Here is a 72,089-nt window from a genome sequence, read left to right as displayed (position 1 = left end):
ATGGTTTAGCACAGGCAAGAATGAAGAAATACTACTGGAACAACTGTGAAGGGCTGTAAATAACCGGCTAAAGAATTTGGTTATTAGTAGGTGTAAGAGACAAGTGAACACTATTTTAATTTTTGAATAGGTCATATATTTACATGATTCAAAATTAGAAAAACTCTTCATTCTATCCTTGTCCCTCATCTGCCCACTTCTCATTTCTCACCGTGAGTGAATGAATGCTCTCCTTGGTGTCTTAAGAGTTCTGTGCACATATAGTAAATAGCAATATAAATTATCAATTTCCCTTATTTTGGCAGTATATTCAATGTCCTTTCTGCATCTTGCTTTTTTCATGAACAATATTTCTTGAAGAGCTTTCCATGTTAATACGTATAAAGAATTCTCATTACCTTTCACAGTTACAGAATATTTCATCAAAGGGAAGTATCTTGATTTATTTAAGTAACACTATATTGATGGTCTTGTTTCCAGAATTTTGCTAATACATATTTTTCTGCAATGAATACATTTATATATAAGTCATTTCACATATACGTAGTTATTTAGGATAATTTACCTAAGGTGTAACTAATTGGAAATGCATATGTACATTTTTCACTTTGGTACCTATTAGCAAGTTACTATAGATACATGTGTACCACTTTATATTCCAACCATGGGTACATGGATGGAAGCACCTGCTTCTGTATGTTTGCAAAAGCTCGTATTATCAAATCATGTGTCATTCTAAGTGAAAGACTATTATCAAACTATAGTTTTAATTACAATTTTCTCATTATAAGTGAACTTGAATCTCTTTTCATATGTTTAAAAGTCACTTGCACTTACTTTTCTATGAGTTGTTTGTTTATATGCTTTCCTATTTTTCTTTCGAGTTGTGAATGTTTGGCTCACATTATTTCTAGAAACACTTCATATATTAGATAAATTCTCCTATATAAGGAGCAAATATTGTTTCTCAATTGATCACTTGTAGTTTGACCTTGTTTATAGTATTGCTTTTCCATGAAGTTTATTTTTAGTGTATTCACATATATCCATCTTTACTCTTATGGCTTCTGGACTTCTAGTCATAATTAGATAGACTTTAACCACTTCAAAGTCATAAAGGAAATTGTACTTGTTTTCTTCTGAGCCTTTATGGTTTTATTTTCCTATATTTAATGTTTTAATCCATTGGAAATAATCTTATTATAAGCAATAAAAGGTATGGATCCACTCACATTATTTTTCTGCAAAATGGTAACTCATTTTCCTTCACTGATTTGAGATTTAGTCATTGTTTCTGGATTTTCTACTCTTTTTCATTGAACAGTCTCTCTGTTCATGTACTATATTTTATATTTCACTTCTGGAGCATTATTACCAAATAACCTATGATGTTTTAAAGGATGAATTAGAATGAGAAGAGATAGGGAATTATAAATATCTGAAATATGCTGATGGCACAAAAAGTGTGTGACTTAGGAAAGGCATTCTGGTGAGAAAATGCCCACCATCTTCCAATGGTTGGGTGTTGAGGAAAGATCAGGAAGGTGTAAAAGTGAAGTGGGTTACTGTGTGAATCCACATGTTATGTTATGGTCTGTATTATGAACCTTAATTCAAAGCTATGATTAAAATAGTGAACGCTTCTACTACAGAGGAATAACCCTTCCTGTAGGTGACGCCTAAGAAATACAAACGTTATATCCCTGTTATGGACTGAATCATGTTCCCCCCAAATTCATATGTTGCAGCCCTAATGCCCAGTGTGACTGTATTGGAGAGAAAGCCTTTGAAGAGGTAATTAAGGTTAAATGAGGTCATAAGGGTGAGGCCTTAATCCAATAGGAGTCATTTCCTTATCAGAAGAAGATGGGACCTCAGGGGTGGGTACACACAGAGAAAAGGCCATGTGAGGACACAGTGAGATGGCAGTAGCCTGCAAGCCGAGAGAGACCTCAGGAAAGAACTAAACCTCCCGATACTTTGATATTGGACTTCCAGCCTCCAGAACTGTGACAAAACAAATTTCTCTTGTTTAAGCCACTCAGGCTGTGATACTTTGTTATGGCAGCCTTAGCTGACTAATATACTTGTAAACATGCTACTGGCAGACTTCTTTGCAAACAAGCTAATGGTCTTAGCTAGTGAAAGAGTTCTTATCTATGAGGTGTTTCTAGCAGGATGTACCTGGTTACCTAGTATTTCTTACATTAAACAAACCTAGAATCTATATATATATATGGGGCATAAATTCCTGGAAAATGTGTTATTTGCCTATTTGGATATGAAATGGAGATGTTTCATAACTGCTACTGTTTACTTTTTGTGTAAGGCGTGCACCAGAGTTTATTTGATGCAGTAAGAAAAGACCCAGAGAGTCCTAGACCTCTCTGTCCTTCTCCCTGGGCCTCTGGATTCTAGTCTCTTATGTGCTCAGAATGACTAGTAAATCCCTAATTCAGATGAGTCTGATTTGACATTTTGATCCTTTGTATTGTCTCATTGATAAAATTTAGGAGTTACTTCATGTAGAAAATATAGGTTCCTAGGCTAGTGGGTTAGAATTTTTCTATGCTGTTTATTTAAAGAAGAATATATATCCACTATTAGCTGATGAAACATAGAGCAATGACTTCTCTACATATCTAAGTTAGTAAAAGAGTTTAGATGTGGAAATTAGACTAAGTGACTACACCCAACAATGCATATCAATTTCACGGGTAGGAATATCCACTCAAGTAGAAATACTTTGATTTTATGGTATAATCTCCCAAGGATGAGATATAAACTATCTTCAGTTTTATTCATTAAATAATTATTGTGTTAGAAGTGAGTCTGGGAGATCATATTTAAACAATCTTCTACTTCAAGAGCTTCTGATTATTCACAGCAGAAAAAGAAAATTACTTAATCGTAGAGCACATCCAAAGGAAACTCCCAAACATCCCACAGTGACACTTCACAGGGTCTAACAACCCTAATAGTCCAAAACTATGTACTTAATGTCTCAATGTAACCATTCCTGTTATAATTTTAAAATATTCCTACTTTCTTGTTTTCAGTGAACAGAAAGAATGACTGCTCACCATTTCAAGCTCTCTCCTTATTTACTTATTTGCATTTCATGCCAATGAATTTCACATCTGTATCTACATCTATTTAGATAGGTAGATAGAAACTTTTAATAATAAAAGAATAAAAGTTATTCCATAATGGCACCAGTCCACTTTGGTTGTTGTAAACTACTTTTATGATGCTATAGAAAGCATTACTTGCCTTTAAAACTGTACTCATGATGTTCAGAGAGATTTTGGAAACAGTTTAATGAAATATGCAAAGTGATTATGTCTGTGAAAAGAAGAACCATCCCAGTTGGAAAGAACAATTTAATGTTTGGATTTGTCATTAAGGATTTTTGTCTTGCCCACATCTCCATCCTTACCACCCTAGCCAGCTCTGAAACTGTGCTATTCTTAAACATTGTCATGGGAAGCCAATTCCACAACTTTCCTTCATGTTATGTGTGTTATTTACATTGAGAATATTCTCTTTATGTCTAAACTAAAACATTTAGCTGTAATTCAAGACAATTGTTTCCTGTTCCCTTTTCCCTCCCTCCCTCAATCCTCTACGGACCCTGCAGAGTTGGTATATTATCTACTTTCCTCCTTTAGTTTTACTTTTTTTCTAACAACGATGTCATAAGATGCAGTTTAAGATACTGAAGGTTTTTGTTTTAAAGGCGAAAATGTCAAACGCTGTGGAAGGCCATTAAAGGAGATATTTTTCATTGTGCAAGTCATTTTAATATGAGTCAAATCACATGGCAGTCAGTTTTATTCTCTGATGACACATACATATGGATTGAATTGGATCTGTGGGAGAACTTCTCTTTCTCCCCACCTTATTATTTCTTCTCTCAATTTTTGCATTCTCATTTTCACTTCCTTCCTAAAGCATTTTTTGAGTAATGATTGTGTTGATTAGAGAAACATGAACTTTACTCTATCAAAGGGAATTTTACATAAATGATCTCTTCAGCCCTTTTTAAATATTTTCAGTAAGGGAAAATATCTGAATCACCCAGTCTTATTTATTGGAGCCAAAGTTAGTTTTGTGTGTTTGTGTGTGTGTTTGTATTCATCTGATATAAACTATTATATTCCAAGTTAGTACGAAATTACATGCTGATCTGAAATATAAAAACACATGTTAGTTTTATAATATCTAGTTTTTAATTTTAATTTTTTTCTGAATTTGCATTTTAACTTTTTCTTTTTCTGATAGTGGCATCATTGTAGAATAAAAAACACATTGCAATGAGAGGAAAGAAATTTGGCTCTGCAACTAATTTACCCTGTGAACGTGATCATACCGATAGTCTTTACAGATGTAAATTTCTGTATCAATAAAATAAAGGCATTTGATTTTATGTAGTCCCTACAATGCCTCTTTTCTCTGAGGCTTTGATTTTCTCTCCTACTCTACAACATGAGAATGGCAGCAGGTAAAAACTATAATACTTGACTATGAAGATTATCATATGATACTCTTAAGTGTCTTAATTGCAGTACAGAATTCCGTTTTTTGGTCTGGAAATAAAAATTTGTGTTCCAAATGGATAAATATTTAACTATTTTTTCAGCAAAATGTATTCCGTGTGAATCATGCAGATCGATATGATTACTTGTTTTGGAAGATACAGGCCATATCACACAGCTTCTTGCCCCAAGTTATCACTTGGTAAGTGGAAATAAAACAATTACACAGATAACTGTCATTAGGAAGCATTAAACATCCTAAGTGTTAGGAAGAGAACTCAGAAGCGTCCAAGCAGATGCTGTAATGCTAACGAGGCCCAGAGTCCAGGTGGTGGTGATGGGAGGAAATGAACTGAACAAGTTTCAAGTGAATTAAAGTGAATAGGAATCAAGTGAACTGAACAGACTTAGGAGACATCCGTGAAGGAAATAAACCTGTATCCATAGGATCTTTCAATTTTTGAGAACATATTATCTTCATATCTCTTTCCTTAGTGATATGTGGTTAATCTTCCCTTTAAAACTCTTATGATAAAACTTTCATTAAAATCTTGGACATTGTCAATCATAGAAGACGATAGCAGAATTATATGTCCTGTGAATAATTGTATGCATAATTCTGGAAACAAGGTACAAGGAAAGAGATTCTCTGAGCTGTTAGAAACAAAGGATTTCTTTTTCTTTCTTCTCTCTTGGTTCCGTTAAGGTTGTCTTTTCTCCTTTAAAGCTATAAGAAATATTCTGAATACTAATGTGACAAAATCAGATGCAATCCCCAAATACCATATTTGCTTAATGATAAATACCTAGTCCTTACCTTTAAGGAGATTTAGACAATTCAGTTTGTCCTGTAGCCTTGGGGTAGTCAAGAAAGTTAGGCACAGTATTTTAATGCTCCTTCCTCCTCTTTTGCTGTTAGCTATCATTAATCCCTAATGCCTGGAACGGCATAAATTTCTCCTACAAAGGAAGCCCACAGGTCGTTTTTATTTGGAGCACTTTTTTTTATATGCGCCACAATATATTCCGTTATGTATTACCTCGTCTGAATGCAAAACTGTTTTATATGCAGATTTAAGGTAATGAGCACTCAAGTTTAAAAAATGGCTCTGGTATCCTGTAGCTTCTCAATAATAATATAGTCTTACATTCCAACAGAGAAGGATGGATTATGGGTTTTTCAATTTGCATCAGGCATATTAATTGCAGAGTAGGGCTTCCACATAAAATATCAATGTACTGGAACAAACTGTTAATGTACCAGAATATGAACACTTACATTCATTTCTGGAACTTTAAAAGGAATCATCCTTTTTTCTTTTTCTTTTTTCTTTTTTTTTTTTTGGTTTCTATCCCTCTAGAGATGGTACAGTGTTTTAATCAATTAATGAGAACTACGTAACCTCTGTATCTCCAAAAATCCCTAATTAGATTAAGTGCAATAGGGCTTTTCCAGTCATTCTGCTGGGGAACGATACAACAAGCCATTAGGGAAGAGAATAATTTAGGGGATCTGGAGGAAACTTATTTTAGAGTCGCTTTTAAGAAACATGACATGGAAGATCAACTTTATGTTGTAGTTGCGGGCATAGAAGCACCCTCGACTTTTATCTGCATTATATTCTCAACTGTGAAGAGAATACCTAAACTAGTAGAACTGTAATTGGAAGTTTTATAAGTAATTTTCAGCTGAGGTTTTGCACTGTAGGTTTAATTATAGAAAACTGTATTATGGTACTTTATTTCATGGAAGTACTTGAATTGTCTATTCTCTTGTAAGCATAAAATTGTGAATGTCTATTTTTTTAAAAAAGGATTACAATACTAAACAAAACCCATGTGTTTTATCTTTTCTTAAAAGTTTTGACAACTAATAAAAATTACAGATACATATTTGTTAGACTAGAATACAGATTTGAATTATCAAAAATAAGTCCTCTATGTTTTGTAATGTAGATGTCTTCCTATGCTGGAAAGATAAAGCAGCAGAAAGAAATAAAGTTTGAGATTTAAACACACAGACGAAATTTTTTTCCTGAAGCCAGTACATATATGCAAATTCTAAGTAATTGATGAATATTCATTGAACACAATTCTCATCCATTGTATCCTAAATTGTCACTTCTTTTATATTATCACTGATATTTATTCCACATTCTTTTTGATATTTAATGAAATTTGTGGTTTTATTGTTCCCGAACAACAGTAGAATGGGGACCCACTTTTTAAAACCATTCTGAGAAAGACAATTTTTGAGTTTGCATGCCACAGCTGTAAACAACGAATTATCTCACTGGGGAACAGAAGAAATACCATCCACATAATCCAACAGGAGACTTGATTCATCTTGTATCTGGAGTTATTCGTGCAATGTTACCAACTGAAATGAGTTTCCTTTTCAATCTTCAGGTGAAAAAAGTAGTGAGAATGCCCTGCTTTCTCTATCAATGTAAATTTCTTTTCTTACCTCTTAAGAAATTGCACGTGTGTGTTTTGTTTTGCAATGGTAAACTGCCTTCATAATACTATTATAACGCCAAGTGTGCCATGGGTCAAAAATTAAGGGAAGATAGACTTTTCTCAGCATTAAGCATTACCTAATCTATGGCAAAAGTAATTTTGATATTGTTTTAAAGAAATAGCCCTGGGCAACATGAATGTTCCTTTGCTGCAGCACGCTGGCTGAAAAACTGGCGTAGATCTATGCCCAACAGAGAGCTCAGGGTAAATCGCTAGCATGTAAATTGTCTGCATCTGTTGGGTGCTAACATTTTGAGAAATGTTGAAAGTGTGTCATTCTTATTTTGTATTACATATAGTGGGTGTATTTTAAACTCAAGAAACTTGATTTCTAGTAAGAAAGCCAAATAAAGTGTTGCAATTGTTTTATTTATGGACAATTCTTTCAACTGAACACCTTCTATTTCCAGATGTGATTTTTTCTCCTTGTTTGAAATGCTACATAACACAAGATGCTGCCTGTTTCCGGTGGCTTTCTATATTGTGTGTAAATGGAAAGTAGGTTTAAGTGTCTTATTTGAAAATCTTTTTCTTAGTTCCATCAGTTGAAAAGAGGTTACCATGTTTTCAGAATTTACTTTTCTTGGTAAACATCACTAAGAAAATTTTAATGTTTATGAAGGATACCATAAATCTTAATTTGATATATATAGCAATTTAAGATTTTCAATTTTCGCTATTTAATAAAAAATGCCTTTGGATCATAAAGGATACTTTTAGAGGAAGTGATTAAATGTAACTGCCCCTCCTCCCCGTACATCTACCTTCTATGTCCTCGGATAAAAATCAAATGAAAATTAATCTCAGGTTCAAAGTGATGTTAACTGAATTCAGAAACCTTATGATGTCCTCTACTTTCTTTGAAGCATCATTTGACAACACAAGTACAATTTCAGCATAGCTGTTGATTTTCACTTGTAGTTTTTATTTTTTAATTCTTGTGGGGAGAGAGATTTAATCTCAAACTTCATTGGTAAATTACATTGATGAATGCATTCTGACAGGAAGCTTTCCTGAAATGAAAAGGACTCATGTGTAAGGGTGGGAATAACTATTCTAAGAGCTTTTTCATGGTGCTCGTTGCCAAGGAAACCACTGCTTTGTCTGTACGTGTTTGGAATGGCTGCCTCATTAGAACTCAGGCTCCCAGACAGTCACTTTCTGATACTGATGAAATGAAAGGGATGAACCTATTTTAGTTGGTTAACTCCAAATTAAGAAAAATAGCATAATTAAAAGAAGGATTTCTAACAGCTAAACATATAGAATTATAAGGAAACTGTAAAGGTAATATTGATTAGGACCTTTCGGTCACTTGTGTGACTGGAAGAATATTTTTATTCTTTTCTTTCCCTTTGCCTATTTTTATATTTATATATTTATGGAAGAATAAGCAAATGGCATACTATGTATTAGTGGCACCAAATAAACACTGGATGTGATATATCCTGATATTTGCACAAATATGCATATATTTCTCCCATTAACAATTCATTTTCTCCTTGCAGTGACTGGCCTGTGTCACGGCTACAAAATTATCAGAGTAGACTGAATTCATTTTCATTGACTCAGGGGCATAAAAGGTATTGAAAACCTGTGTTAGAAACCCAAGTTGGGGTAGTTTTCATTTTTCTTGAAAGAATAAAGCAGTGGCATACTCACAAATTATATGAGCCAATATTAACAAAAAAGAGGGTAATGTAACTTTCATTATTGCTCTAAACTTAAAATATTTTTAAAAAAAACTATAGCAAGCAGGCATGAAAACATCTCAGATTCAAGGAAGCTCTGACTCACTCACAAGGTAATATTACCTCTTCCTAATTTTTCTCTGAGTCAGATTTCCTTTGGCAATTCATTGGCCTTTAAACTTTCTGTTCTTGACTCATGACAAAGAGATGAAGGAGCAGTTTTATAGACTCTTCTCTTTCAAAAACAACTTCTATAAATTCCTTGTTCTGTCATTCTATTTAAGCATATTCAAGGTATCAAATCTTAAATATTATCTAATGATTTATCCTGAGGGGAAAAAATATACAAAATTTGAAGGAAAATTTTACCCCTCCAGATTTTTTAAATCGATATCCCTGAAATGTTAGTTTCAATAATATTGACAATAGTGATTTTTTTTTTTTTTTTTTTTTTTTTACCTGTAGCACCATTTTCAGGAAGAGAAGTGTCAAAATGATCTTCTGGACTTTGCAAGCCTAGTTTTCATTGGCAATATAAAAAGTTTGGTTTTATACATGCTAAGCTTAAAATGCCTATTAGACATTCAAGAGGAGATGCTATTAAGGAATCTTTTCAAAGGTAGAATGCACAAGACATGATTTTTAACTGAGTGTGGAATGAGAGGAAGGTGGAGATAAATTCAGGGTTTATCATGACTCCCAGGCTTGGATGAATAAAAGTTATTAACTTTATAGTCATTCATTGAGGTCGGAACCACTAGAGCAATGGTTCTCTTGGCTACACAGGAGCATCATCCAGGGAGCTTTTAAAAATACTAATGCCGAGATCCAACCTCAGAGATTTTTATTCAATTGATAAGGGGTTGGGTCTAGAATTGCATTTAAAAATTGTTCCCCTGGTAATTCTAACGTGAAGCCAGATTTGGGAACCTTGACACTAAATCTTATTATGGTACTTCTTAAACTTTCCTGAGCATTAGAGGCTCATGAAACATTTAAAAATCCCAATACCCAGGCAGCACCCCAGATTAATTAAATCAATGCCTGTGAAGTGGCCCCAGAATTTTAAATTTCCCCAGGCGATTCCCCTGAGAGTTTGGGTTGAGGCTCACGATACTAGAGGAAGAGTAGTTTAGGTGAAGGAGCTGGTGTTAGAAAGAAACATTGGATTTGAATTGGATCTGGGACACCCACCTGAAAGTCCTTAGTAGACACTTGAATACGAATCGGAAGCTACAGAGCACAAGTCTAATATAAAATGTGGATTATGGAAACATATATTTAGAATAATGGAACACCTCAGGGAGAAGGGAGTCATCAGGGCCCTTATAAAGAATGAAGAAAAAAGGAGCCAAGAGCAGAAGCTTGGGAAATATTGGCCTTTGAGAAGAGGGAAAAGAATCAGAACTGAAAACAGAACAAATGAAGGGATTTGGAAAGCTGAGACATTATGAACCCCGGTTATTCATATTCTCTCATCTCTCTCCCTCCCTCCCTCTTCCTTCCTCCTTCTCCTCCTCTCTCACTCTATCCCTCTTCCTCCCTACACAATCAGCTCTCTCTCTCTCTCATCAGACCTTTACTACTTCTTTCCACGCTAAATTTTGCTTTTATCCTGGATAATATCTAGGTTGATGAATATAAATCATATCATTTCAAATTCTTTGACGTACATTTATTAATTTTCTCCCATACTTCACATAACAGACCCAATGTCTTGGTTTATAGCGTCCATGACAATTCTTGGACATTTCTTTATCCAAAACTGTTTCAAACCTGAAACTTCAATCTTTCATCTATTCAAACAATGCTCTGTTTCAAACAAATTCATGCCAGTATTCTCAGTGTTTAAATCTCTTGTCTTTAGCTCATATTTTCCCTGATAACAAGTATTGATCTCTCTAACCGTTCTCTTTTTCTTCTCTTCTATCTTGATATCCAAGTGCTATTGAAGAAGCTCACATATTTATATAGATTATGATGCTCTAAATCTCAGCTGGTCAATATGCAACTATTTGAAAATTATCTTGATCGGTTACTTTTCCCTATATAGGTTATTCTAAATTTTTACCAATTTCTTCAAATCCCTCACATTACTGCCACTACTACTGCAGAAGGTGAGTATAATCTTAGAGAAACTTATGGCTATCAGTCAAGTCCCTCGACTTCCTGTCCTAATCTCCTTATACAACAAATAGAAAAGAAAACAACAGAATTATAATTGTATTCCCTTCCACATCTTTTTCTTCAGTCGGGGGGGATGAGCTGTTCACCATTCTTTCTCTGGGGATGATTTCCCCACTATTGACCTTGAGCTCTATCTTCTCTTTCTTCCATAACCTGGATCTCATAATCTCAAGTTTTTTTTTAAGTTCTGTTCCGACACACTTGGCTCTCTCATAATTCCTATTGTCAATTCTCTTATTTTCCTCCCTCAGTTTCCTCTCCTATTTGCAGTCAAATGCCTGAAAACAATCCTCTATACGATGGTTTTTCAAACTTGATTATATATTAGAATCTCCTGGGGAGTTTTTGGAACACACTGATGCCCAATCCCTTACCTCAGAAATTCTGATTCGATTGGTCTAGAGTAGAGCATCGGCATTGGTATTTTTTTTAACTCCCCATGTGATTCTGATATGTAGCCAGCTACTGTTCTTCTAACTCAGGCTATAGTTACTCTTTCCTCACTCTTTTACTCCAACTAGTTTCTACTTCTACACCTCCCCCAAAAATATTCTCTTAAAGGGCACCAATATCTCCTTGATTTTCAAGTCTAGTTAACTATTTGCAGTGTTCATATTAATTTTTCATACTGAGCCTCTGTCAAAACTGATCACTCTATTTTTCTTCAAAAGCCTTTGCTTCCGATCCTTTGCACTGCTGAGGTGAAATCTTGCTTATTACTTAGCTTTTTGCTGATCTCAGTATGGACAGTGTATCAACAAAACCAAAAAGGCTGGACAGACTTGTTCTGTAAATATAAAAAGTGACTGTTTCGTATATGTGTTTTTTGTGGTAGTGGAATATTTCCTTAAAGTAAAGCTTTGCTTAAGCAGATAGAGTGATGCTTTGTTTGGCAAGTTTAAAATGACAATAAAATGGTAAGAAATAATATAAATGTTGAAGAAAGCATCAGAACTGTAGGACTCCAAGTTTAATAAACCATCTTAAAAAAAACCCAATGTGTCTAGAATATACTATGTTTTCTTGCTTAAAATCATTGCTTTAAGTTTTTTGTTCAAAAAATAAAAGTTTGAAGGCAATAAAAAAAATTCACTTTTTTTTGAGGAAAATTAGCCCAGAGCTAACATCTGCCAATCCTCCTCTTTTTGCGAGGAAGACGGACCCTGAGCTAACATTTGCACCCATCTTCCTCAATTTTATATGTTGGATGCCTACCACAGCATGGCGTGCCAAGCGGTGCCACGTCCACACCAGGGATCCAAACCAGTGAACCCCGGGCCACCGAAGCAGAACATGCAAACTTAACTGCTACACCACCGGGTCGGCCCCACATTCACAGTTTTAAAAGACATGGATTTGAAGGCAGAATTTAGAAATAGAAAGACTAACTGGAAAACGATTTCATTAATCAAAATGTAGGGGATAAAGCCTTGAATGAAAATTTTGAAAGTAAAAGTGGGTAAGAAGAGACAAACGTGTTTCCCTTGCCTGAGTAGATGATATTCAACAAGATGCAGCTAAGATGGATGTCGAACAGTATACCACCTATGTTTCCTTCTAGGAGTTTTATCATTTCAGGTCTTACATTCAAGTCTTTAATCCATTTTGAGTTAATTTTTGTATATGATGTAAGATAATTGTCTACTTTCATTCTTTTGCATGTGGCTGTCCAGTTTTCCCAACATCATTTATTGAAGAGACTCTCCTTTCTCCATTGTATTCTCTTGGCTCCCTTGTTGAATATTAGCTGTCTATAGATGTGCGGGTTTATTTCCGGGCTCTTGATTCTGTTCCCCTGATCCATGTGTCTGTTTTTGTGACAGTATCATGCTGTTTTGATTGCGATAGCTTTGTAGTATATTTTGAACTCAGGGAGTGTGATACCTCCAGCTTTGTTCTTTTTTCTCAGAATTCCTTTGGCTATTCAGGATCTTTTGTTTTTCCATATAACTTTTAGGATTCTTTGTTCTATTTCCTTGGGAAATGTCATTGGAAGTTTGATAGGGACTGCATTGAATCTGTAAATTGCTTTAGGAAGTATCGACATTTTAAAATAAACAAATGGGGTTATATCAAACTAAAAAGCTTCTGTGCAGCAAAGGAAACCATCAACAAGATGAAAAGACAACCTAACAATTGAGAGAAGATATTTGCAAATCATATATCTGATAAGGGGTTAATATCCAAAATATATAAAGAACTTACAACTTAGCAACAAAAAGCAAGCAACCCAGTTAAAAAATAGGCAAAGGATCTGAACAGACATTTTTCCAAAGAAGATAAACTGATGTCCAACAGGCACATGAAAAAATGTTCAATGTAACTAATTATTAGGGAAATGCAAATCAAAACTACAATGAGATATCACCTCATGCCTGTCAGAATGGCTGTAATTAACAAGACAAGAAATAACAAGTATTGGGGAGAATGTGGAGAAAAGGGAACCATCATACATTACTGGTTGGAATGTAAACTGGTGCAGTCACTATGGAAAACAATATGGAGATTCCTCAAAAAATTAAGAATAGAAATACCATATGATCCAGTTATTCCACTTCTGGGTATTTATCCAAGGGACATGAAAACACTAATTCAAAAAGATATTTGCACCTCTATGTTCATTGCAGCATTATTCACAATAGCCAAGACTTAGAAACAACCTAAGTGCCTGTCAATGGTTGAATGGATAAAGAAGATCTGATATATACACATGGAATACTACTCAGCCATAAAAAGATGAAATCTTGCCATTTGTGACAACATGGATCAACCTTGAGGATATTATGCTAAGCAAAATAAGTCAGACAGAGAAAGTCAAATACCATATGATTTAACTCATAAGTGGAAGATAAAAACCACCAGAACAACAAACACATAGATACAGAGATTGGATTGGTGGTTACCAGAAGGGCAGGGCCTGAGGTGGGGTGGGTGAAAGAGATAATAGGGTACGTGTGTACAATGACGGATGGTAATTAGTCTTTGGGAGATGAATGTGACATAGTCTATACAGAAATTGAAATATAATGATGCACACCTGAAATTTATATAATGTTATAAACCAACATTATCTCAATAAAATAAACAAATAAATAAAAGGAGAAAAATGTGAAAGAGTTTAAAGTGATAAGTGGAAGAACTCAATAATAGGTTGTATTTTACAGTGAAGAATGAAGAGAAAAAGATGATTTTGAAATATTTATCCTGAGCAATGGCAAGATTTGTGTAACAAGTGGCAGTATAGGATAGTTGAAAAGAAAAATGATTTCGGATGGGAGAAATGATTTCCAGTTAAGAAATGATAATTTTGAACTTAATGGCTGGCCATTTATGTGACTATTGAGAGTCAGTGCACTTGTCAATGTGGAAGTGCAACATATGGGAAATGCCAAGATGGGAGATATTGCTTTAAGTGTCATCTGTACAAGTGTGGACATTCACATTTTAAGAGTGGACGAGATTTCTAAAAGAGTAATTATAAACAATGACAGTATGAACGTTGAGAAATGCCAGCATTAAAGAAGATGCAGCATGATGTGATGAGAGAATGTAGTCTCTGAAATCAGATTGACTTGTGTTTGTATTATGGTTTCAGCACAAACAACTTACGTGATCTCAGGCTTGCCTCTTAACTAGTCAGTTTCATTTTATTCACTTATAAATCAGAGAAAATCTTATCTTCCTCAGAGGATTGAGGGAATCTGCGTGTGTGCGCACATGTGTGTATGTTTGGACAGAGAATACAAATTATTACTTAATGGATATTTCTGTTTTATTATAGATTACAAATATAAACCAAATAAAAGTTAAGTCACAGTAGCATGAGGGGTTAGAGGGTATAAGAAAAATGCAGTGTTTTACAAAACAAGAGAAGAAGGTTTTAATGACAGTGGATGGTCAACAATTTGAAAAATCACTATGAAAAATTATTTCTAGAAGTGATAAATCTCTCCATTATAATGATAATAACAGCCTAGTATCACATCTGTTAATTTGTTACTTCTCAAAATTGAAACACAAAGTACTTGTATGCACATTACCTTATTCACCTTATTAATGTGTAAAGGGAAGCAAGTAATTTCCAGATTTTTAAACACATATATTGTTTTTATTACAAATCCAAATTTTGATTGGAAAATGAGTGCACGAATGAGATAAAAAATAAGGAAGTGACAAATGATTTGCTAGTAAAAGGAAGCAAGATTTCTTCCAGATTTCTCCTCAGAGGCAACTACTGTTGGTTTCTTGTATTAACCTCTTACATTTTTGTGCGCGTGTACAAGCATATCTGAATATGGTCACTACATTTTTGTTTTTAAATGGAGAGGTGTGTGTGCATATGTGAGTGCTCACACACACTTCTCTCTCTCCCTGTATTTCTCCACATTTGGGGGATCATTCTCCCAATATAGATTGTTTTTTGTCTTTTTCATCGTCCTTCTCCCCTCCTCCTCCTTCAAATTGCCTAACACTTCATTCCACAACATGACAAAATCTATGTAGCTGTTTCCTTACTGATAGACACTTAGGGTCATGTAATTGCTGTTAAACCTCTGTAAATGTTGTCAGTCTTATAATTAACAGAAGGCTTTCATATTATAACTGGAAGTGTCAGAGAAAATTGTATTTTTTTCCATCTGTACCCACAGCTTAAAGCTAAACAGATTCTAGAACGATCAGGGCATTTCTGGGTTTTCACTCTGCTGAACTCCAAATCAAAAAGTGAAGGATTTTTGAAGTTAGTACATACTGAAACTTCCAATCTAGTACAGCAACCCAGGAGCTGCATTGGGAGACTTAGAATCTTTCCGGAAGGGATGGGTAGTGAACAAACCTGATATATGAGATCTGTATGGCCGACAGATTACACTTGTGTCGATGGCATAGCAAGACATTTTGATTGACTAAAGCCATGTGCACAGTAGGTATGCTTGTCTGGTCTACATGAATGCCCTTGTGCACCTCAGCATATTAAAGCAGCTGAAGATGACCCCAAGAGGGAGGTGGTCTGATTTGTTTTTTAAGCTTTAGTCCCTGTACAAAAAATATATAGCTGCCTTGTTTCTGGCTCCAATATGTGATCTCATTATGAGCAAATAATCGCAAAATTCTTTGTCTTTTGTGACTTGAGACATAGAGGATCATAGAGTTGGCAGAGAATGATTTGGATTTACATAATTTATAGATATGACCTCCCAAATATTGATAATTAGTTGATTGAAGTCTCATCTTTCCACCTTCAGAAGAACAAGTTATAGGAAGTGGTAATTACAAGTTAGAATTAAACTGAATGAAGTTAAAGAGAACTCACAGCATCAGATTCCCTCCCAGGGAAGAATTACATTTGCACAAGTGGAAAGATCTTTGCAATTCTCACTAAGCTAAAATGTGTTTCTAGTTGTGTTTGTAGATTGGGATCATTCTGAAAATAGTCACTTCCTACATCCTCATTTTCTGTATAAAAACAATGTTTACTGGGAGTAAATTTCTTCCTGAGATTCAATTTCTGAATATTCACAAGGTGAAAATTGTGCTCACCTCTATTCAAACGGAGATTCTCTGAATTGCGATTGGGCAGCTGAACCTCAGACAGAACATATCACTTTTAAATGGGTGTATTGTAAAAGGACCTGAAGTGTGTATGCATGTGTGTGTGGTGTGTGTCAGTGTTGCATGGAAGCTATGTGGATGGAGAGATACAAAGCATAAAGACATATGCATATATAACATGATTGTCAAATAATTAAAATGAGATTGTGTCTTCAGTGGAAAATAATACAAGGCAAATTCTTAAATCTTTATTTTTTTATTTTCATATCTGATCATTTCTACCATTATCTGTGTTTTTCCAGGAGAGCTCTAAAAACTACAAGTAAATTAAAATATATTAGAATTTTTATTTGCATGATAATATTTGTTGCCTAATTTATATATTTCTCAGTAGGACTTTTATATTAAATCAATGCTTTTGTTTTTTAACGAGTCCATTCTTAAAGATACCAAGGTATTATCATTATTACTTGTAATATAGTCACATTTTAAACAACCTAAATGTGTACTACAAAGAGAAAAGTGGCGACATATCAGTGGTATGAAACAACCTACAAACCATTGAAACTAATGACACAGATCTATATCCATTGACATGGAAGGGGTATAGGAAAAATTGATAAATTGCTTTTTTTAGTAAAAATCATTCATTTGTATAAACAAAATTCTATACCTGCAAGGCTGTAGCATTACGCAACTCTAACAGGTATGTTATAGATATTTCTGCATACAAATACACAAGGCAGAGAAATGATTAGTATTTTAAAAATGTATATATGTTTATATTTATGTGGAAAAATTATGGGAGCAAACGCTGCAAATTATCAACAGTGGAAACCCTTAAGAGGTAGGATGGTGGAAAGGGTATAAGGGGGGTTAATTTTGCTTTTCATTTTGCTTTACACACCTTTGTATTACTTGAATTTTTCAACTAAATTTGCATTACCTCCACAATATTTTTCTTAAAAATATAACTATAATTGGAATTCTAGTTTGTGAATTGTACATCTGTTTAATTCATGTACTATCATCAGTTTCTACACTAACTTCACAAAAATACCGGAATCCCACCAATTAAAGAAAACAAAAAATAAAAAAGAAGCCAAATAAAGAAGAAAACAGACTAAAACCAAGCCTTCTCTTAGGGACATCACTTTTTATGCCAGGCCTTGAAATGAGGTGGTATAAACTATCTTTGACTTCTCTCTCTCCTAAAGATGTTTGACTTAAATCACCAGCTCCAAATTCTGTAATGCACCACAAAGATAGTCATTGCTTTACATGCCTTCTAAAATACCAGTCTGGTTCAGGCTACTGTCTTCCTACTTGGATTATATTTAGTAGCTTCTTCCCTGGTTTTCCTGCTTCTATTTCTTACCTTGGCAGTCACCTCTATACATTGCCGTAGGGTTAGCTTCCTAAAGCACAGATGAAATCACATTGCTGTACTTAACAAAATATTTATGGGCTCCATCATTCAGGGGACAATAAGTTTTAAGTTTCTGGGCATAACAGCTAGGACCCTTCATGTCCTGGTGTCAGATTGCCTATTAACATCACTTTAACTGCACCCTTCCAATCACGCCTCATCTTCCATAGTCACAATATGCCGTGCCATGCCTCGGGTCTTTTTACCATGTCGTTTACTTCTTTTATTCTCCTCATCTTTCAAGACTCACCACAAATACCACTCTCTCTAGGAAACTGTTCATGTTATCTGACAACAGAATTAAATATCTCTGTTCTTTGAGAGCACTAGGCTTGACCTATATTAGCAATCTTATTTCATCTGCATGTACCTTAGTTGGTTTTTTAATTTGTTTCTCTCTTCACTATATAATTTGTTTCTTGAAATCAGGACCTACCTTCAAGTGATCTATGAATTCTCAGGACTCATAATAAAATTGTGTCCAATGAATTTGTTTGCCTTGCTTTTATCCAAATATATTTAAAATTCCTTTAGCCATATACTTATTACAGCAAAAAGAAGTGTCACCTTAGTTCTATTCTAAAATTAATACATGTCCTATCCACTTGTTTCAATAGATTTGGAATACTATATTTCCAACCATTTGTGGATTTGCATCTTTATTTTACTCATGCTCTGAAGATGTGCTGTCCAGTATGGTAACCAATAGACAGATGCACCTATTTACATTTATATTTAAATTAATCAAAATTAAATAAAAAATGCACTTCCATAGTTATGCTAACCATGTTTAAAAGGCTGTTTCTGTATTATAAAAATCTCCATTGTCACAGAATTTTCTACTAGACTGCATTGCTCTAAAGTTTAAACTCAAAATACAAATTATGCCTATGCTCAATTGGTGACAACCTTATACGGAAATGCCATGTTTACAATTGAAACTTAGCATTGCTTTTACCTAAGTTTTGTATGTCTGTACTACTAGCTTACTAGGCAACTGAAATAGGGGCTAATATCATTTCTCCAGCACTTCCAGATTTCAATAATACGGTTGATTGCATATATCCCTTTACACATTTGGGTTACATGGATCACACTGTCAGTACTTTGGGAAGAGGATGTGAGGGAATGACTGTGCATATTTATGGAATGCATATTATTAAATGAAAGTCCCAGATCCCAGTGATAGAAGATCTAACCATTCTGAGTATCTTATTGGCCAATTTAGTGAAAGAATGTCAAAGAGGGTACCAGGAGAGAACGGATGTTCAGGGCTCAGATATAAAATTCTACTTGTTCTCACTTCTAATGTGGAAATGTCCCATCCTTACACAAAGGTCACACACAATGTCACACTTTTAAGCCTTTATCATGGTATTTACTTCACTCATTCTCCTTGTCCTTCAAGGCTTACCTTGAGTTTTCCTCCCCCTGTATATTTCTCCCCACTGGTCAGGAAGTGTGCAAGCACAGAATGAAATGAAAAAAGGAAATTCCTCTACTTGGGATGAGGACTGGCTTCTCTTGGCTGCAGTATTTTGGATCCCATGATAACAGCATTTTTCACGCAGACCAGATATATATTTGATCATCTAACACAGAAGTTAAAACTTCGACATCTGCTTGACAACCACCAGCTTGCTGACTCTATTTCACACCTATAAAAGAACTTGCTGCCATTTTTGGTAACTAGGTGAGCTATCTCTTTCCCTTTGAAAAGACATACCCCTGATGCTTTGATGGTGAGAGACTGCCTCACGACACTCTTTCTCTGTTACTAAAGTAATGTAGTTTTGATTTCATAATCTTAGCAGAAATTCATTTATCAATGGAGGGAACAAAAATGTAACAAAGGGTCAAATTGTTATTACTGGAGACATAATAACCTCCACCAAGTGACCTCTAGTAATGGAGAGACTCCTTGGTGGGAAGAAGGTTTTCATGTCGACACTTTCCTGATGGAGAACTCTTTGCACTACAATCAGTGAAGTATGTGTACAGCTTTATATTTGATATGACGAGTTAAAAAAATTGTCTTAGAAAGCTATAGAATTAAGTAGTAGCGTTAGCTTTTTTCCAAAGTGGAAGTAAAAATGATGTAGGAGACGATAATCCCCTCAAAATTTTAGTTTAATCAATTTGCACAAGAATATTTGCAAAATATTCATCCCACAAAGTTAATTTTCACTAATAACACCTACCAATTTCCCCTCTGCAATGCTCTTTTTTACATGAACAATATTCCCTTTAGCACATTATATAGAATATGCAGTATATGTAAATTACTATTGAATTGCTTTGAGAATAAGGTACTCATTCAATATACGTGTATTAACACTACCAAAGCAAAAAACAAAAAAACCATACTGTCTTTTCTCTACTTAGACATACCAACCTCCTATGCCTTATATTTGCTTTTATGTGATTATTCAAATATATTTATATTCTGCATAATTGCAAAACAATTTTAATTAGGCAACCAAGTGAACAAAGATTCCCCATCATTTTAAACCTCTTTATTTTGTTATCATTTTCTTTTTTCTGCATTCATGATTTTGCAAGTTACCATAAGGTGAAACATCGAAAGATTTCTCCGGGCAAAGTCTAAGATCACTATGTTAGGATTACTGAACAAATGTATTCAAATGCATTTTCATGACTGAATTTTTATTAAGCAAGTTCAGTGTTTACCTTTTCCCTGTGTATATGAAAACTGTTATAGGATTTTTCTGAAAATAACATCATCCAGATAAAAATGTTGAAAATGTCCCAAAACACACAAGGCTCATAAAGAGTGCGGGAAGCCAGCGTGCCGCTAATCTAGTTCACCATTCTCATAAAGGGCAATGGTGGCACTTTAGAGCCAGCACATCCATTCATTTTCATTGTAATAAAACCATTCCTGAAAGTGACTTTGTCCAGAGTAAATGGCTCTGTGTTATAACATGATGTACTTCAGAGGGGAATTGTCATAGATCACCAAATAATGTGACCATCTTAGATCTTAATAAAAAGTTCTCTGTTCATTCAAGTATCTTTTTGCAAACGGAGGCTATATTACTCTCTTTCCAAAACTTCGCTCAGCGTTTCAGTGGAAAGAGGTCAAATACAGATGCTATCCTGGCCAAGAAATGGAAAGAAATACAGAGGAAATAAACAGGTGTTTCTCTGTTTTCATAAGGAAACAAGTTAACTTTTTGCATTTAAACAGCAAAGAAAAGCTGACATGCCATAAAAGATAAAATTCTGATGTAAAAATTATTGGCTAAAAGCAAAATCATGACAGTAATAGTGATATGTATTTGGTGGATATGACTTGCTTTTTTTTTAGAAGAAGTAGTTTTTAAAAAGTGTATTGCATTATAATAACTTTAAAAATATATTTATTTTGTTATAAACCCTTATTAAGCTGAGTCACTGAAGTACAAAAAGTATTTGACTTCGTTTGTAATATACTTTTATAAATGAATTTCTTATGTGGATCATGAACATAACATAGACTGATGTTTAACATAAATATAGAAAGAATTGCATTTTCTGATTATAATTACATAGAATAGATACGCATCTGTATTCTCAAAAACATTTTATTAAAAATCATATAATCACCCATTTCACCAAAAGTGAAAGAAAAATAGTAAATAAGCATAAAGGAGAAAGACCAGAGTAAGAGAAACAGTGAAGGAAAAGGCAATAGAAATATTCCTGGTTTTTTATTAAATTTTTAATTCTGCTCTTACTGCTGACTTAAAACAATGGGAGTCTGCAAACCCTCAGTCTGGGTTCAGTGTTACCCTGTCTTAGTTTGGTTTAAAAAAGAGGCAAGAAGAGGCAAGGATAGAAAAACCATTCCTTGGCAAGAAAATGCTTCTGATAGGGTTACAGTTTCACTATGTCATTTCAATGTACAATTTTCATTGTGTTTCTTTTTTCTTTTCTTTTTTTTTTTTTTTTTGAGGATGATTAGCCCTGAGTTAACATCTGCTGCCAATCCTCCTCTTTTTGCTTGAGGAAGACTGGCCTTGAGCTAACATCCATGATCATCTTCCTCTACTTTATATGTGGGATGCCTGTCATAGCATGGCTTGATGAGCAGTGCCATGTCCACACCCGGGATCTGAACTGGCGAACCCCAGGCCACCAAAGTGGATTGTGCCCACTTAACCGCTGCGCCACCGGCTGGCCTCAATTTTCATTGTTAATTGGAACAATGTTAATTGTGTTAATTATGATCTGTATTAATGGGTGGTTCAAAGACTAGACTAGTATAGTTCTGCAGAGAATAAGAACAGCCACTCTTCTCCTACCTTCCACGAGCATGCACAGGAGAGCCCCGCAGAAGGCGGTTACTCTACTTTGCAATCACATTTCTCTTGGTGCATAAACTCTCTGGGGCACAGACTAGTGGCCTCTATAGACCCACACTGATAGTTTTTCTCTAAAAGTGGTTTAAACTAAAGAGAAAGGGCCTTTGTGATGATTTGCTTCAAATTCTCACACATTTTGAAACTTTTTTAATATAAAGAATTTTTCACAAACGGACACAATAATAGTCTCCAATTGCATTCAGTGCTGTAAAATGCCTAATATTTTACTATGGGACAATTATAACTTTCAAATGACGGTGCAATTTTAATATATTCATCACTACAAATTTCGAACAGTGTTTCAGGTTTGCCTTCTGAAGCAATAATGAGGAGTTTGCTTCCATTTTTGACAAGTCAGACAAACTTTCAAACATTTGAGACAATTAAGTTCTGTGGTTGATGGTGGTAGCTCTAGTTTTGCTTCCGCACTTGCTTCTTCATCTTGCATCTCTTTTAACATTTCCCTTGGAGATCATATCCCAAAGCCAGGTGGTGTAGAACAGATTTTCTCAAACTTAGGACTATTGACATTTCAGGACAGAAATTACTTGTTGGAGGATGTCCTGTGTATTATAGAATGTTCAGCAGCATCCCTGGCCTCTATCCACTAGATTCCAGTGGCACACATTTGTGACAACCAAATATTTCGCCAGATATTGCCAAATGCCCCCTGACGGAGTAATCAGAGAACATTCTTCCCCTATATCCATACAAAAAGAATTCCCTGTCATCCAGGAAATTCATAGAGAAGTTTATTTGGGTTGATAATGACTGTGACAGACACCGTTGGTTGCCTCCCCAATCAATTCTTTTTTTCTATCTATTCAGAGAAGCCTGACTGTGATTACGGTGGTATGAAAATGTTGAAAAAAATAACACTTCCTAATCTTTTAGGCAGCTAGGAGAAGCTACTTGATGCAGTTGTGGCAAATGAAAAGCAAACAGAAGGTAAGGTGATGCTTCTAGAAAGCTCTTTAAAAGGAAAAACAATTATCCAGCATCGTTTGTCCTTTGTCTCTCTATCTTCTTATTGCCTAGGCTACAGATGCAATATTAATGATGCAAGAACAGTTTTGTGGCCATGAGGGCTAAGCAAGGCTCTAAGAACATTGTCCCAAGAAGATTTTAAGAGTCTTGGCCCTTGATGATGTCCTTGCTCATCTTTGCCCTACCCTTGGACTAGCTATTCCAGATATTTTGTTGTGGGGAAGAATAGTGAGGGGCCTAAGTGTTTTAATCCACTAGTTTTATTTTTCCTTCTGTAAAGAAATTTAAGTTAATACAGTCTCTTACTAATAGCGATAGCTGTACTTTAGGAAAAAAATAAAACAGATATCTATATTATAAATATCCCAAGCCTCTTCTCATGTTCAAGCTGTTATCATATATACTTTTTTCAACCATTCCACATTTATCATGTTTCAACCACAATGAGCAACTTACCTTTCTCGGCCCCAGATATAAAAAAATAAAAAAACCCAATATATTCCCTCAGAGAGTTTCTTAGGATAGGGAAAACAAAATTATATGGAACTGCTAGTGTTTTATTATAATCATGTGAAAATTATCAGGAGAAGAACAGGAAAATATTAGACACGATAGGAGATGAGCTTCAATGCAAAAGTAGAAAAACAGTAATAATACATCACTGTTAAATCATTCAAAATGAATGATAAAGGCAGGAGTAGCTATTTCTGAAAAATTTATAATTTTTTATCCATTACCTCATCATTATATATGAGGACGTTAAACAAAATCTGAGTTTTAAATTTCCGAAAACTGTCTGTTGGCTATCCATTTGCTTTCTCTTTAACTGTATGTCAAGACCAGCACATATTCTAGCGCCTAACTAGGATCAAATTTTTTGTTGTTGTTTCGTGATATATAATAATATCTTTTCACCCCAAAGACCTTTGCTAAGAAACCAAGTAAATTGTTTCCCATAGGTATGCCATTAGGAGCAACTTTCTGCTAAAGAGTCCCCTGCCACACACGTGGACGTGCTCCTGTCTCCCTTGTGCCTGCCCTAGGGTTTACTGATTACATTCCTCTCACTCCCCTCAGCACATTTCCTTCACGAGCACTAGACTGTGTCATTAGTTAGGACTCATCGGTTGTGGCATAATCATATCAATTCCTGCCCAGTGTCTTCTGTCCTCATTTAAATATAAATTTCTCTTCTATTGCCAAGCTATCAAATATGTTTTATTCACTGAGTCTTGTAATAAAAGGTGAAACAGCACAGTCTGCACTCAGCAGCAAGATAAAACAATGGTTGTAACATTCAAATTACTGCATGCATTTTTCTAAGATACTTTATTTTTGAAAAATCTAACAACTATGTAATCACATATATATATATCTGCTGATTACTGTTGGTAATCTGGGCAAATGCTTATGAAAAAAATCAGGAAATTGTCAATCATATTGAGTTCCTTTTTTTTAACGGATTGCCCATCATCTTGGAATTGATCCAGAATGTAAAGGTCTTGAAGCTTCTTTTAATCAGTATTTCCTAAATACCAATCTACTGACAGAAAAAGACGCTCCAGCCTTTTGAACTTGAAAGCCTAATACAGTCACTATTTTAAATGGGATTTCTTTATTTTTAATGAAACATAATGAAAGGTAGACATACATTCTCACAATTTTGTGTACAATTCTCTTTTAGTTTTATCCACTTAAGCACCACCATTGGGGTTTATTATATTTTCGTTCATTTTTTAAAATAAACATTGTTAGTGCCACTCCCCGCTGCTGTTATTTTAACGTTGAACGTCAATTGCTCCGGAGTTTGTGGTATATACACAAATATTACTTTTGTGTTGGATTACCACTAACACTGCCTTGTGTTACCACTCAAACCTGCAGTAGTGGCAGAAATTAAAAACAGTGAATACCAAACTTTCCCACAGAATTTTACTACATATGATAATTTTAAAATTCTCATTTATTTAGTTTCTACTTTATTGACAGATTGAAGTTCAACTATAACCAATTTTAAAAGAAAGAGGTACAATCGAGTTATGACACAGTTTGGTTACAATTCCATATTAAAATTGTATTTTGATATTTCTCAGTACTATTACTAAGAATTATCTGATATCTTAGATACATCTCAGGTGCTTATATTTCTACACAACAAAAATAGAAAGAATTCAAGAAATGAAAACTGGTGAAAATGACAAAGAAATGATGCATTTTTTTTGAATGAACAAACCAGTCTTTGCAATGTCATTCAATATAACTTCATTTCTGTCTTTCGCGGTTCTATAAAACTTTTTCAGGAAAGGTTCCCTAGTCCACTAGATAAAAATCCGAGCACTTCTATAAATTCAGTTTTGTTTTTTAAAAAATTTACATGCTTTTTATTTTTGTTGTTCTTGTTTTTCTCTAAATAATCATAAACTAACTCTGGATTCAGCTCTCCCCTTGAGAAAACTGTATAAAAACTGTGTATAGAGGTGTCAAAAAGAAGCCAAGCCATTAAAGATTGCAGAGTAAAGTACTGAAAAAAAGACACTTGAGAGTGGGGAAAGCTGTAGGCTATCCTTTGCCCCTTCAGGGATTTTCCTGTTTGTAAATGTTTATTGATAGGCTGAGAAGCTAAGCAGAAATGTTGACAGTCTTATAGTGCTGAGGGGGATAAAAATATGACACAGGACTCCACGGAGGAAGGTCCCTTTTAAAAACCCAAGCTTTCATCTGAAACCCCAAAGGCCTAAGAGAAAGGAGGGAAATGAAGAAGATTATCATTCACAGGATTTGCAGCCCAACCAGAAACCAGCTTACTTGTTGCTTGCTTGAAAGTGATCTGCACCAAACTTAGACCACCTCCAAAAAGCAAAATCAGTCTTCTGTGGAAAAAGATAATGCAAACCAGACTTTTTTATCTTATCAAAAAAATTTTCATAAACAATGAGCATCATTTAAATATATGTGTATATGTGTATGTATATACATACAATAATAAAAGATGAGTTTGATTAAACACTGAAAGAGGAAAAATAAAGTAGAAACAAGCCCAGATCCAAATAATGAAATACTGGGGTCATGAGAAAAACTTTAAATATTTGTGATTCAATAAAGAAACATAAAAGGCCAGCCCAGTGGCATAGTGGTTAAGTGCTCTGTTTCAGCAGCCTAGGGTTTGTGGGTTCAGATCCCAGGCACAGACCTACGCACCACCCACCAGGCCATGCTATGGCAGCATCCCATGTACAAAAATGGAGGAAGATTGGCACAGATGTTAGCTCAGGGCCAGTCTTCCTCACCTAAATAAATAGATAAGTAAATAGATAGATAGACAGACAGATAGATAGATAGATAGATAGATAGATAGATAGATAGATAGATGGAGGCTTAGAATATTCCAAAATGAGGAAAAACTTTGTCACGGACTGAAGAAGTGTTACAATAAAGCAAGATAAATACAGAGATAACTGTATAGCTCGTATTGTAAAACTAAGGTACTAATGACACAGAGACAATCTTAAAGTAGTTCTAGAAAAAGACATTATTTTTCAAAGGAGTGACAGTAGGACTTAGAGATGACTTCCTCAAATGGAAGCCAACTGCCAACAGAATTCTACACACAGTCAAAATATCCTTTAATATGAGGAAAAAAATAGAGATATTTCAAAAACACGAAAAATGAGGTATTTGTCTACATCAGATATACACTACACTAAAGGAAATAATAATATTCTTCAGGCGTAAGAAAAATTATTCCAGATGTATAGACATAGAAATTCAGAAACAAATGTAATGTAAGGAGAGGATAAACTATGTGGATAAATCTAAGTGTATATTGACCATATAAACAAATAAAAGTGCTTTAATGTAAAATTTAAAATCGACAAAATTTAAAAATTGACAAAAATTACGCTGTAAAATATATCAAAAATATTTTAAGATCCTTACAGTTTCCAAGAAAAGTGATTAAAGTTGTGCTTCATATTAGACATTAATAAGTCAAGGAATAATACAGTAATATCTAGAGTAAACTCAGAAGATACTAAGACTATTAGGACAATCAAGGGGCAAAAGGAAGAATAAAAAAGCTTAATCGTAAAGAAGGCAAGGAAAGAGAACAAAAGGAACCTATAGCAGACAGAACAAATAGCAAGGTGGTAGATTAAAATCTAAATATCTTGAGCTAAATGTAAGCGATTTTAATACTCCAATTAAGGGAAATATCCAAAATGTTTCCATGCGTTTTACCAAAAAAGGTAAAGATACATAAAATCTGAAATAAAGATGAAAAATACACTCATTCTAACACAACCAAAAGAAAGCTGGTGTAGCTATACTAACATGAGATAAAATAAACTTTATGGCAAGAAGGAGTACTAGGGATAAAGAAATACTTTCCTGATGACAAAAGTAGTAGTGTACCAGCAAGATATGGTACTTGTAAAACTGGGTGCATGTAATAACGGGAGAAATATATGAATCCACAATCATATTAGGAATTTTTGCCCACATGTCTTATTAATTATTAGAAGAAACACAAAAAATTATCAGTAAGAATTTAGAAGATTTAAACGTCACTGTTAAAAAATTTGACCTAATTAACATATATAGAACATTGCACTCAGTAATTGCAAAATGCCTTCTTTTGATGTGCACATGTAATGTGTATTCAAATGCAACATGTGCTGTACTGTAAGCAAGTCTTGACAAGTGTTAAAGGCCTGAAATAATACATTCTCTGACATCAGTTGAATTAAGTTAGAAATCGATTATAAAACAACACTTTAAACATCCCCCAATGTTTTAAAGTTAGGCAATGTATTTCTAAATAATCCATAAGTCACAAAATAAATCTCAGTGAAAATTAGAAAATATTTTTAAATGAATGAGAATAAAAATATGAAATATTGAAACACAAGAAAATTTATAACCTTAATGGTGTATGTTAAAAAGGAAAAAGAAAGGCTAAATTTGATAATCTAAATACTTGAATCAACAGTTGAACACAGAATAAGCCCAAAAAACTTAATGTAAACAAGCTGGAAACCAAACTGTCAACCAAATCCAATGAAAATAGAAATCGTGCAAAAAATTAAGATATTAACAGAAATGGATGTTATGAAAGAATCACACAATCAAGGATATTTTAAAAAAAAAACAGTTGTTCCCTTGTGAAAGAAAATAAAATCACTAATCTTCTGTAAAACTCAGAGGGGAGTGGGGGGAAGAAGGAAGGTGAGGAAGGTGAGGACAGGAGGACGTGCAGTAATTTTGAAACATGTTGGAACTACAGATCCTACAGAATTAAGAAATTCACAAGATATGAGACGCTTTATGCCAAAGTATTTGACAATTTAAATTAAATGGAAAAAAATCCTTGAAAATTACTATTTACCAAAACTGACATAAGAAGACATGAAATTAAAGTATTCCTATACCTATTTTTACAAAGCTTAATCCATAATAAATAACTTTGTTATACCCACACAAAAGTTCAGGGTCAGATGCTTCAATGGGGAATTCTTCAAAATGTTTAAGAAGAAAATGAAACCAAGCTTGCACATCTATTTCCAGAGATAAAAATGAACTACCTCTCAGCTTGTTTTATGAATCGAGCATAACTTTAATGTGGAGACTTAGGAAGGCCGTTACAAGGAAAGACCATTTCAGAACAATCTTTCTTATGCACGCAGACGCAAAAGTTCTAAATTAAATATTACACATCAAATTCAGCAATACAGAAACCATCAACATCATTGCCTTTGCTACAGGAATGAATGTACTTTAATATTAAACATTTTAGACACAATCTCTCACCTTACAAAATAAAAGATAAAAATCATACAAAATTCTCTCTAATTAAAAAACACTAATAAAATCCAAAGTTCATTCATGATAAAAACTATTAACAAAGTATGAATTGGAAGAAAACACCCCTAATCTATTAAAGGCTACCTCCAAAATGACTGTAGCAAACATCTTTTGTAATGGTGACACATTGGACATTTTCCTTCTGATAGTGGGAACAAGAAAATCCCCACTATTATCCCCACTATTATCAAATTTATTCAACATCATGTCTGGCAACATAGATTGTGAAAAAGGCAAGGAGAAAACAACATATAAGAACTTGAAGAAATGAAACTCATTCTTCACAAAAAATCTTAAACAATTTACAGATAAACTATTATAATATACGAATAAGTTTACAAGATAGTCTAGCTATAAGATAATATGTGAAATTAATTGTATTTCCACTTACCAGGAAAAAGCTTACAAAAACAGAATTTTAAAAGATGATGTGACTAACAATAAAATCAGAAGTATCAGTTATCCAGGAATTAATTTACTAAATAAGGTACAAGACCGCAAAACAAAAACCTAGAAGGCGTTATGGAAAAATTTTGAAAATGGGGATATTAATTACCTGGAAAAAGTAGGAAGAAATTATCCTGGGAAGGAGTTGGGAGGGATTCTAGGTTGCTAATAATGTTTAATTTCCTGGTTGTTACTTGCGTTCATTGCAAAATTCTAGTCTACTGTTTATTTTTGTTTTGTGATATCCGTCGAAATGCTCATTATGTGATATCCATTAAGATACATATTTATATTTGTGTATATATTTCTATGCATGTAAAACATCAATAAAACTTTAAAAAGAGAATTAATAAGTAACAATAAATTTTGACATGTTATTATTTGTACATCCTATATCTCTTGACATGCCATCTATATTTGATTTTCTTATTTGAATACTTTCTTTAAAAATATTTTCAGTATGTGTTTTGTATACCAAACCAATAAAGGTTGAATGTGCCTAGGAATATTTTTTAATATTCTCAATATTCAGTAGCGTTTTAGTCTGATATAAAATTCTACATCAGTGTTGTTTTCCTTCAATACTTTCGTAATATCCCATTATCTTCTTGCAGCCATGTTGTGGGTATTAAAACTTAACATAAAGCTAATTTTCAGTCCTTTGTAGGTGATCGGCTTTTGTTCTTTTATAGTTAGAATTTTTTTGACTTTAACCTAATTGACATAAATACAGAAGACATTCCTTTCAAGAGCACACAGGATGTTTTACAAAATAAAACAACCATATGCTGGCCGTATAGCAAATCTCAATAAATTTCAAGTTATTTAAATCATTCAGATACATTCTCTGGCCAAAATTCCTGGGGAAAAGCTCATATTTTATCTTTGTTTCAAATTCTGCAGAGTATAAATGTATAATTTCTATTATTTCTGATAAATGTTAGGAAGCATTAAATTGGTTGAGCTCTTCTTTTCTGTCTTCTTTGTATAACAGCCCTCACTATTTTTGGTTTTGTTTTTGTTTTGTCTTGTTCTCATTTGTTTTTTGGCGCAAGTCTATTTTTTTCTTCAAGTTTTCAACGTACTTGTTTCTAAAGGACTGATGGACTTTGATTAAGCTAATATATCTAGTGATTATATCCTTCTCTCATCGTTTCCCCAGACTTCGGTTAAAATTTTTCAAAATTGACATTGGTAGTTAATTTCTTCCAGTAGTCACATTCACTCTGCCGTAGGGCATAGTGAGGAAAAGACTAAAGAGCAGACTAGAATTACGCAACTCAGTAATCAAATAACGAGGTTTGAAAAAGACAGTGGCCATAGAAATGTAGACAAGCAAGATGCTTGTCAACAGAGTTCTGACTCTTTATGGTATAGTCATTGATAAATTATGAGTTATGAAAGAAGCAATAGAGAAAGGAGACATTAAGAGAATATGGATGTAATCATGGTTTAACGCTGGAGTTTGAAATCAAAGAGAATATCGTGTACTATAATGGAAAAATGAAGAAGAAATTAACTTGGGTGGGTGAAATGAATTTACAGTGGATATGGAAAGACTGAACTCTAGGGAATGAGTCCCAGAGACAAATTAAAGAAATAAAATGAGCCAGTGAAGAGAATATAACAAAAACTTCAAAAAGTAGAAACCAAATTGAAGACAGCAATGTCACAGAAGACAAAAAAAAATTTGATTTCAATGAGTATTGACTACAGCAAACAAAAAAACACTTAACATAGAGAAAACCTGATTTTGTGCAATAATAATTATTTCTAGTTTATTGGATGTTTTTGACCAAAGAACAATAGTTTGGATCAATTATCATATTTTGGTATACACTTTCCTTTCTAATTCTACTTTTTAAAAATTTCCATCTAGGTTAGATGGCTATACTAATTCTTAAATCCCCTATTATTTTCTGGCTACTCAATTAGATGATTTTTAGAGTCAAACCTCTTTTCACTGAGTTCTACCTATGTCATTTAATTACTACCAGAGGCATCCAAATACTATCGATGACTCTATTATAAATTACTTCTTTTGAAAGTTTACTACAATGCATTCATGGATGTTGTTTCTTTTTATTACTACATCACACCTCTGAAATTATATACCAAGAGACAGAGTTTTACACATGTAAATAAGAAAGCACTATATTAGTATTATCATTATAAGGAAATTTAAGAAGAAATATGTGTATCTAAAGTTATTCTTTAGTGGAACAAGAGAATTAAGAGATAAAGTAAATTTAACAAAATCTTTAATTGCATATTACTAGGAGAAGATTGGGAGGGAAAATATTTGAAAAATAAACACAATTTTGAGCCAGTTTCCATTATTAGATTGGGAACAGACCAATTATCAATAATAAACTAAGTGAATTTTTAATAATTGAAATGAGGTACCACAAGAAAAAAGTCAAGAATGAAAGTAGAGAAAATATAGTTAATGAATGAAAATTTATGACTCAAAGTTAAATAAAACGTATATTGATTCTGGGCAAGTGGGACTGACTTATATGATTTGGAGAATAGAATGCAAGAAGGAAAACAGGTGCAGACAAAATACTGTTGCATTTAAATAACAATGGAAAGGATAGAGAAGAGGAAAAGTTAAAAGAAGAAATAGTCTTATGAGGTCTCTTACAGGTCACGTATAGGCTAAATATGTCAAAGAAATATTTGCATATGCTCGCTGTTATTTTTTTATCCCATTGCACAACAAGAACAATATAAGAATATTTGCACAAGAAATTGCACAAGTCATTTAACATAAAAATTCAACTTATAGGTACTGATCAATTTTATTCATAGAAAAAGAAGTTTAGAGTAATATAAACTCATGGTGGAGTGGGCGTATAAATGCACGTGTGTTGGTAAAGTTTGAAAGGAGTGGGTCATGCTTTGATACTTTCAATAATTGCTTCAGGAAGATGACTTTTTATTTAGGGAAATAAAGTATAAGACAAATGAACTAAAATAATAAAACATGAAATATAAAAAACAGAATTGTGTATAGACAAGTATAAGAGGAAGAAAATGAATTCATCTAGCAAGTCGGGAGGAAGGTGATTGATAGGGATATTTTAAAAAGTGGAGAATACATGGCCTGGGAGAGAGTAAATCCAGGTTAGACAGAAAGGTAAAAAATTTGAAAACTATGATACGGATCAAGGCTGCCCCAGGGAGAGAAGCCCAAGGCGTCCTGCCTTACATACTGATCTATATCATCCTCTGGGAAGCATAGGACGTCCTGACCTGATTCGACCTGATTCGTATCCAAAGTTATACGAACACCTGACAACCAGACTCCACCTGCACTGATACAATTTTAATGACTCTTTTACTTGATCTTTCCTTTGTCTAGTAAAGAAATAACTCACATACCTGTGCCTGATAAATTTAGCTCTACCCACAACCCATTGCAGCCCTTCACTGCCCATGGGCCCTGTCCCCATGCTATTCTCTGAATAAAAGAGCACTACTACCAGACCTTGAGAGTCCAAGAAATCTTTCTTTCAACTCCTCTGCTTCCCGAGCACACATCATTTTTTCTGGTGGCCCGCATGGGGATCTTGATTCACCGGCTTGTGAGCTTAAGTTCTGGTAAGTGCATTTTTCTTCCTTGTGCCCTCCTCTTTTTCAAGGATGGATCTAAATTCACTTATTCATCAGGAACCTTCTTGGACAGCTGTATGAATCCACATTTGCTGCCCACGGCTACTCTGTGGGGCAAACCATGCCATTCAGCCCGAAGAGAATCAGTACCTTAAGCCTGAGGATGATGAAGAATGAATTAATCCATTCCTTCCTAATCCTATCTCTAATATATAAATTTTACATGGGCACAGGTTGACCGCTTAAGTCATTAAGATGGTCACCAATCTCCAAGACTCCTATGGAAGGTTTCTTTTCCTGAGGCTGGATTGGGATCCCTCCCTATGGTTCTTGATCACACTCTGAACTGTGGGAAAGTCCCCAAATGGGACTCTGGTTCAAGGAAAGTACCAAACTCTAAACTTTGGTTGAGTATAGGAACCCCTTCTTGGGAGAATGGTCCTAGGATGCGATTGGGTAGAATGTCTCCCAGGCCGGCAGAAAATTCTTCACTGTTTTTCTCTATTTTTCTTTTATCTCTGGGACCACTCACCAGGCAACTATTACTGCCAGGCATAATAGGGAAGATATATAAGGGATGCCATGCAGGGGGATGGCCCCATCATCCCTTGCTATAGGAACACTACAGGTCGAACAATGGGTAGGATGCTGCCCTATGTTCAGGGGGTGTTTCAAAGTAATGGACCCTTTTCTTTCATCTCTCTTAAAGTTACAGTGGCCATTTTGGGCTCCTTTTGAGCTTTGCAACTGAGAAACAAAGAAATCTTTAAGATGTCAAAGGTTCCACCTCTGGGAATTCCTCTCTGGTTTCTGGTCCTGATCACCCCAGCAACCCCAAGTGGAAGGCCTTCTCTTGGTGATTGACTCATTTAGTATTTTAGGTGCCTACTGAGTCGAATATGAGGATGAGATGTGTGATTTATTCTGTGAACTATCCTGCTGAGGTGTGCCCCAGCACAAGAACTGTTGTGTGACCCTTATCTTGATAACCATCAGGAAGAAGCCATGAGGTTGCTGCCTTATCTCCTCTTTTCCTTTCTTTGTCTTTCTCCTTTATCACCTCCTCTGTTGTCACCAAGTCGAGGTTAAGTTCAGGCTGGACCTGAGCAGAACCTGGGCACTCTGTAAATCAAAGACTTGCAAACATTTTGCCAGGGACTTAACTCTCAACCCCAGCACTGGGAGCACCAGCCCCCAGCCAGCTACAGGCCTTTGCCTCCTGTTTTCCTGGCTCACCTGACTTGTGATGGCTCAGCGACTAAGTGCTGGGGCTGAATGGGACTGGACTAAATCTTATAACTATGTTGATACCCACAGTCAAGCTTTGCACCCTTTTATGGGCCTGCTGTCAGTGAGACACTGACCAGCTTCATTGCCATGGGGAACACCCCAAGCATCCCCAGAAACTCACCCCTTGGGTGCATTTTAATTAATTGGAAACACTTTCATTTGGATGGGTTATGCCCCAGAAACTCCATCTTGGAGAAAACTTGAGGGGTTTCTCTGTGCCTTTGAGATGTAGTTGGACAGGTAGATCAACCTATGATGTCATTTGAGTTGCAACCCAATTTCTGAGAAATCAAGAGCAACTGTCCTAGAGAAATCTTTGTAAGGCTGGAAATTAGCTCTAGAGGCAGGTCAGGTTCCACCCATTTCCCTTATCTCAAAGAGCTTGCAAATCCTCTGGGGACTATCTAGGCCATCTCTAATTCCTAAGACTGAAGGGGAAAAAAAAGGGACAAAGGAAAAAACGGCCATAGAGTGCCCTTGCCAAAAAAATCTAGCATCTTGAGTGTCTTCTCCACAAATATTGGTAAAAAGGCTCAAAAAAAATTTGGACTCATAACTGGTGAGCTTTGTATTACTGTACCTGATTCTTGGCAATAATTTTTAAAACAATAGCTATGGAGATTCTCTGTCTATATATATGTTCTATATGTGTGGTATTTTGCCTCCAGATGGTATGGCCAAAATTAAGAGCTCTGTTTAATTGGCTTAAAGTAAGTGCTTACAAATATTCTAAATGTAGAAGAAATTAACCCAATATCTTTCAAGTTAACATGATATGAACTAACCTCTGGTAAATGAAAGCTTGTTTAAGATTGTTGGTTTGATTGAAATAGGCATGTCCTCAAAGTTGTCAGTATTAGGATATGATACAGGCATGCAGCCTGGGTTTACCAGTCAAATAAGTTCACATTGTCTCTTACAAATTCAACAGGAAAATAATAGGTTTAAATGATAGCTAATTTTGTCTAATGTTACATGGAATTTTCCTGGGAAATTGGAACATAATTTTTGGAAACAAATTATTTAGATGGGTAAGAGTTTTTGAGTACAATAATTGTTTTATGGTCTGTATACTTGGGAAAAAACCAGCTTCCTAGTTCTTTTTGGTAACTTAAAACTTTAGAGTTTTGCCAAGTTAAGTTAAATGATAAAAATCTGTTGAGTATCTGGGTCAATTTTGGATAGGATGGAACAGTGAAAAATTATTGCTGAACATGTCTAAGTTTACCTACTTTTGGCTTATTGTCAAGAGGCTAAAAGATGTTTGGGTCTATTAATAAACATACCTGTGTTTTATTACTGTGAAGTAACATGTTTCTGGAAATTATAAAGTGTTTAGAATCCTGATATAAAAGGCAGTTCATAATTGCTCAGTTTTTTAGTTTTTAAGGTCTGTTAAGAGTTAAAATTCTAATTAATATATGTAATTAAAACTACTGGAAATTAATAAGGAAAACAACTCTGTATTCAAGGAAGTTAAAATGTATGTTTTCAGGAAAGAAGCTATAAATAATAGAAGTATTTTTGTTCATTTGGTTAAGAAAAGATAAATTTATCCTAAAGTACTAGAAGGGCAGAAAGGACACATGGGACAAATTCTGAGTCTAAAAAGAAAGTTGTAGAAGGTTGTGAAAGAGAAATTCAGAAAGGAGTTTTATGCCTGGTCCAGTTGGCTAAGGTTAAAGTAAATCCAATTAAGTAAATGAGTTTTAATGTCAAAAATAAGCTGGTGAAAAATTAAAATTTGGTTTTATGGTTATTTCATGGCAATATAGATATTTGTATAAGTTCAATAGGATTCTGTTCTCCTTATAACAGGACACATTTGGAAACATTGGTTATATTACTGAGGCTTTGACTGGAATGTCATATTTGAGAGAAACATACAGGCTTGAATATAACAAGACAGCTTTTCAGGAACAAAGATTGGACTTTGTAGCATAAAGCCACTTGGAAATACTGGCATGGTACCTTCTTTACAGAGATTCCAGCAATGTTACCTGGTAAGCAAGGAAACTCACTTATCTGGCAGGTGCCTAGAACCTTGAAATATTTTGGAGGACCTCAAGAGGAGAGGAATTCATCCAAATCTGTAGGTATTGCAAGCAAAATCTGATGGCAAGTCTTTGGCCTGGCTTTCTTGGCCTTGGGAGGCCTTTAAATCTCAATCTGAGATTCCTCATAAAAAAAAATTCCAGCAAAGCAGATTTAAAAGAGCCTATATAATCAATTTCTATTCTTGCTGCACTTATGTAAAAATTGGACCAAGTTTTATTGAAACTACACTTATTTTGAAAACCAATTAATCTTAATTCAGCTATCTTTTGTAAAAAATGAGGGTGATTTTAGAGAGAAAAATATGTTTCAGTAGAAGGTATAATACACATTTACGGATATTAGATTCTAGCTCTTCTGTTCTACAAGATTGATCTATTACTAATCATAATGTCTCTTTGTGGCCATGCGTCTCTGATACCTGAGAGCTCCCTGGCCACAATCAAACCTTTCCTTCAACTCTACTCCCCAAATACTAGCCAGATTTGTCTTGTCACAGGTGGATCATAAACAACGAGTTCCTAAGGTAAAGTTCCCAACCTATCGATACACACAGGGTGGACTATATCAAATTTGGGACTAATATATTTGGCTCACTCCTACTAGTGGTCAACTCAGTCAAAAGGCCACTCTATGTTGGGAACAAACCAATCACACTTGTGATACGTAGCCTAATAGCACCTGACCTATGGGACAAATTCCCCCTTATATGTGTTCTCATATCATAGCCTTAAAAAATACTGATTGGTTTGGGACTGACTGGGATAGATGGCTCCAGCATACATTGGATACCCCTAACAGCACTCAATGGTTATGTGGCTCCAACTTATGGCCTTAGCTGCCACCTGGATGGATTGGATGATGCACCCTAGGCTTCATGTGGACGCAAAGTAGAACTACACTTACTATATCCCCTCCTGCTAACCCACCCAATCTACAACAACACTGGACCCATTCTGTCTTCCATTGGTATGATCACCTTGCATCAATTTTCCCTCCCTAGTTAGGAATTGAAAGCATCATCTGGCACATGGAAGTCCTAAACAAATTTCCTATCTGATATGAGTCACCAAATTAAATCCAAGTCTGACCCTACACTATCCCTAAATGATTGGTTGGATTCCCGATCAGGTCCAGGTATCTGAATTATTGTCAAAGCCTTATTTATTGGGTTAATCATATTGCTTGTATTTCTCATTATAATTTGTTGTCTATTTTGTTGTTTGTCTTCCACATGCTAACAAAGTTTCGCCTACTGGACCACTTCTCGCCAAATGATTTTCCCATTTCCAGGGCATCTGTATACCTTGTCAGCCTTGGATTCTGTGGGCACAACCTTCCCATCCTCTCAACTTCCTGCTTGTACCCCCAAGGCCCCCATTTAGGGACAGCTCTATGACCTTGTATAGCTGGAAGTAGTTAAAGAAGATTGACCATCGTCCATATCCCCAAAGGATTTTGGGGCCAAATGAGTTCAGGGGGAATTTTATGATAAGGATCAAGGCTGTCCCAGGGAGAGAAGCCCAAGGCATCCTGGCCTACATACTGATCTATATCATCCTCCAAGAAGTACAGGACGTCCTGAGCTGATTCAACCTGATTCATATCCAAAGTTATATGACCACCCGCTAACCACACCCCACCTACACTGATACAATTTTAATGACTTTTTTACATGATCTTTCCTTTGGCTAATAGAGCGATACCTCACATACCTATGCCTTATAAATTTAGCTCTACCCTCAACCCATTGCAGCTCTTCACTGCCCCTGGGTCCTGTCACCATGCCTGCAGCTCTTCACTGCTCATGGGTCCTGTCCCCCTGCTATTCTCTGAATAAAGGCACACTACTACCAGACCTTAAGAGTCTAAGAAATTTTTCTTTTGACTCCTTGGCTCACTGAGCCTGCATCAACTAGATAGGAAAAAAATGAGAAAAATATGGAAGGAAATACAATACTACAATTGAAAACTACAGCTCAAAAAATAAAACACACAATCATTTTTCAAATTGTAAGAATATATGTTCTCAACAATTCTCTGGAAGGATATTTTAGGATATTTGAATTTTACATAGGGAATGGTAGGAAACAAACTTACAATGAAATGTATAATTAAATATTTCTGCCTATTTGCTTTGAAATATTCTTAAAAATTAACAAAATTATTATTTCAATTCCATTTCCCATGTTTTCTATTGCTCCATAGTAAATTACCACAAATTTAGTGACTTAAAGTAATATCCAATTATTATCTCACAGTTCTGTAGATCAGAAGTCCAGGCTGGATTGTTTGCTTATGAACTCACAAGATCAAATTCAAGGTATATCAGTAAGACTGGTTCTTATGTAGAAGCTCTAGGGGAAAGTCAGCTCTAAACTCATTCAGGTTCTTGGAAGAATTCAGTTCCTTATGGTTGTAGTACTGAGGATCCCATTTCCTTTCTGGTTATCAGTTGGGGATCAACCTCAGCTGTTAGAGGACACTCCTGGTCCTTGCATGAGGTGCCTTCCATCTTCAAAGCCATAACCAATGCACTAAATCCTTTTCAAATCATTGTGACTTCCCCTGCTACAAGCCAGAGAAAACTCTGCTTTCAAAAAGTTCATGTGATTAGGTTACGTCCACCCGGGTAAAAAGTAAGATCTCTGCTCATTCTCTAAGACAAAATTAAAATGGAATATTTAATAAACTTATTGTGATTATGAAGGTGCTTTACATTCATACGTAAATTCATTTTCCTCAGGCTTCAATGGCTCTTTCGCTCTGAGATTCTGTCCTGCTGGGAACAATAACTATTGAAAGGACATAATAAAGGAAGTCAATGACTGGGGACTCCCTGTACAAACAGGAAAATAAGGAACCAAGTTCCCTCTTTGAACAACACCTGGTGCCAAACTTGATAATAATCTTTACTATCTAAGTCTGAATGTTTAAACCCATATATACTGATGTTTCATTTTATTTGGGCCTTTGACATTATAAAATAGTTTTGAAAATTTACAAAAACACACACCTATTTTAGAACAGTGAAAATATCAGCTTCCACAGTAGCATGAAGTTCCCCATTTCTATCTGGAAAAGTATAGTTTCAGCTAGGAAGGATCAGTAACAGAGCTAGAGTTTCAGGTCTGTTCAATATGAATAAGGAGATTTAGCAGATAAAATTTAAAATCATGTATAAATTTCAAAGAAATTAGTTTCCGTTTCTTTCCATTACTGCTCCTCAACTAGCTGTTTATTGGTTTCTCTTTCTCTTCCAGTTCATTAAATGTAGAACTCCTTCAAATGGATTTCCTTTATTCATCCTCTCCCTGGAAAACCTCAGTAAAGTTCTCTTGGCAGTGATTCTTCACATCCTGAATATTCTTCTTGAAGTCTCTACCTGAATGACCATCCATCACTGTTCAGCATCAAAAAAGAGGGCAATCCTACCATTTACAACAACATAGATGGACCTGGAAGACATGCTAAATGAAGTAAATCCATCACAGAAAGACAAATACCGCATAATTCCACTTATATGAGTTTATCCAAAATAGTTAAACTTAATGGAGGCAGAAAATAGAACGGCAATTTCCAAGTGATGGCGGGAGGGGGAGATGAGGAGTTGCTGTTCAATGAGTCCTGCACCAGATTCTCTTTAACTGGCTTCTGGTCTTGGATGCTCCACCTCAATGAACACATGCAAATGAGATAAACAGCAATTTGTGGCCCACTTATCAGTGGTCTAGAATGCCCCATCTTGGGGGAAGGCTCACATGCAGTTTAGAAGGGTTCTGATTGTGAAGGGGAAGAATGTGAGTTGTACAGGCAATCATTTCTTTTAGATCACCAGCTCTAGATACTTCCTGAGCTCTAATGGTCCATTACTTCTTGGATTGATTCTGATTGAATCAAGATAATTAATAAAACATATTATCTATATTATTTTAATTGTTATACTTCCATCTATTGCCGTTTGGAAGTGCTATGGTCTGAAATAATGCTGAAGCTCCTACTCCAGATATCTGGTGTAAATTGGCCTGAATTCATGTTAGTTTGCTCTCTGTGCCCACTTTACATCCTGGGAGTTTCCAGACTGCCATGACGAGTCTTAGAATAAAGTGAATTGGCTCTAACTTGCCTAAAAATTATAGTACATTGATTTAGGAAGGAATTTAAGACCCTCCACTTCTTGGTTCATCCTGCCCCTTTCCAGCCCTTAGTATTATTTTCCCTTTCATGCTCCAGTCACAAAAGAATTCTTGGAGTTTTTTTTCCCTGTAGATTTATGCAAGTCCTCAATAAATACTTAGTGAGTGAATGAGTGAATATTTCTTGAAGGTATTACTCATTTTACGTTTCCTTGGCACTTCAGATTATTTTATGCCTTTAGAGTTAAATGCATTCCTTTCACCTTAAGTCCAAACTAAATGCAATTTCATCATAAAGCTTTATCACTTCCCCAATAAAAATGTTTTTCCACTTTTTATATGTCCATAAATATATACAATATATATGTAAATATATATGTATTCTGCTTTTTTATTATTCTTCTCCAAAGAGTAAAATGCACACTTGTTTCATTTCCTTATTCCTACAGGACCTAATACAGTTGTTGGTCAAAAAATGTTATTTAATAAAATAGTTGTTAAATTTAGTATTATTCATATAGTATTTACTATATATATCTGTCAGCTTTGTTCCCTAACTATTCTCAGTTGGAAGCCATTAGAAAGTACAGAACTGTATTTATTGTATAGATTCAAACATGCAATAGACACAAATTAATTTTTCACTTACCACTCATTCGATTCCTATCTACCAATTATCCAATTTTATTTTGGCCTTAATGTTATTGGAAAGTATCCCTTCTCTGTAACTCAGAATATGAGATTATATACCTGAAGTATCTTAAGCCCTTCTGAACAAGGCCAATGTAGATATTGAAGTACTATTTTCTTCCAGATAGTGTTTAGAAAAAAGTGTCTGTATTTCACATAAAATAAACCAATTTCTACTTACACAGATTGAAGGAATAGATACTCTAGAAGAAGGGAAGTAAACTGACACCTTCAAAGCATTCTTTCTAACAAATCCAATTCATCATTTGCACAACATAGGTGAAATATTTTATATAATGAGGTGAAGATATATTTTAAGTCAGATTTCTAATGTTTTGGCAGCATGCCTATATGAGAAGAAGGGTAGTTTAGAATTCTTTGTTCATTTTTATTTTTCAAATCAAAATACTCATTGAACTGTATTTATCTTTTTATTAAAAATACATAAAACTCTTAAGATATATAATGTTTTCATTTGTGGGAAATAACTCACTTTTCTTGTACTGAAAATTAAACGTTGTTGCAACCATTGAGAAACATAACATTTTTTTTATTAATTAGTTATCCTTTGTAGCAATGAAAATTTTAATTTGCTACTTTGAAGCAACAGAACAGAAAACGGTGAGATCGAATCATCATGGTCTTATTTAGAATATAACACTCAAATTTACCGAATGTTCTACCTTTTTTTCTGAATTCTAACTCAACCTTTAGAACTATGAAGAAAGTAGGCAAATCAAAATATGGCTTAATTCTTTTTCAAGTGATTACATATATTTATCAAACTGTAAAATAGCATAGATTTCACAAACAAGATTTATTTTTATATTAGAAACATATTTCATATAAATGATTTCTTCTTTTGTATAAAATCACTGCCAAAAAGGAGTGACTTTTTAATCACTACTTTTAACATTCCCTGTTGAATGATAGCCCAGTCCTATGATTCCAATTACAAGTGGAGTGAAATTCAGGGAATTATATGACCAAGAAATTCAATAGAAGGAAAACAAACTTTCTTTTTTTTGGCATGAACTTTTGACTCTTTACGTTCAGTCAGCTATGTGGGTCAATGTAAGATTTCAATGTAATTACCATTTTGTTTGTGGTTAGTCTGGGTGACATGCTTGGCTTTTATTTCTAAATAGATAAACTAAATGAAAAATTTTAAAATTTGTAATAATAAATACTTTTAATTTGTCAAATTCTCTTTTCAATCACCTATTGTTTCTAGGTATCATAAGTAATGTACACTTTTTGTGTAATTTTGACCAAATTGAGGATACAACTAATTTTCAGCCAGTTTTTCTTCTTTTTATTTTTGGTTTACTTTCTACCCTGGTATTAATTTGAATGCTGCAAAAGAACAATAACTTCTATAAACTGTAGATTGCTCCATGGACCTCAAAAAAAGTATCTTTCTTTTCCGGAAAGGTCTCATTGCTTGAAAGGAGGTCAGTAAAGAAACTTCACAGACTTGGCATGCACTGATGCGTGCTCTCCCTCAACAAATGTTTCCCTTGTACATAAATTACTTAAGTTCTTCATATGAACACTGATAGGAGTAAAACATGAACTGGGAGATGTGGGTACAATAATGGACCTTGGAGCCAAGTTCTGTGTTTCATTGCCTGAGTTTCCCCTTCTTGTTAATGACACTGAGTTGTGCAGATTCAATTTCTAGCCATTTCATATTCAGATTTTGCCTATGTCTAAGGCTCCCATTTCTTATTCCCATCATATGATATTCTGTTGGCTCAATAATCATCACTTCTAGGAGACAACAAATGTGAGTGTTTTGTAAAAGTGTGAATTAGGCACACTCATGTACCTGTAGACTTAGGGTGTTACTTTTTTTTTTAGCTGTAAAGAAGACACCCATCCATTCTTTATTATTACTACTTAGAAATATAAAATGATTCTGTTATTTCTACACTATTATTTTTGTTACAAATGATCACTTCATCCTGATGAAACTCGCACAGTGATTCACAGCGGAATCACAAGTAGGTTTCAAAACTATTGATTTTGCATCAACTTCTTCCTTATTTTCCAACATATCTCTCTTCTATCATCTATATCCCTCATCTTTCTTTCCTCACATTACTTTCTGTCATTCTTCGTGTATTACAAGTATTTACTTAATAATTAAGAATAGCAGAAAGGAGCCAACTGACCAGCTTTGGACATGTGCATTGTGCTTACTCAAACTTTGTTTGATAAGTAAATGTCTCCTTAAATACATAAATTAAGCCTCACTTGTTCCAGAAACCGTGGATTGATGTTAAACATGGGGAAAAATGTAAAAGGAATGTGAAGTTCTAGTAAAAGACAGAAAGTATAAACCCAAATTATAAGATCTTACAAATTCCTTAAAGTTTATATGATTTTTCTAATGCTAATTTATTGTAGAATTTGATACAGAATAGCAGGTAAAAATTGGATAGGTAGTAATTTTTAGGGCTAAATTTATCATTTATTTATTTATTTATTTGGTGACCTGAGCTAACTTCTGTTGCCAATCTTCCTTTTTTTTTCCCTCCCCAAAGCCCCAGTACATAGTGGTATAGTCTAGCTGTAAGTCCCTCTAGTCCTTCTATGTGGGATGCTGCCACAGCATGGCTTGATGAGCAGTGTATAGGTCTATGCCCAGGTTCCAAAATGGCAAACCTCAGACTGATGAAGCAGAGGGCACAAAATTAACCAATACGCCACTGGGCCAGCCCCAACTTTATTTTACCTTAATAACATTTTCCTTAATTTACATTTTCCTCAATTCCATGAATGTCTTGAAATCTCAGTAGGGAAGTGACTTTTCAAAGTAAGCTCTGGGTAGGTAGCCACAAGTAAGACTACAGTGGCAGAGATATGCTACACTGTTAAATGTGAAGATCAGCTGCATCGTACCCAGGGATGTTTCTTATTAATATCATTGAACTCTGTAAGACGAAGTACATTCATCAATATGTTTTTATTTTAACTGTATGAATTATATGTGAGATAATGTTCAAATTTATTAAATAAATACAGGGAAAGCTGTCAACTAGATGTTGGGGCTTCATTTTTATTCATTCTGACAATATCTGTCTTTTAATTGGTGTATTTAGACGATGTAAATTTAAAGAGATTATTGATATAATTGGATTGATATCTACCATGTTAGTAACTGTTTGCTATTCATATCATTTGTTCTTTGCCACTATCCCTCTTTTTCTGTCTTCTCTGGTTTTAACTGACATTTCATGATTCCACTGTATCTCCTCTCTTAGAATGTCAATTATACTTAAAAAACATTTTTTTAGTGGTTCCCTTAGGGTTTGCAATATATGTTGTTAGCTAATCTCAGTCCACCTTCAAATAATACTTCGAATAAATAAAATAACACAAATATCACTTCATACATTGTGTAGGTATCTTATAACAGAGTATGTATTCCCAATTCCTCCCTCCCATTCTTTATGACATTGTTGACATTTATTTCATTTATTTTTGTGCTTTAATCACCCAATACATTTTTGTTGATCAATTTAGAGTAAGAAAATAAAAGATTTTATTTTTCATTTATTCCTCCTATGATACACTTCTTTTCTTTATGCAGATGCAGTTTCTTACCTATATAATTTTTCTTCTCCTTGAAGAACTTCTTTTAACATTACTTAAAAGGCCATGAAGCTCCTTAGTTTTAGTTTGTCTGAAAATGTCTTTATTTCTTCTTCACCACTGAAGGATAATTTCACTGAATACAGAAATCTAGATTTGGATAATTTTCCTTACTGTAAACTCTTTGAATATTTTACCCCACTCTCTTCTTTCTTGCACAGTTTCTGATGAGCAGTCCATGTAATTCTTGTCTTTATTTCTCTCTAGGTAAGGTGTTTTGTTCACCTTTGGCCTCCTTTCAAGATGTCTCTGTCTTTGCTTTCCTGCAGTTTGAATAATATATGTCTAAGCGTAGAATTTGATATTTATCCTCCTTGGTATTCTCTGAGCTCCTTGGATTTGTATTTGGTGTGTGTTGTTACTTTTGGAAAATTGTCATCCATTATTACTTCAAATATTTCTTCTGCTCTGTTTTTTTTTCTTCACCTTCTATTTCAATTGGCCAGCTAATATTCTACTAAAAATGAAATGGAAGATAAAATTAAGTAAAATGAAACAGAAATCAGTAGTGCAATGGTTTGATTATGATTTGATCCATTAAAGAAAACAGTCAATCTGCATAATGATTCATAAGGTTTATAGTTAGTATGTAATTTTAATTTTTTTGAATTAACTAAAGGGTTTGTTTTTGTTTCTGTATCACAGTTTTTCAGCAAGAGCAAATTGAGTTTGAACATAGATTGTTCAAAAAAAAATTGAGCTAATTAGTTTTGTTTCATTACTTTCCCTACCTTAATTTCCTTGTCATATCTGTGTATAAAGAAATTATAGATCTGTAATGCTTAGCACAGTTACTGATATGATGCATATATTCAGTGAACGTTTGTTCTCTGTTTCCTGCTTGTAATCTGGATGCTGGTCCAAGGGTATGGTTGCTGTCTAATTTCTTGAACATATCAAGGAATGGAACACGAACTACAATGCATTATTATGTCAAAGTCAGCAAAGCGTATTATTTTACAAAATTGACAGTAAAAAAACCCTCTCTTTAAAAATTTTTAGAATAGATTGCATTTAAGATTAGAAGCTGACATCAGCAATGCAATGCTAGCTTCGGATTGGTTTATACAGTACTACTTAAGAACAAAGAAAAAACATACCATACCATAAAAACTTGCCCATGAATGTTTATTGCAGTTTTATGCATAATTGCCAAAACCTAGAAGCAACCCAAATGTCCTTCAATAGGTGAATGGATAAACAATGGATAAACTCCGGGTGCATCCATGCAATGGAATATCATTCAGGGATAAAAAGAAATAAGCTATTCAGTCATGATCAGACATGGAGGAACCTTGAATGCATACTGCTTAGTGAAGGAAGCCAGTCTGAAAAGTGTGCATACTGTATGATTCCAACTATATGACTTGGAAAGAATAAAACTATTGAGAAAGTAAAAAAAGTCAGTAGTTGCCAGGGGTTGGGTGGAGATGGGGAATGAATAGGTGGAGCACAGTGGATTGTCAGGGTATTGAAATGATTGTATATCATACTCTTATGGTGGATACATGACATGATGCATTTGGCAAAACCCATAAAACTGTATAATATGAAGGGTGAACTCTACACTATGGAGTTTAGCTAATAATAATGTATCAATATTGGCTCATCAGTTGTAATAAATCCACCACATCAATGTAAGATGTTAATAATAGGGAAACTAGGGAGGATGAGAACAGAGAGTGTATATGAGAACTCTGTCCTTTCTGTTCAATTTTTCTGTAACCTAAAGCTACTCTAAAAAATAAAGCCTACTAATTAATAAAAACAAGCAAACAAATAAAATAACTATAAGCCAAGCATATTGTCACAATAATATGCAATTTAGTTTTTGAAAATATACATAAACTTCCTAATTTTTTCTTGCATGTTATTTCTTTTGTAGAGGGCATTTTTAATAACTTTGAACTTACCTTGGCTCTTTCCTAATAGGTAAAGGTATCAATTAAATATGGTTTTATTATCCAGAAGATATGGTATTATAACAGAATTATTAATCTTTCAGAATGTATTAACATTTATATACGGTATTGTTCAATGGATTTTTTGTTTCTAAACAAAACATAATTGACAGGATAAAAATAAAATTACCTGATAATGAATGTCACAATGAGCAGTATTGATCTATTTCATAGCTAAACATTTCATCCTGTCAATCACAGAAATAGTCCAAAGAAATTAAAACAAAAATTCTCAGGGCAAGTTGAATTATTTACTACGGTTTCAATTTGCGTAAAAGATTAGGTGTGATAAAAGTTCTCCAGACACTTCTCTACATATAAAGTTTGGCAGAGAAATTGTGGGTTTAACAAAAAAAATCAGATTTATAGAGAACCGGAAGAACAGCAGTCTGTTGTAAGCATTAATCGTACAATAACAATGAGGTCTTTAGAAATTACAAATAATTTTATCATTATATTTCAAATGTGGGATATGAGTTATTTGAACAATAAGTTATTGATACATTGTTGCATTCAGAGATACTGACTCTAATAGTGTTATGGACTGAATCGTGTCCCCCTAAAATATACGCTGAAGTGTTAACCCCTAGTACCACAGGATGTAACCTTATTTGGAAATAGGATCATTACAGATGTAATTAAAATGAGGTTATACCGGAACATAGCCATCTACTAGTCCAGTTTGACTTACGTTCTCATAAGAAGAGGACATAGAAACACAGGGAGAATGCTGTGTGCCAACAGGGGCAGAGACAGGAATGATGCAACTGCAAGCCAAGGAGTGCCAAGGATTGGTGGCTGCCACCAGAAGCTGGGAAGAGGCAAGAAAGTATTCTCCCCTACGAGTTTCAGAGGGAGCATGGTGCTGCCAACACCTTGATTTTGGACTAATAGCCTCTAGAACTGTGAGAGTATAAGTCTCTGTTGTTTAAGCAACTAAATTGTGGAACTTTGTACGGTTGCCCCAGGAAACTAATACAAATGGTAGCCCATGCATAGTAGCTCCACTCTCATTTTTCAGCATAACGCTTATTACTCACAAACTGATATTATACTTTCTATTTTTAAATTCTTTCTCACCTAGTAGAATGTAAACTCCCTGAGAACAGGAACTTAGTTTGTTCTTTATCTTATTTACCACACTTAGAATACTGCCTGAGAATTGAATGTTGATAAGTCACGATAGGTTCAGTTATTGTACAATAGTAAGAAACACCCCAAATATCAGTGGTTTATGAAAGGTTTGTTTGAGTGTAAGTTGTATGTCCTATACAGGACAAGGAGGGGCTCCTCCTCCCATTGGAGTCAGTCATGGATCCAGGCTGCTGGAGAATCCATTTGACACATATCTCCATGGTCATAGAAGCAGGAGAAAGAGAACATAGAAAAATATGACCTGACTCTCAAAGTTTTCATATTTTGTTTTAGTCAGGGTCTCTACAGGAAAGAGATGGTAAACAATTAAGAATAACTGGAGAAATGCTTTAATACAAAGGAAGGAGCATAAGGAAATTATAAGCAATAAATCTAGAACTGGGGCTAGATGAGGGGAAAAGAGGTTAGCAAAACCTGAAGAGAGAGAGCTGAAAAGTGGGCCACCTTGAGACCAACATTGACCTTCTGTAGAGAGACACACCCAGCTAAGGAGGGGTCATGGGGAAAGAATCTGCAGAATAAATACCATGACCCCTCTTCCTCTTTTCCTTGTACCTCCTGCCAGGCTTCCTCACAGGCTGAATCTAATCTGAAGCCAGAGGCCAAGGGAGCCTTTTGATGTAGGTCTTATATAAGTCAGTATCCCAAGACCAAGCAGGGTCAGGAAGGATGGAGAGTAAATTGGAGGTGCAGTAGAAAATATTTGGCCCATTAAGTTATATCCATTTTTTACCAAAATAAGTGATATCTCAAGAACAATCTTACATGACAATCTTTGTCTACATCTCAAATTGTTTATTTAGAATGCATTCCTAGAATTAGATTACTATTTTAACTAGTAGATGCTCTGTAAATCCTAGTTGGCTGTTCAAATAACAAGTGAATCTACTTATTTTTGGAATTTATAATTCCACATAATGCATAGACTTGTCTTTGATGTTTTTCTCATGAAAAGTAAAAGGTGCCATTGTGCAAGGATGACTAAGTTACAAAGTGTCAACATTCGGTTCATTGTGTAGAAGACGATTATTGAGGGTGATTTGAAGAAATAAAGGATCCTAAAGTAAGCTTTGACACAGATGACCAGCAGTATATTGAATAGGAAACAATTTTATCTATCTAATCTATTTTAACCTCTTTATTTAGCATCTATTTCAAAAATATTTTTAACAATCTAAATTTAGATTGGTTCACAACATGCTTTCAGCATAGAAGCTTTTATACTATTTCCAGTTATATCTATGAAACTGGATGTTTACATTTTCTCTATTTTTTTTTTTTATTTTGAGGAAGATTAGCCCTGAACTAATATATGCTGCCAATCCTCCTCGCTTTTGCTGAGGAAGACTGGCCCTGGCTAACATCCATGCCCATCTTCCTCTACTTTATATGTGGGATGCCTGTCACAGCATGGCTTGACAAGTGGTGCATAGGGTCTGCACCCGGGATCTGAACCAGTGAACCCCAGGCCACCGAAGCAGAAAGTGCAAACTTAACCACTGCACCACCAGGCCAGCCCACATTTTCTCTATTATTAGGTTAGGTAAGAGAGAAGTATTGGTTATGTTGATCTAATTATTTGGTTTCTATTAAGAGGAACAAATCAATGAACAAAATAATATGCTTAATGTTGTGGAAAATTAAAATAACAAAGGACGTGATCTCTGCCCTCAAGGGGATCATATGCTTTTTGGTCACCAGATTGTAATTTAAAGATAACTGTCATATGCAGCAGGATGAAATAAGTTCTATACTAGTTGTCAGTGTTAAGGGATGATTTTAAGGATTTGGGAGGAAAGAAGAGAATTATTTAATTCTGCATTGGGAAATAAAAAGAGTGTTCATAGAGAAAATGGCATTTGATTTGAAAATTAAGGAACAAGTAGGATTTTACAGCTGAGAAAAGAAGAAAGGACTCCACAGTCTAAGGTATTAATATAAACGGAAGTACAAAGACGGAAATAGTACTTTTAGGGAAAAGAAAATAATAGCACCTTTTGAAGTGCAAATGTTTTAAATTTTAATGAAGTTCAATAATAAGGAAGACAGGGCAGAAGTGAAGGCCTAGTGATCCTTCCATTTTCATTTTAATTGATGTATTTTTTTATTTGAATAGAGACTTCAATACAGGAGATGGCAAAATAGAAGACTACCAAGGCAGGCTGGAAAGGTAGAAAAAAGAATCCTCACGACCATCTTTATAACTGCTAACCCAAGCGGACTGAACAAATAAATATATGGAAAAATCTATGAAATAAAATGTTTGCCACAAATGTTTGCAAAGGCCTAACCTAGAGTCTACTCTTGGCATTTTGTCAGAGAAAGGGTAAAAATTCAAGGAATCAGATGTGAGTGATGAAAGGAAGGCATCCCTTTCCTACCACAAGAACAGACATGCCAAGGCAGGAGAGTCGATAAACAGGAGTATCTTGTGGAGATTGTACACTCAGACTATGACTGCTCATTACTCTCACTTCCTCCTTAGTATACTTAAACACTAAATGACATTGCAAAAAAACCATTTAGTAGATCAAGTTATTAGGCAAGAACCCCTAAAGTTAAGTAAACCAGTCAGCTGGGATAAGGAAGGAGACTTTTATATTGCTCATATTAAAATGGGAAGACCAAATTCAGGGCTCACTCATTGCATAAGTTATGAGGCACCATATCCTTCATAGTCTACAGGAATGCTACCTCATGGAGGTATCAGCCATGCTTAGACAAAATAGTCTTAAGTCAAAGATGAACTGAGAGAAAAGCCACAATATAGAATCTATTCAAAAATGGAAGAGGAATATAGTATGTAAAACATATTATTAAAAAAAGCAAGAAGAGACCACTTGGAAGATGATTTACTTTAAAAAAACAGAAAAAAAATTATTACACTGTTTGATCTCTAAGAGTATTTTTAGAGTTCATGGTCTATATGAATTAAGAAATCAAAATAAGCATCACAGTAAAACATAATAAGAGAAAAGGTAAGTTACTAGAATTGTAACAAGGAAAAAGCAAAGCCACTCCAAGAGTATCGTGATTTCTGACAAAGATGAATATGTGCTGCCCATATTCCCCTTCCAGGAAGGATCTGTGCTCAATCCTGCTTCTTTCTCCCTTCTCCTCGGTGTACTTTGTCTGATTCATACACTGTCTCAACAATTACAAGCTGAAACAAGTAACTTAACTTCTCTGTGCTTTGTTTCCCTGATCTATACATTTAGGATAATAATAGTACTTACCTTACAGAGTTGTGGTAATGATTAAATAAGTTAGCTGAAAATTATTTAGAGCTCTAGTTTTTTATTTTCTCCTTTTTCATGTCAGTTTACATCCTTCTCTCAATTTACCTTTATTTTCCAGATGAGATCCTATGGAACATCATTTCCATAAGTTTTATCATGATAATTGTGCATCTGTGCTCCAAATATGAATGAAATCAAATATATACTTTGTCTATGACTTTGATTATCTGAACTCTTCTGGAAAAATAACATCAGCATCATAGTGCTATTCTATGCTATGCTCTATGTCTATATTCTGTTGATTCTCACTTCACTACTTCAATAGACTCTTAAATACTCATCCACCTGTGCCTCTCTAGCAAATTCAATCTTAATACTGCAGCTTGAATGATACATTTAAAAGAATCTGCTTATTACCCTGATTAAAATTGTTTCTCATTGTTTTTAGATTAAAATTTAATCTTATTTACAGTACTGCAAATGTTCTATTATTCCCAGCTCTCTGTTTCTGAAATCCCACTCAATCTCTGTTACTAGCTATACTAGCCTCATAGTAGAATTTTCTAATGTATAATGATCCTTCCCATGTCAGGGCTTTCAACTCAATTCTTTCACTGTGTGGAACTCTCTTTCCTTTTTACTACCTCTGCTTAGTAAATTCTTATTAATAGTCTTCATATCTCATCTGAAAAATATAAGATTCTTCTCATGTACACTTTAAAAGTCCACATACTTTGTCTTCAGAGTTTGTAATAATATATATATTTGCATTATTATTTGAATAGTATCAATTTCCTTTGTTATAATATAAACTACAATAGAGCAGATATTATCCAGTAAAAAATTCTTTAAATTATAATTGAAAAAGCTTGAGAAAAATCACAGTAAATTTCCATTAGAATTAAAGGGTTTTAGTAAGAAGATGGTCATTACAGAGGAGGGACAACTAAGATTCAGTGTAAAGATAACTAGTATTTCTGAAAGAAATAAAAAATTTAGTACAGGAAAAAACATTCAAAAATTTAATGAAATGTTCCTGAAATAATAGAATGCCTAAAAATTAGTCAATATATGAGAAAAATTACAGAGCATAATGATTAAGACATCCTAATGAATATACTGACCTATGTGGATTAAAAAAAGAATTCTATAAGGAGTTACCTTGTCTGTGGAATTTTCCACTAAAGAATAAAAAAAGATTATCAATATATTTATGACGAAAAACAATATTCCTCACATTGTATGAATGAAATATAAAATATATATTCTCAAATACTCAGGAGTTATGAAAAGATACATGCATATAACTCTTTCTGAAAAAAGAAAATCGTTTTGAACAAGTAATCTAGCCAACTGACTGTTTAATTCAACTTAAGAAATTGCAATAGGATATTTGTGTCATGAAGAACCTGGTGTTACTCATTAAATGCTTTTAACTTCCTACAACAATGCATAATCCTCTTTATAACATGAGTTTTGGGTTTCTTTCATTATATGTGATCAAGCTATAGAGTGTATGCAGAATTTTCCCTAAGGATGTGTTTTATATTAAGTTGAACCATATGAAACTGCCATTTTTGTAGGTCAAAAATGGTTGAATATAAGCAATTTCATGAGATTCAATCTCATCATTAGAAAGAGATATTAGTTTCAATGATGTTAAATTAATTTTAGGCCTCCTTGCCTTTCTTTGATCATTAGGCCAGATTTTTAAGGTATATCTTTGTAAGTCTATTCGTATGCTACCATCTTTCTCTGAAATCCATGAAATTTTCTTAATTAGATTTCCTAGTAAGCTCCTTTTTTCAGACCAAAAAAAAAATCTTGCCAGAACAGAATAATTAGGTTAACCTTTCTTTGCTCAAAAGTTCACTTGTAAAAGTCATTGTGATTTATAATAACATCAGTGTACCCTCTCAATGTTTAATAATTAAATCTATTTTTGTTCTATCTTCACTTTGAGCTAAAATTTAATCATTTTCACTATTCCAAGAACAGCCTTATTGTATAGAATAAATTACTTCCGTAGTTAATAATTCAATCACTTTTTCAAGTGATGAACATTCTCAGTATAAACACTATAATTTACTGTTTTGTTTACAAATCTGTATGAGGAGAGAAAAGCCACAGCTTGTTTAATCCCAACATCGTGCTGTTAATAAGAGATCATTTTCTCCTGAGGGATTCTGGGAATATGGCAACCTCAGTATATCTTCTTTACCTTCCCATTTCAACTACAATTTACTTGCCTCTACTTAGGATTCTGCTAAAACTGGAAAACAACCGGGAGTGGCAATAACTTTGTTAAATTTTCAAAGGGCTCCCTCCTCAGTAGTCTTGGGGAAAAAAATCAGTAGAAAGCAAGGGCAGAGCAGGGGGCAAGATATCCAAGGAAGAGCTTGGCTGTCAAGGGTCTGAGGACTTAAGTCTAAAGAGAACTTCAACAGGAATGAGTGTGTTTGTGTCCTTGGCATTGAAAAACATCAAGAGAGAGACATTAGTTTTTTGCCTTTCACCAAATGGGCGATTCCAGTCTTATTGATATTTAAAACACAGGTCTCAAATTCAAGGAGCTATAAAAAAATCTAGCATTGAACTTCTCATTTCCAAAAATAGAAGGTAGAAAACAAGAAGTTAAGAGAGAAAATAGAAACAAGAAAACTACAGAGAAAAAGACTTTACTCCAACAATACCATATCTGTCATGGGAGGAAAAAAATGAAGATATATGAGGCTCTTTAAAAACTGTGAAATATTATTACTCAAGTACTTGAAGAAAGATTTCACCCAAAATAATGAAGAAACTGAAACAGAGACCTCAATAGGGGGAAAGATGAACAGCAGAGGAAATGATGGTAAGAAGGGAAGCTTGATGTATAGGTATTTTGTGGATAAAGATAGCCTGTTTAGGAACATGTAATATCAACATTAAAGAAAGTTTCCTGAATTAGAAGAGTCAGAGATTAAGAGAATTTCTATTAGACACCAATGATCAGGAAAGAAAAAAAGGTAGGAAATGAAGGTTGAGAGGGAGGAAGTTAAGTAAATGTACTCTAAAGCTATCGTAGAAAAAGGAGAGGAAAACTAGTGAATGGAAGGAGAGTAAAATCATTATAGAGATCATGACCTTCTTTTAAGAGAGAAAGTAAGGTGCCATGGTTGAGGAAAACTACACCTCAATGTTGAAAAACAGTTATATTTTTAAAAAATAAATATTAATCATTCATCTGATTAGGAGAATAAGTAAAAGGATGGAAATTATTTAAAGAACTAAGAAATTGGAGTAGGAACAAACCAACAACAAACAAAATAAAAACCCTGCTCTCAGGAAGTTCACATTCTAGGGGGATGAGGTGAAAATAAATTCATACTTAATATTTTAGGAGGTGATATTTCTATGAAGAAAAATGAAGTAGAGCCTGATTGAGAATGACTGAATAGTCAAAGAAAGTATCTCTCAAGGCATGAAAATGCCTTAATTTGGATGCCTGCTTGGCTTTGTAGGGGAGGAGGACATTTCCTCTACCCACTCTGGGTCCTTCTGTCTGGACAATGAATTAAATCGGCATGTGACAGAATAACAGGAGAAAATCAAACAAAACTTTGTAACATGTATACATGGGAGAGACCCAGAAAAACTGAGTAACTCACCAAACTGGCGGAAGTTCTCATCTTAAATACCCTCCTCAGCTAAAGACAAAGGAGGATGTAGGGGTGGGGGGGAAGTCCATCATGGGAGATTACCAGAAAAGCACAGTAAACAAGAGTAAGGTTATTATGCAGATTGAAGTCCTTACCTTCTGCATTGATAAGAGTTTCTAGAGATAAGATTATCCCCTCTTCTTCCTGGTACATAGAGGGAGACACCTTTACAGATGGAGATTTCCTTTACAAATGTAAACATCTCTTTACAAAGGGTTAAATTCTACTTTTCAGAGTTTCTCTAATGTCTGCAGTTTTTAAAAGTAACCAGCCCAAAATAATCTTCATGCCAAAGAGAGCTGTCTTGGGGCAGGCAATTCCAGTCCCCTACAGCTTACTGGGGAAATACAAAGGAGTTGAGGTAGCTAAAAAAATGGTGATCAGGGGATTAAGAAGTAGGAGGTGAAGAATTAGGCAGGGCCAGCATCACTGAGGGCCTTAAGTGACTTGGTGAAGAATGGATTTCACTCTGATGATGATGAGATGAGAGCCGCTGGAAGTTTATGGGAAGAGTAATGTTATGCTTTACCTTGTGTTTTAACATGACTACTCACCTGTGCTGAAAATAAGATTTAGAAGCAAAAGGGAAAAACCAGGGTGAACTCCTTTATAGATTTTTTAATTTGGCAAGTGTTCCATGCATATAGAAAAAAGGTGGTTCCAAATTCCATGTGTGCCTAACAATGGTCTCTGCCAGAGAATATTTGCTCCCCAATATCAATTGCTCAAATTCTTTAGAAATACAACCTACAATTTTGGTAGGATACATTCCATTTAGCCTAAAGATTGCATTTCCTCCTGTACTTTGCAACTAGATATGGAAAAGTGACCACACTCAGGCCAGGGGGAGATAAACATAAGTGTTATGCTTCTTGCTCATGAAATTCATATGTGATGTCAGAGCTGAAACTACCACCTTGGACCATGAAACGACCCTAGAAATTAAACACATGTGTAGCAGAGCACAGATAAAAGAAGCTTGAGTAAGTACCACTACAGAAAACTGGACTTCATTGCTCTGGCCTTTTATTTGAGAAAGAAATAAACTTCTCTATATTCTTTTAATCACAGTTATTTTCGTTCCTCTCACCATAGCTGAATATAATCCTTACTGATATAATTTCACAAACAAATTACAGCATCTGCCTGAAACCTTAGCCAGAGAAAATTTCTCCCAGTACACATGAGTTAAGTACATGGAAGTATTGTTACACATATTTTGGTGAAACATTTTGTGAGCACTCATAACTCAAAAGTGTATTCATAACTCCAAATGGACATTTTGGAAAGGAGAATTTCTATTTGTTAATAATTTTTGAGCAGTGAACTTGATTACTAAGGTTCCAATTAAGACCTCACAAAAGGATTTATAATCTCCTACCTACCAATCCATTCTAGCTACTAGCTAACTAGATTTTCTTCTCAGGGACATTAGTACAAAGGGAAATGTACATTTCTGTCTATAATTAGCATATAATTGATATCCAGTAAATGTTTTAAGCATCAGATCACTGATTCCAGTTTATTTTTAAACACTCATATAGACTGAGCCACTGATTTCCATGGAAACATAACAAAAATGGAATTAGAAAATACTAGTTTATTTCATTTCATTTGGACTAATTGTCTAATATTTATGACTTAGATAGGGGGATTAGTGAGCCAGTGCCTAATTTCATGGCTGTCACAAAACTTATGGTTTTCAAAAACAGGCGAAATGTTGCCAAAAATTATAAATAACCAAATTTCCTCAAGGACAATCTTGTGACATTTGAGATGAGTTTTATGTTTTCTAATCATAAATAAAATGTATATTTATTAACCAAAATTTGGAAAATACAAGTTATTGTAAAATAACCCTCAAAAATCATTTGGACAGAGATATATACACACAATTATTTGTAACTTCTTAGCTAAGTAACTTTTTCATTTTGCCATTTTATGAATTTTCTTTCACTCATTTGAAATCATTTACTCATAGAATGATCTGAACATTGCTATTCTTTATTTTTGGAAGGATGTAAGATACCTAGTTTTTATAGTTATTTATAAATTTACATTTTAAAATTGAACAATGGATAATGAAAAGTACTATTTTGATCCTAGTGAAAATGTCCAGGATGCCATGCAAAACATTGGAATAATTTGTTTAAATAGCTGTCATTGCTTAGTTCAAACAAATTTAAACTAAAGCAAAATACTTCTCTGGCATAATAAAAGAAACTTTGGAAAAGCAAGTTGTTCTTAACGTGCCAAAGAAAACAGCCCCTTGACCTATAAAACTTTAACATATAAGAGCACAGTACGACTTATCCTTGTAAAGTTACTGCACTTCAAAGAAAAAGAAAAAGAAAAAGAAAACCTACAAGGATCTAGGCAGAAAAATAGGTCTCCCACAAAGAAAACAAATAACTGGAATTATTTTGCAGTTCTCAACATCAGCTCAACAACACCAGAAGCCAATAGATCAACTTTGACAAGCGTGGGGAAAAAGACACATGCTGATGACTCTTTACTCGATTAAGTTTATTTTCGTGTGTGAAGGAAATAGAAAATATTTTTAAACTATTTAATGCTTCAATAATGTAATCATATACACTTACAGAAGAATGTCTTGGAAGACATAATTTTGCCAAATGAAAGATGAATTAATTGACTCACAAATGGGGAAGCCATTTCAAGAAAACTCTAATTAATTACCTAAAAACACAGAGTTGATCTAAAAGACTGCTATTCATCGTTGTACAGAATTGTCAACATTATGTCTTCACATAGTGTAAACTTAATAATTATGAAAATATACTGAGTCCCAAAACATTTAAATGAATAGTGAGGTATCAGGAATTAGGTAAAATATGTCACCTCCCTCAACTTTGGTCTCAAGATTCAAAATCTCAGTTAAACCATCTGGTTGGCTCACTCATGCCACTCTGCTCTCCATCCTTCTTTCTTTTTTTCCAGCTTTATTGAAATATAATTGACATATTACACTGTGTAAATTTAAGGTATAAAACGTGATGACTTGATACACATATATATTGTAAAATGATTACCACAATAAGGGTAGTTAACACATCCATCATCTCACATACTCACATAATCACCAGTTTTCTGTGTGCAGTGAGAACATTTAAGATTTACGCTCTTAGTAACTTTCAAGTATATCATGGAGTATTGTTAACTGTAAGGTATAGCTTCTAATCTGGTATATACAGCCCCAGCCACTCCTCTCCACAGTCCAGTAACACTCAATAGTTAGATTAGATTTTGGAAACCTAAGTTAGAAAAGGTAACACCTTAGATTAAAATCATCCTTGGATTTCTAATTTCACAGAGAGTAAAATTCAAACTCATTACTAGAAATTATGAATCTCTGTCATCACCTTGATCTCTCTTGCCACCTCCCGTCACCATCTCCCTGGCCAATCTCAACTCACATTGCTGTTTTGCTCAGCGAGCTCCAGTTGCATTTTGTGGACTGCCTTTCCCATCTCAAGGCTCTTCACTTAAAAATCTGTTGGCTTAGAAATCTCTTCTGTAGACTCTTTGTCTGACTGATTTCTCCTCATCCTTCAGTTCTCAGCTAGAATTTCACCTGCTCAGAGAGGCTGTACCCGATCACATAATCTAAAATACGTTCTCTGTGTTTCAATCTACAGAAGCATCCTGGCTACTTTAATTATAGCACTGATGTTTGTAATATTTTAGTTTTTACATAAAATTACATTTCTTATATTTTATTACTATTTAGGCTTTTACTTTAAATTGTAAGTGCTTATATACACATGGAAGTCACACATTTGGTTTTAAGATATATCAGGTATATCACTCCTTTCAATAAGGAGAATGATTTAGAGAGAAATAATACTTGACAGAGAGATATGTAAATAAGAAATGTTGTTCAAGGTGATGAATGCTATATTAAAGGTAAATAAATATTGCAATGGAAATATTGAAAGGCTTTCATTTGAGTGGTTTAGCAATCTGGACACTTAGTGTTTTCTCAGTAGTATCATTTCTACATTCATCTTTACTGTCTCACCTCATCGAAACCTTTTACTCTGAAATCACATTTGGGATTATAAACCATTGGATAATATTATTAAATCTTGCTTTCATCTTTAATGCAAAAATCTTACTCATCAACATACCTATAATTGTATTCTGAATTCAAAATTAAAGGCATAAATATTGTAAAATATATTTAAATTATGAAAAAGCAAAAGTCATATTGATCTTTGAATAACTAAAATGAATATTAATAAATATTCCTTCCAAATGAAAGAATCTCAAAAATGATCTTGATGACATCAAGTTATTTTTGCTGTCTAACATTCTTGAAAGTGAATAGATTCAGAACTAATTTTTAGTAATAAAAAGATATTAATGCATTAAATTATGATAATGTTAATAGTATCTATCATTGGTGAGACCATAGTTGTTTTAAATGTTTTATTACGCTTTGTATATTCTCTAAATTTTTTAGAGTGGGCATTTTTTATTTGTAACCAATTTTAGTCATATAGTCATTCACTCAAAAGGTATTTATTGAGTATCTGTATGCGTTTGAGTCTTTTCTAGACTCTTGGATATATCAGTGAATAAAACAGAAAAGATCCTTGATCTCATGGAGTTTATATTTTAGAAAGGAGAGAGAGAGACAATTAGCAATATACATAATAAGTAACAAAATTATAGACTATATTAAAAAGTTAAAAGTGCTATGCAAAAGAAGGAAAAATCAGAGTAACGTAAGAGTGATCAGAAATGTCCAATTTAATAGAATTGTCAAGAGAGGCCCCATTGAGAAGTAACATTTTAGCAAAATCTCATAAGACATAGAAAGAGGACCACATGTACACCCAGAGGAAGAGAGGAAAACGTGTACATCTCAGGCAGGAGAACAACGATTATAGTGGCCTTAAGGTGTCTGCCATATCTGGGGAGGAACAAGAAGGCCAGAGTGAGCCGTAAGGGGAAAGTGGCAGAAAAAGAGGTGAGAGAGTCCAAGGTACTCCAAATGGCTTTTTGTATCTTCTCCCTCCAATATATATCTGAGATACACAGTCATGCATCGCCTAATGACATTTTGGTCAACAAGTGACCATATATAAGATGATGATCCCATAAGATTAGCACCATATAGCCTAGGTGTGTAGTAGGCTATACCATCTAGGTTTATATCAGTACTGTAGGGGAGGAAGAAAATTTTCCTCTGCCCTTCTAGGTTCTTCTGGCTGGTCTAGGAATTAGATTGGCATGTGGCAGATTAACAGAAGAACAAACAAAAGTTTAATAACATGTATACATGGGAGAAACCCAGGAAAACTGCATAACTTGCCAAAATGGCCAAAGCCCTCACCTTAAATATTATCCTCAGCTAAAGCAAACACAAAGATGTTGGAGTTGGAGATAATCAGGGACTTCAAAGGGAAGAAAGGCAGGTCACAGGTAGGTGAAAAGGAACAAAAGTTTGGAAAATACGTGTGTGTTTGGCCACACAGAAATGCAAGAACACAGAGGAGAGCCCAGCAAACAGGCTTTTCTGGGTTCCTCCCTGACTACCACCTAGTTCATGTCATGCTAATGTGATAGCTTGTTTCCTGAGACAGATCTTTTTATCAGAACTCTTTTTGGCAGTTAAAGGGGAGGTAACAAGAAAAACTTTCTGTCTTTTGTTTCTCAAAAATAATCAGCCTAAAATAATCCTCACATTGAGAGACACATTTTGGGAGGGCAAATTTTCTTCCCCTTCAGTACACTCTTCGCTGTTCGCACAACGACAAAATCACTTAACGATGCATTTCTCAGAATGTATGCCCATCGTCTAGTGACGCATGGCAGTTTCTATCAATCTGAAACATATGTATCTCTATCTATCTATCTATATGACAAATTAATCCTCTTAAAGAATTTCCTTTTGTCCTCGCTGTGTCCTTATGTTTCTGTACCTTAAGTTGTTCCTCTGACTAGGAAGTGAGCCCTTGCTAAATGAAAAGACTTTCACATCAGAGAGATCTTCATTCAAGCCCTGGCTTCACCACTAAGGAAACACGTCTTATGCAAGTACTTATTCTTTCTAAGCCTCCATATCCTTATACATAAGATTTAGAAAATCATGGTACCTGCCATATGATTTTATTCTGCAGATTAAACTAGATGCTATTTAGCACAAAGAAAGTACATAGTGTTTAGCTCATAGTAAGTACCCACAGTTTAACTATTTTAATATCATTATTATTGTTACTATAATTATGGGTACCCTGTCATCACAACTGCTTCATTGCTTTCCCCACATTATCTCCCATTGTTCTCATATACAGGCCATCTGTTACAGATAAACTTGAATAGATGCCAGTTCTACACTATGTTTATACCTCTTTTGATTTTTTCTAAATTCTAATTATCTTTATGCCTTACCAAGCCCACAGAGTCCATTTATGTGAATTTTCTGTATACTTTATCTCACCTTGAAAATCCTATAGCACTTGATATCTATACCATTAATTTGGCACTGGTCAACTGCCACCATCTATTTCATAGTTTATAGCCTGCTCCCCCAAATGTCTTTAAGCACCTTAAAGATAGGAAAACTACTTCTAAATAGTTATCATAAAAATGTCTTATATATGGTAGGCACTCCATCAATTTTGTTGATTTAGTGGTTTGAGAAAAAGATAATACATCCCTTTTATTGCAAAACAGAGTAGAGTTTGCAGTTATGGCTGGGGTCACTTTGTTAATAAAAGAACTACTGACAGGATGTTTAAATTATGGTTATGTGTCTAACGTATACTGCACAATCAAGTACTACAATTTTGTACATTACTTCTTCATCTAGCCTGGAGAGAGAGGTGGTAGTAAAGCTGTTGGGGGTAATATAAAACTTTTAAAAACCTGCTGGAAAACTGCAGAAAACAAAGTGGGAACCATGGCTGGAATGGCAGGAATATAGGTCTAGTTGCCAGAACTATTGTAAAGAAATAACAGTCTTTCCACCAACCTCATTTAGATCACTAACACCTGCCCCAGCTGCCTAGGCAGCTCCAAGTTGACTCTTGGCATACCCGAACCCCAGCTGCTGTTCTGATTACATTATTTACCTCTGTTTGCTTCATTATAGGTTTGCCAATGCACGTCAAATCCTGAAGCAATCCCTATACAAATCGTCTAAATTAAAAGATTGACTGAAAGTTCATGCATTTCCCCCACGTACATAGGTATAATTCATCTGGAAATGAAGAGTGATAACGTAAATACTGGTGCCAGGACTGGTTTAGCTTGGTCTTAGATTTGGAATGGAAAGGAATAAAATCTTTGACAAAAGCAAGGTAGAAAGTTTTGGAACTATAACATAGTATTAGAATACTCTCAGGAGTTTTTAACTATAAAATAGTTTATTAAAAATATTCAACATAAGAGATTTCATTTTAAAGTTTCTGATAAATAACTAAAATTATAATATATAATGCATATTTGATTATTTTCAAAGCCATACATTTTACACTATTACTTTGCAAAATGATATATAGTTTAGAAATGTAATGTATCAATTAGTCTTATTTTTAAATGGAGGTCAAACCTTTCTAATGCATCATTATTGTGGGACCAATTAAAAAGGAATGTAAACACTGAGTGGCCATATTTTGGAAACTAATGATACAATAAGTCGCTTAGAAAACTGACAAATAAGTGTAGCAGAAAAACACTGATGAAGACTTTCATTTCTTTTCTCCCCAAAGAGAATTAACAAGTCATTGAATGGTTGATCATGGATCAGTTAGGCATGCCTTCTGATATCAAATGCATTCTAAATGCCAATTGTGCCCTGCTGGGGGGGTTATCAAGAAGCACATGGGCTCTGGTGTTTCAGTGCCTGAGATGAAATGCCAGCTTCACCACTTGTCACCTTTATAAACAGGCAAGAGATGGGACCACTTCATGTCTCAGTGAAACACAGATGATGATAGTACTAACTAATTGTGGCTTGTTGTGAGTATGCATGAGTTAATCTGTTTAAACATTATGCTTAACTGCTTAATATCAACAATTATTGTGAAGATTAAATTAACATGCAAATTGTGGCCCCTAGCATATGATTTTATCTTTTTGTATTTAGGTTTTAGGAGTTTCATATACCCTTACTGATTTTTGGGAAGCAAGTTGAAACAAAATGATCTAAACAACAGGCACATAAAGATGGGATCAATTTATAATCTAAAGTCAAAGCAAGAATTGTAAGATTCAGCAGAATTGGAAAGAGACTCAGAGGAATCTCTAGCTTACATAAAAATCCAAAATGTTTGCACTGTTGAGAATGAGTAAAAAAGGTGAGGAATAAGCAATAAAGCCTTAATTAATCTATTTCTTCTTTAGGAAAATAGATGAGATCTTAGCTTAAGGAATCACAATCTCAGTAGATTTTTGTCTATGGCAAGGAAGGAACCCTACCTCGTCATTTTAACTCTTCTGTTTTTACAAGGTGATAACTTTTTTTCACTCCAAGCAAATGGATTTTTTAAACTAGTTTCAGAATTCAGTACAGAAAAATTTAACAATATGCAGCTCATCCTTAAATGATACATTGCACTATGTAGATGAGTTTGTAAAATGCATGGATGGTCTATTCAGCTTTTAAAATATATTGATACGGAAAAAATCATTTACCATATATTAGTTTAATGCATATACATTTTTATAGTATATGAAATTGGCTGAAAACTGGAAAGTGCGGCACGGTAAAAAATATCTGCAGAATCGTATGAAGGAAATCATATGAGAGGAAAATGAAATGAAGTTATATTTTATATTTCTCTTGTGTAGAAAAATTAGAGAGAAGAATGTAAGGAAGATTGGAATCAGTGTGCTAAGTATTCTAAGTAGTACTGGGAACTAAATGTGCTCCATTGTGGGAGCGAAGAAAGTCTAAAATACAACTAAGAAATTTGTAGGAAATAATTTTGTGGAAGGTGGCAATGACAAAATGGGAAATGAAAAACATTTTGGGAATCATAGCTATGCAAGGAACACATACTGTTTTAAATTTTATTTCATTTTAAAATGAATCACACATAAAATCTGAATGACCCATGAAATAGAAAGTTTCCAAACAAAGAAAAGTTAGTTTGCTTTTAACCTGATGCCACTGTCTCTTGTCATATAAAATTGTATGTGTATTTTAAACTCTCAAACACATAGTGTAATCTGAAAAACAGCAAACACCCAATACTAAGGTAGGTGAAGTGGGTAGAAAGATCCCATTTTGAACAAGAAATATCAAATTAAAAATGTTTTTCGCAAATAAAATGTTCAGGATTAGACAAATGCAGATGTAGTGTTCTTAGAAGTAAACTCTTGGATCATTATTTGGAAGAGGATGCATTTGGTGAGAGTAAGGCAACAACAACAACTACAACAGTATGAGAGTCTCATTTCAAAGGTAAATTAGCAATTGGAACTCCCTGGACCCAGAAACAGAAGAACAATGCATACAATGTGAGAAGTAATTCTCCTAGCATAATCACAGTGCTGTGTACAAGCGGGGACTCACTAAGTTAAAAAGACCTTGGAAAACTTGAAGAAGGTTTAAGGACAAGCAATAAACATGATTAATAGCTTGGAAAATAGAATCTCAGAGGAAAGGTTAAGGGAACTAATATTATTTAAGTGGGAAAATAGGCTGGGGAAACAAGTTGGTTTTCAATTACATGAAAGATTATTACATAGAAGGTGCTGATCGGTACTCTGATGCCACAGAGGGCACGACAAGAATAAGTGAGCTTGAAATGTTGTATAAAGCATTTAGGTTGGCTAAAAGAAAGAACTTCCATCAGGACTGAAAGCCATTAAAATGGAAAGTACTAAATTTCTTTCTGTATAGACCTTTCAAAATGCACTTGAAACTCATTTGTCTAGGAAAGTTTACCAGAGGCCCAGTCTAGCAAGCAGAGAGCAGAAACACCTGCAGTTTTTACAATGCTATCTTCCCCAAGTTTCCCTCCACTCTCTAAATTGTGAACGTTTGCATTACGGATTCGTTGTGCACAGCAAGGAAAAGAGTGTCCACTGATCAAAATCTGTGAAATATAGTTGATTGTGTGCATGCTCTTGTTTAATATAGCAACCCTAAGAAGTGTCGAAACTCTAAAACTCCTTGTCATAGCTGTTCAAGTAATTTTAGCTTGTCTACTAATTTCAGTTCATGAGATTACTGGCAACTAATTGCATTTTTGTTTCTCCTTCTTTGCCATACATTTTGTGTTTGTTCTTTTAGAAGTGAATCAAACTAATTGAAGTTTCTTTCATTAGGTAATAAAAATAATATATTTTCTTCCAAAAGATGTTATTTACTTAGAAAAATAGGCTATTCTCTGAACACCTGCCCACTTAATTCTCTTAGAGTAAATTATACAAGAATTCCATACTACTGATTTGTGAGGCTTGTGCTAACAAAGATAAATGAAAGAAGGGATTTCAATAGAATTTTGCAAACAATTCTGTTAAAGCTTGTCAAATATGCACAAGATTTGAGTTCTAACTCCTTTCATTTAGGTGTCAATGTTATGAAAATCACTAAATGAAAGTATGGACTATTGCATAAAATCTATACACAAAGGGATAAAAATGAAAACTCTAGCTGGAAGCTTTTAACTATTTCTTTGGTGATGATGTTTATTTTTCCCCTGTAAAATAGTTCATATTCTTTAAAACTATATTATAAACAAATAAACATTTCTACCAAACAGAAATAGTATAAATTGTATCATGAAAAAGGCTTTTATTTTAAAGATCATCTAATGCTTCACGTTTGGGAATTGCTCGGTAGTAATTAATAATTACTTCTTTGCAATGTCAGTAGGAAAGGAGGTGAATGACAGTTATTATTTCCTCTTCTAAGATGAGAGTGGGAGTCATGAAAAAATGAATTACTAAATTTACATAACGAGTTATTGAAAAGATGGAATTGTAACTTTGAGATCTTGACTCAAGGTTTTTGTGCTTTGATTCGATAAAGACTCAGAAAAGTTGACATAAACAAGCAGGGAAGGGTTTAAAACCTGTACCAGAAAGCAAACCAAAAGGGAGTTAATCTTCTACCATGTCTAAGAGCTAGTTCACCCTAAAAGTTCCCTCTAGGGGAGAATAGGTATTTCCACAATGTAATTTTGTACTCTGCACAGAGCAAGGCCAACCAGCAAAGTCTCTTCCCCCTAATAGCTAAGGTAACATATATAATGGATAGAAAGCTAACCTTGAACGAGTAGGCATGCATGCTGTGCCACTGAGAAAAGGTGGCAGTGCTTATTATAATTTAGTATTTGACATATTTTTACAGTCCATCTGAAAACAAATGACTTTTTCATTATGTTAGCTCCAATCCAATTTCTTGGGACTTGGGCATTTCCTCTCAAACAAATCTAGTAGGAAACCACTCAGAAGTTTAGCATTTCCTACAACCATCATTCCTACACCCAACACAGATCATTAGTTTCTGCTCAGCATCTACACAAATTTAAAATGGATGATATTCAGTGAAAATCATATTGGGTTGCTCAGTCACGATTGTTTGCTACCCATATGCCTCCTGCAGTGTCTCCATTAAGTCCTCCTTCCAAACCCCAAACGCCTTTTATTACTCTGTTTATGTGCTCAATACTCCAGCATGCTTCTAGAATTAGGACTGTTCCAATGATTTGGAAATCCACAAACTAGAGACCAGCCATCACAGTATTATCCATATCTGTATTCCATACCTGTATCTGCTCCTTGTAATACGACCCACTTGAAGTGTCCCTCCATATTTGGAATGACTAATAATTCCACCTAGAACTCCTAGGATAGCATTCTTTCTACCTCAAACTTAGTATTATCCATGTTAGCAGACCTAAAAAGAGGGCTATACCATACTGTTATATTTGCCATTTAGAACAAAGAATAAAAATCTACCATTTTACCATGATGATAGAGTTTTGATATTTATAGCTATTGTTCTTCTTTACAATGAAATCCTACATCCTTTGTTTGGCTTCCTTTTTTAGGATATAGATGTTATTATTTTTGTGAAATAGTTGAGCTGTCACATCAACTGTTCTCTTAATGTCAATGGGAATCAAATCTCCTGAGGTTTTTTAAGACATGGATTTCTTTCCTTTTCATTACCATGAGACCATAGAGAGCCTATGATTACTGAGAAGAGGGGAATGCCACTTTACGGGAAAGGTCCTGAGCTAAGCTTTACTTGGACTACCTTTTGGACACTATATATTGGCCTTCATAGCAGTTTGCCTCAAGGTTATAGCTGCAGCTAATTAATAAATCTTCTCCCAGTCACCTAGGAAATTGATGTCTTCTTGTGTCTGGCTTCTTATTTCTGGTTTGCCAATGGCCATAGATTGCTAACGTCCCAAGAGTGCACTGCAGAATCCAAGAAGAATGTGTACCATATTAATATCATCAGATCATTACTTAAGAAAAAATCAAGATTTCGTGATTTTTACCTCAAAGCATCCTACAACACGGTGCTCAAATTCCTTAAACTCAAAGAAATTCACTTTAATCACCAAGTGGTGGGACTGAGAAGAATCACCTCTCTTAATGTTAGAATTCTAGGTTCCTAAGACTTCTTTTCCATTGTGACATGATATAAAAGACATAGTGAATTGGACTGACTTATTCACTGTGAATTTGCCGGCAGCAAAATCATTTTAACTATTACTGAACAAAATCATTAGAAGTGTATCTTAAATCTTGAATTATAAGTAAAAGCCCAGTAGGTAAAGTGGTTTCTACCATTAAAAAAAGTTCCCATTGAAATGATAAGTATCCTTAACACAGGGCCTTAGAGTTCCAGATAAGGCATAAGTGGAAAAGGCCAGAGGCCACTGAGAAACACTGTGCAACTGTTCCGCTATATTCTTCTGAGAAGAAGAAATCCATGTTCAAAGGCATGAAATTCATAGGAATTTGAAAATGGCAGAAAGTTGCCATGCTTTCTCTTTGTGTTTCTTTAGCTGTAAAATGGTGGTATTTGTATACAAATTTCCTAACCCTATTAGGAAAGGCTTAGGAAAGTATTCAGTACTGGGTAGGGCAGGCTGTGATTTTTTTAAGAAAGTATGCCAAACTTGCTGTAAATTGTCAGAAAAATATTATGGGAAATACCAATCTTCTTCTTTCAGAACCCCTTTAATATCATTGTTTTTTTCTAGTTTTTTGACATTGACAAGTTTTCCCTCTTTGTTGCTGAGCCAAGCTTGGGCATAATGTTATGTTCTCACTTTTTTCCTCATCTGGTTTGGTGAGCCAGTCAGCACAACAAAATGCATATTCTTACCACTCTCTCCTCCCTCATCAAGTGCTGCCTTCGAGGAGTTTGCCAGGAATTCGATCCTTTATGTGCCGACCTTTACTCCTTTCTCTATTAAGCCCCATGTTTATACAAAGCATGATAAAAGATATTAAAAGCCAAAATACTTAAATGTAAACACCACTAAAACGGTCATGTGAACGCTTCTCGCCTTTCAGCCAGTGGCGCTAGTAGCCTTCAAACTTTCGACTTTTGAGTACTTCATGAGTTCACATTGCTTTGTTAAAACACTTGTTTTAAAGGAAAAGTATTTGGGAGGAGGACTGCTAGCAGCTAGCACATGAAAAGAGGTTTAAATATTGCCATCTTCTATCAATTATATAATTTATTTTTTTCCCCTAAGATATGCCTCTAACTTCTTTCTTTTCAGTTTCTAGAAGCAAATCTAGATTTAGGTTATGGAAGACAGAAATTTTATGCTTTGATCTTTATGTCCCCTCTGCCGATAGTATTATCTACCAGTGTTTGAAGCCTTGCTTTATCTGTATAATCTCATGAAATGTTTATAAAAACACTAGGAAGCTATCATTTTCTGCATTTTGAAAGATGAAGAAAATGGGATAGAGAGATATGAAATAATTTGCTCAAGTTTACAAATTTTATAAGCAGTAGAACAAAGAGACATACAGGGAGTCTGATATGAGAGAAGCCACTCATAACTACTATGCACTACTGAAGTAGTACTATGTTCATGCACCTTACATAAGGCAAAATTAGCAGTATGTATACACACACACACATAGGCACGCATGCATGCAAACATACCTTGCAAGCGGCACAGACATGGTTCTACGTGCTACCTATTGAATGGTATATTACCTTTTGGAGAGTCTTGTAAAATACAATGCCACCTCAATAACCTGGATAAATACTTTAGCCCTCTGGATGTTGTGATTATACAGAATTGCTTTGTGGTTATATTTACAGAATAGAGAGAAATTCAATTTGCAATAACTTTTAAACAAGGGAATGGTTTCTGACTAGGACTGACACAGTGTTTAGTGGGGACGACAGAAGCTTCTCTTGTTTTTAGGTAAAATCAGTCACCAAGGTACAGCAAGACTTTCTTTAAATTATGAACTATAATCCATCATTTCCTCTAAGATTCATTTTTCAAATGTTGGTCAATGCTTTTATAAGAGCAGTATCACCAGAGATGCAGGATATAAATATTTATATACTACCAGGCCCCACTCCAGGCTTCTTTAAGGAAAGCCTCCCAGGGAGCAATCATGGAGAATGTAGAACCATCAAGTACCTGTGCTGAACTGGATTCACATAAAATCTGAGAATTATCTCCCTAAGATAGGAAGAGGGTTGTCAAAGGAAGATAAAGCAAAGGAATCATTTTGCAAGGTTCTCCTAAAAGTCAATGAGAATGCACACGCTGGTCATGTCTACATTGTACTGCATTTATCCTCATCAGATTATCGTATTATGTCACCACATAATTATGGTGATGAGGATTAATAGGCTATATTTGAATAAAGCATAATAAAATGGATAGAAATATTTTTTGAGATAAACAATAAAAGGATACAAATTATGATATTTAGGCAATATCAGATTTAGAAATGAGTAGGTTATAAGAAGATTAAAATCCATAGAAAAACGTAATAAATGTTACGCAGTTGTGAAAATAAAGCTTGAGGAAACAGTAGAAGATGAAGCAGCTTCTTGAGAACTGTTAATTCAAACTTTGAGATGGAAAGACTCCTACATGACTTAATAGTTCTTTTTCCATAGGTTAAAAAAATTTAGTGTTGAGGGACTGAAAAGATGATAATAAAATGCTGCAGATGTGGAGTACACATCTGCAAAAGGAAAAGGAAGGAACTTGATCAAATATTATTTAGCTGAAGATGGAAAGGAGAGTATACTCAATTATTAAAAATCAGAAGCTTTCTCTACAACACATAGCTATTATGTCTGTGACAGAGAAAAAAAGCAAAAGCAACTGTAATTTAAGAAATGTATCATTTGTTCAAGTTTGGTGTGGATTGTTGTACCAACATCAGATGACTTTTTGTATGTAGTTTTTTTTTTTGTAAATAATATATTTTGGTAAAATAGTGCAATCATGTTTAAGTGAATGAGTGATTTGAATAACTTTATGATAGTATTCATTTCATAAACATGTTTCATGTCTACTTTCTGTCAAGAAACAACTGGAATAAATGTGTGGGGTATAGAGAAATAATTGAGATATAATGTCTTCCTTTCATTACAGTTTTCAAAAAATAGAACAAAGAAATGAAAATGAAGTATTATATAGAAGTGTTGGTTATGGAAAGGGATACCATATGAAGTTGGAAAAGAAGTTAAAAATCTTTACTGAGTAGCTTAATATTTGAGACTTTAATAAAGATTAGCAGTTTCATGGACCCACAAAAAGGGAAGGATATTTAAATCAGGGGAACAGCTCGGAGAGTTCAGGGAGATGTGAAATATATATCCTTTTCAGAAAGGACAGAGTAAGTTACAACATGTGTGAAAGTTAATTTTTTTTTTAACTTTTTACGGAGATTACGATAGTTTACTTTACTACCTTGTGAAATTTCAGTTGTACCTTATTGTTTGTCAGTCATGTTGTAGGTGCACCACTTCACCCTTTGTGCCCATCCCCCACCCCCCTTTATCCCTGGTAACCACTAATCTGTTCTCTTTGTCTACATGTTTAACTTCTACATATGAGTGGAGTCATACAGAGATTGTCTTTCTCTATCTGGTTTATTTCACTTAACATAACACCCTCAAGGTCCATCTATGTTTTGTAAATTGGACAATTTTATCCATTTTTTTGGCTGAGTAGTATTCCATTGTATATATACACCGTATCTTATTTATCCAATCATCAGTTGATGGGCATTTAGGTTGCTTCCACATCTTAGCTGTTGTAAATAATGCTGCAGTGAACATAGGGGTGCATGGGACTTTTGGAATTGCTGATTTCAAGTTCTTTGGATAGATACCCAGTAGTGGGATGGTTGGGTCATATGGTATTTCTATTTTTAATTTTTTGAGAAATCTCCATACTGTTTTCCATAGTGGCTGCACCAGCCTGCATTCCCACCAGCAGTGTATGAGGGTTCCTTTTTCTCTACAACCTCTCCAACATTTGTTACTTTTTGTTTTGGTTATGTTTGCCTTTCTAATGGGTGTTAAGTGATATCTCAGTGTAGTTTTGATTTGCATTTCCCTGATGATCAGTGATGATGAGCATCTTTTCATGTGCCTATTGGCCATCTATATATCTTCTTTGGAGAAATGACTGTTCATGTCCCCTGCCCATTTTTTGATCGAGTTGTTTGATTTCTTGTTGTTGAGTTGTGTGAGTTCTTTATATACTATGGAGATTAACTCTTTGTTGGGTATATGACTTGCAAATATTTTTTCCCAAATGGTGGGTTATTTGTTTCAATCCTCTTTTCCCTTGCCTTGTAGAAGCTCTTTAGTCTGACAAAGTCCCATTTGTTTATTCTTTCTATTGTTTCCCTTATCTGAGAAGACATGGTGTCTGAACAGATCTTTTTAATACTGATGTCAAAGAGTATACTACCTATATTTTCTTCTAGAAGCCTTATGGTTTCAGGTCTTACCTTTAGGTCTTTGATCCATTTTTAGTTTATTTTTCTGAATGGTG

At 34.4% G+C, this 72,089-nt stretch overlaps 1 long non-coding RNA gene across 1 annotated transcript; it reads right to left on the bottom strand.

Annotated features, from left to right (window-relative positions):
- Positions 1-44,890: 44,890 nt before the first annotated feature.
- On the bottom strand, positions 44,891-67,666 carry LOC138917882 (uncharacterized). Its single transcript, XR_011426487.1, has 2 exons — positions 67,578-67,666; positions 44,891-45,481 (listed from the first exon to the last, which is right to left on the bottom strand). It is a non-coding gene; the product is annotated as an uncharacterized lncRNA (long non-coding RNA).
- Positions 67,667-72,089: the final 4,423 nt, after the last annotated feature.

This window comes from Equus caballus, chromosome 1 (genome assembly GCF_041296265.1).
Source record: "Equus caballus isolate H_3958 breed thoroughbred chromosome 1, TB-T2T, whole genome shotgun sequence".
Taxonomy (NCBI): Eukaryota; Metazoa; Chordata; class Mammalia; order Perissodactyla; family Equidae; genus Equus; species Equus caballus.
The sequence above is the reverse complement of the archived record's forward strand: the minus strand, read 5'-3'. Positions and strand labels throughout refer to the sequence as shown.